The sequence below is a fragment of the Ursus maritimus genome, unplaced genomic scaffold (genome assembly GCF_017311325.1).
Source record: "Ursus maritimus isolate PB19 unplaced genomic scaffold, ASM1731132v1 scaffold_2, whole genome shotgun sequence".
In the NCBI taxonomy this organism is placed as follows: domain Eukaryota; kingdom Metazoa; phylum Chordata; class Mammalia; order Carnivora; family Ursidae; genus Ursus; species Ursus maritimus.
The window spans coordinates 79721580-79793668 of NW_024424452.1; the positions used below are offsets into that span (position 1 = coordinate 79721580).

A 72089-nucleotide genomic window follows, 5' to 3' on the forward strand; every position below is an offset into this window, starting at 1 on the left:
CCCAAACAGGTTGAAATAAAACGTATCCTGCAGTATAAATAGTAGGGATGATGTAGTTTTGGAATGTTGGTGAGGTCAAGAGCCGATGGCCGAGAAAGAATTCTTAAGCCATCTTTGGTACAATGAGGTGATTTTATTAAACCACAGGGATAGGACCCGTGGGCAGAAAGCTGCTGCACTGGGGAGTGTGAGGAACGGCTGACTATACTATGGGGTTGGGGGAGGTAAGGAAAACGGAGGTTTTTCAAAAGGACTTTGACATGCTAAAGAACATCCTCAGGGTACTGGAGGCCTTGCTATTATCAGGCTAAGGTGGTTTTCCCTCTAGCAAAGCATTAAGAGAGCTGGAAGTTTCCTGGAGAAATGTCACACATATGGGGGAGGAGGGTTCTGGGTGTCAGCGTGTGTTTTGTCTTCAGCTAGCCTTCTACTCCTTCATTAGGGATAGTGAAACAGCTATAGAAAATGGAAACATGGGCGGATGTTAAGAGGGACACACTAATGCTTCAGCAAAGCTCAACTTTAAACTGAATGAATTTTTCTCCTCCTCATTCTTGAAGCCCCACGCCTTCACTCGTTTTTCTGCAGAATCCTTTGTTCCAGGAACTCGGTATTGATGTTGATACTTAGTAAGGAGACTCAGATGGTTGGTGGCAGCACTAGTCAGGAGACCATCTCGAAGACATAATGAACCTGGCTGGCAGCAGTTACCAGATCCTATCAGAACTACCCAGGGGCGCCTGGGTGGCTCGTTGGTTAAGCGTCTGCCTTCATCTCAGTTCATGATCCCAGCACTCCTTGCTCGGCCAGGAGCCTGTTTCTCCCTCTTCCTCTGCTCCTTTCTCCAGCTCGTAAGCCTGTGAGCTCTCTCTCTCTCTCTCTCTGACAAATGAATAAATAAAATCTTAAAAAAAAAAAAAAAAAAAAGGAAACTACCCCGATCCTGTATTTTCCTAGAAAACCCCTCAACCTTTTAGCCTGGGCAGTCCTAGAGGCACTAGACTGCTCCAGTCTCCTTTGCCTGGCAAAGAAACAAACTATCTTCCTTTTTTATATCTCTGCCAAACTCTATCTTCACATTGCATATTTGAGCTCTGGGTTATAGAGGTTGGTTTCACAACAGTAGGAACTATTCGAGATACCACTCGTGTCCTACCCTTTGGTGGGAGGTGGTCCCCACTATATTTACACACAAAGAAAACCAGTCTCAGTATAAGCCTATGAGATGAGGGTGATTGACTTTTTCTTAATTAACTTGAATTAACTGAATAAAGAAAACTTTATTTAAAAAGGAATCAGGAGGTGCCTGTGATGAGGGAACAGAAGGCAAGTTGAGGACAAAGCAGAAGCTGACACCCCATAATCCCCCCCATATATGTGACATTCCTCAGGCACTCCTGGTTGTCCTAAAGCTAAGGAAAGGAAAAGCAAATAGCTAACATATAGAGAGATACAATCCTGCAAGACGTGAGTCTCCCTCAGTTCACAAATGTCTCAGCAATCTACAAGAACAAAGCATATCTATCAATAACCTAGCTTCCAGAAGGGAATGTAGATACAATTAAATGTCCTTGTAACCTGCAACCCACCGACAGATACTTGAAATGGGCAGAGCGCAATGTTCCTCCAGGAAGCTTCCAACTATCATCATGTTAATGCTTTGCTAGAGGTAAAAACAACCTTAACTTGACAATGGGAAGGGCTCCGGTATCCTGTGAGTCTTCTTTAACATATGAAAATCCCTTTGAAACCTCCAACCCCATAGTGTATAATTATTGATTCCTCAGAACCCCGGTGCAGCAGCTCTCTCTGCCCGTGGGTCCTGTCCCTGTGCTTTAATAAACCACCATTTTGCACCAAAGACGTCTCAAGAATTCTTTCTTAGCCGTCGGCTCCAGACCTCACCCCACCGAACCTCACCTATATTCCCAAATCCCATCACCTGGGTGGCTCAGTCCATTAAGCATCTGCCTTTGGCTCAGGTCATGATCCCGGGGTCCGGGGACCAAGCCCCTTGCTCATTGGAGAGCGTGCTTCTCCCTCTGCAGCTCCCCCTGCTTGTGCACACTCTCTCACTCTCTCTCTTTCTCTATGTCAAATGAATAAATAAAATCTTTTTTAAAAAAATAAAGTAAAATGGATTCAGGAGGCCGGAAGGGGAGCTCCCATACCCTACCACTCATCAATTTCACACCCAACAGGAAGAGATGTACATTGCCTCCTTGCCCTGCAACATACTCAGTCAATAAGAAAATACCACAACTCAGCCAATGAGAAACTGTCAGGACCCTGAACACTTGCTTTCCTCCAATGAACTTTCATTCACAGAAGCCCCTCCCAACTTCCTCCTTTTCTTCATGAAGTAAAATTCCTTTCCTTTGGGCTGTGGATTTGCCTGCGGATTTGCCCTTGCTTGCTATAGTGCGCATGTTCCTAATTGCAATTCCTCTGCTATTTCAGATTAAACCCATTTTGCTAGTAAAATAACTGTTTTACTTTTAAGGTCAACACCTATATGTAACCAACTCATGACCAATTGTTGTGATAACTGTTCTTAATAATATCAGTTAGATGGGCAAGGGTAGATTCCGTTGGGAACACAAAGCATGGACCTCTTACTGATTTGTTTGGTAATGAACTTGAATCACACTGTGACCAAGTGGCAATATGGTATAATGCTGCTATTGTTGGGAAGATGTAACTACCTCATGTTAATAAATCTTATATTAATACTGATTGAAGATCAAATGTATTGGGAAATTGAGTCAAAGCCTCCTCAGGACGTACTATCTATTGAAAATGGTCAGCCTGAGAAGGAACTAGACTAGGAACCCATCAGTGGGTATCCATGCTAAATAGTTCTGCACAGGTCTGGGGAGAAATCAACTAGTACAAGAATATGAAAATGTTTGGGGCGCCTGGGTGTTTCAGTCGTTAAGTGTCTGCCTTCGGCTCAGGGCGTGATCCCAGAGTCCTGGGGTCAAGCCCCACATCAGGCTCCTCCGCTGGGAGCCTGCTTCTTCCTCTCCCACTCCCCCTGCCTGTGTTCCCTCTCTCACTGGCTGTCTCTCTCTCTCTCTGTGTCAAATAAATAAATAAAATCTTAAAAGAAAGAAAGAAAGAAAGAAAGAAAGAAAGAAAGAAAGAAAGAAAGAAAGAAAGAAAGAACGAACCCAGGGGGTGGTCTGTGACACTGTGAGATATAAAAAGAAGTATATATTTTTGTCTTCATCTGTGGTTCCTGGCTCATAGCTCACAAGACCCTTGTTATTTCCCAAGAGATAATAGCAATAAGGGAATCTTTTGTTATGATATTTGGTTTTTGTCTTTGGTTCCTGAAACAGTTTTAGAGTAGCATGAAATGGGTGTTTTGTGTTATTCATAACAAACCCTTTCAACCAGACCTGAGTTTATGTTAATGAGGTGATGTTCCCAAAGCCCCTAGGTAACCGAAGTGGGGAGGGCTGTTGCCAGGGGAATTAAGCAGTGTGATCAGAGGGTTGAAACTCTAAGTCTTACCCTTCAACCTCTGAGGAAGGGGGGGAGCAGGAGGTCACATCACTTAACGACCAATGATTTAATCAGCTGTGCCTCTGTAAGAAAGTCTCCATGAAAACTTTATAGACCGGGGTTCAGACAGCAGGCTGGTGAAAAAGAATGCATCCCTATGTCAGGAAGATGGCGTACCACAAACTCCATGGGTACAGAAGCTCCTGAGCTCAGGACCCTTCGAGATCTCACCTTGTGTATCTTCATCTAGCTGTTCATTCATATCCTTTAATATCCTTGGTAATAAACTGGCAACCTAGTAAGTAAACTGGTTTCCTGAATTCTGTGGGCTGCTCTAGCAAATTAATCAAACCTGAGGTGGGAGTTGTAAGAACCTCTGATTTGTAGCTTGTTGGTCAGAAGTACAGGTAATAACCTGGACTTGGTGATTGGTGTCTGGAGTGGCATGTGGGTGGTCAGTCTTGGGAGACTGTGGGACTGATGCTACACCAGGTAGATAGTGTCAGAGCTGACTTGAACTGTAGGATGCCCAGCTGCTGTTGCAGAATTGCTTGGTGTGGGGAAAACTCCCATGTATTTGATGACTGGAAGGGAGGTAGTACTGACAGTACAGGAGTATGCTGTGCGTAGTAAGAAAACAAGTGTTTTCTTTACAAAAACAAACAAATAATAGTAACAGCCCTAAAAAGGGGACAGGAGGTCCAGTATGAGAGTTGTTAAAATATATTATCAAAAATGTCCATTTTCAGGGCACCTGGCTAGCTCAGTTGGTAGAGTATGTGACTCTTGATTCTGGGGTCATGGGTTCAATCCCCACATTAGGGTTAGAGTGTACTTTAAAAAATAAATTAGAAACAATTTAAAAAATGTCCATCGTCCCACAAAAATTTTGAGGCATGCAAAGAAACAGGAAATTGTGAGGCAAGCGTATAATAGAAACTGCCTATGAGGGCTACTAGATTTCAGATGTAATAGAAAAACACTTCAGTGGCATTGTAAATCTGTTCTGAAAGAAAGCATGATGAAAGATGTAAGGAGGACGCAAGACAATGTTGCATTAAATAGAGATTATCAGTAAAAAGAATGGATAAGAAAAACCAAATGCAAACTCTGTTTGAAATTGAAGTTGAAAAGTTGAAAGAATAATAATTAAAAGAAAAATTAATAATTCAAACAAAAATTCACTACAGGGACTCAACAGATACTTGAATGGCAGAATAAAGAATTAGCAAAGTTACAGATCCTTGGTTCATCACCCTGCTGGGAGCTCCCCAGGTATAATCTGAAACTGGCCCTCATGCTTGGAGGGTAGGGAGAGAGGGAAGAAAGAGTGGTACTTGGCAGTTTTAAGAAGCATAGGGGACTTTCCTACGAGGCTTACACTGGGCAGCAGCAAGATGAATGGATCTCGCTACTTGCCCTCCAAATCTTAAGTTTATAAAGAGGCCCTAACAGGGCTCAGTCACATATGCTATGCAGGTGTTTTCAACATATCACCATCTGAAGGCTCTGTCCTTGGAGCAGCCTCTGGGAGCAGGAAACACAAGTGGAACCCACTTTCCAGGGATAGGGGAAGGAGTGAGGAGCCTCCATCGGAGTGCCCAGGTCCAGCTCGTGGGTCAATTGGTGGTCACATCTTTTTGATGACCTTCCCCAACAAAGAGAGATTGATAAACATCTGTGAGTACTCTTTAGCTCTATCCAAAACATTTGATATATTTTTACTACTAGTTTCAAGTACTTACTAATTTTTCATATGGTTTCTTTTCTGGCTATTTAGAAATTTGTTGGGGCACCTGGGTGGCTCAGATGGTTAAGCATCTGCCTTCGGCTCAAGTCATGATCCCAGGGTCCTGGAATGGAGTCCTGCGTCAGGCTCCCCACCCCTCCGGGAGCCTGCTTTTCCCTCTCCCTCTGTCTGCTTCACCCTTTCCCTCTGCCTGCTGCTCACTCCCACTGCTTGTGGTCTGTCTCTGTCAAATAAATAAATAAAATCGTTAAAAAAAAAAAGAAATTTGTTGTTTAACCTGTAAATACTTGAGGCTTTTAAAAATATCTAATTGTTATTGATTTCTTTTTTTTTTTTTTTAAAGATTTTTATTTATTTATTTGACAGAGATAGAGACAGCCAGCGAGAGAGGGAACACAAGCAGGGGGAGTGGGAGAGGAAGAAGCAGGCTCATAGCAGAGGAGCCTGATGTGGGGCTCGATCCCACAATGCCGGGATCATGCCCTGAGCTGAAGGCAGACGCTTAACCTCTGTGCCACCCAGGCGCCCCTAATTGTTATTGATTTCTGATTTAATGTGGTTGTATTTACAGAGCATATTCTGTAAAATTGCAAACTTAAAATATATTGAGATGTTTTGTGTCCCAGCGTAAGGTCTACCTCTGTTAATGCTTTACATGCACGTGGGAAGAATGTGAATTCTGCTATTACTGGATAAATTGTTCTCTAAAGTTGAGTGAAGTCAGAGTGTTCAATAATTATTTTTAGATCCCCCGCATCCTTCTAGATTTTTATCTGGTTATTAAAGAGGAAATTGATGTTTCTACTTCTGATTGTAGATTTGTCTATTTGTCTCTTTAGTTCAGTCAGATTTGCTTCATCTATTTTTAAGCTTAGTTATTAGCCACCTACATTTTAGGCTTGCTATGTCTTCTTCATTTATCATTATAAATGTCTCCCTTTATTTCTGATAATTCTTTTTGTCTTGAGTCTGTTAAGTCCAAAATTAACATGACTCTTTCTGCTTTATTTTGCATATCATTTATATGATACATTTGTTTTCATCATTTTCTTTATAATCTAGTTGTATTTTTGTTTTACGTTTAATAAAATCATGAATATGGTTGGATTTAGGTCTATTCTTTTTGTTACTTGCTTTCAATTTGCCAATGTTATTATTTTGTTTTTCTCTTTCTCCTTTCCTGACTTCTTTCAGGTTAATAGAATATTAATTTAGTATTCTAGTGTAATCACCCTGTTGGCTTTTCAGCTATATTTCTTTTTTTTTTTTTAAGACTTTATTTATTTATTTGACAGAGATAGAGACAGCCAGCGAGAGAGGGAACACAAGCAGGGGGAGTGGGAGAGGAAGAAGCAGGCTCATACCGGAGGAGCCTGATGTGGGGCTTGATCCCAGAATGCCAGGATCACGCCCCGAGCCGAAGGCAGACGCTTCACCGCTGTGCCACCCAGGCGCCCCTCAGCTATATTTCTTTACATTATTTTTTAGGGTTGCCATCAGGATTACAAGATGCAGGACAATCATAGTCATCTTACAGTGAATATTATGTGATACTTTATATAAAATGTATGAGCCTTGTAACAAAGTAGTTTCTGTTTGGTACAACTCCTGTCTTTTTTTTTTTTTTTTAAAGATTTTATTTATTTATTCGACAGAGATAGAGACAGCCAGCGAGAGAGGGAACACAAGCAGGGGGAGTGGGAAAGGAAGAAGCAGGCTCACAGCAGAAGAGCCTGATGTGGGGCTCAATCCCATAACGCCGGGATCACGCCCTGAACCGAAGGCAGAAGCTTAACCGCTGTGCCACCCAGGCGCCCCTAACTCCTGTCTTTTGTGCTTACATATTTATTTTTTTTTAACTTTTTTTTTTTTAAAGATTTTATTTATTTATTCGACAGAGATAGAGACAGCCAGCGAGAGAGGGAACACAAGCAGGGGGAGTGGGAGAGGAAGAAGCAGGCTCCTAGCGGAGGAGCCTGATGTGGGGCTCGATCCCATAAGGCCGGGATCACGCCCTGAGCTGAAGGCAGATGCTTAACTGCTGTGCCACCCAGGTGCCCCTGTGCTTACATATTTATAAACATACAAGTATCTATTATATGAACATTATTTTAAAAGTAGGCTCCACGCCGAGGGTGGAGCTCAGTGTGGAGTTTGAACTCACAACTCTGGGATCAAGACCTGAGTTGAGATCAAGAGTTGGACACTTAGATTTCAAGCTATATTATAAAGCTGTGATCACCAAGACAGCATAGTACTGGCACAAAAACAGACACATAGATCAATGGAACAGAATAGAGAGCCCAGAAATGGCCCCTCAACTCTATGGTCAACTAATCTTTGACAAAGCAGGGAAAAAAATATCCAATGGAAAAAAAGATAGTCTCTTCCGTAAATGGTGCTGGGAAAATTGGACCCCTGTATACAGAATAATGAAACTCGACCATTCTCTTACACCATACACAAAGATAAACTCCAAATGGATGAAAGACGTCAATGTGAGACAAGAATCCATCAAAATCCTAGAGGATAACATTGGCCACAGCAACTTCTTTCAAGACATGTTTTCGAAGGCAAGGGAAACAAAAGCAAAAATGAACTTTTGGGACTTCATCAAGATAAAAAGCTTCTGCACAAAAAAGGAAACAGTCAACAAAATGAAGAGGCAACCCATGGAATGGGAGAAAATATTTCCAAATGACACTACAGATAAAGGGCTGGTATCCAAGATCTATAAAGAACTTCTCAAACTCAACACCCAAAGAACAAATAATCCAGTCAAGGAATGGGCAGAAGACATGAACAGACATTTCTTCAAAGAAGACATATGAATGGCTAACAGACACATGAAAAAATGTTCAACATCATTAGCCATCAGGGAAATTCAAATCAAAACCTTACACCAGTTAGAATGGCAAAAATTGATAAGGCAAGAAACTTCAAATGTTGGAGAGGTTGTGGAGAAAGGGGAACCCTCTTACACTGTTGGTGGGAATGTAAGCTGGTACAGCCACTCTGGAAAACAGTATGGAGGTTCCTCAAGACTTTAAAAACAGAGCTACCCTATGATCCAGCAATTGCACTACTGGGTATTTACCCCAAAGATACAGACGTAGTGAAAAGAAGGGCCACATGCACCCCAATGTTCATAGCAGCAATGTTCATAATAGCCAAACTGTGGAAGGAGCTGAGATGCCCTTCAATAGATGACTGGATAAAGAAGTTGTGGTCTATATATACAATGGAATGTTACTCAACCATCAGAAAGAATGATTACCCAACATTTGCATCAACATGGATGAGACTGGAGGAGATTATGCCAAGTGAAATAAGTCAAGCAGAGAAAGACAGTTATCATATGGTTTCATTTATATGTGGAACATAAGGAATAGCACGGAGGACTTTGGGAGAAGGAAGGGAAAGATGAAGGGGGGAATCAGAGGGGGAGACAAACCATGAGAGACTATGGACTCTGGGAAACAAACTGAGGGTTTCAGAGGTGAGGGGGATGGGGGGATGGGTTAGCCTGGTGATGTTTATTAAGGAGGGCACATATTGCATGGAACACTGGATGTTATACACAAACAATGAATCATGGAACACTACATCAAAAACTAATGATGTACTGTATCATGACAAACATAAAAAAAAAAAAGTTGGACACTTAACTTTCTGAGCCACCCAGGTGCCCCCATCTACTACAATAGATTGTGGATGCTATGCTGTTGGAAGCCTGGATTATCATTCTTTCCTCTATAAGGAGTACTGAATTTTATTTTGCAATCATTCGAACTACTGGTAGATCTTTTTGGTCTTGTCAGGCTTCAATTTTGAGTTTAGTCCTAGGATGTGTCCTTTACTCTGGATCATGGTTCTTACTTTAAAATATGAACTTTCTGAAGTTCCAGGGATGCTTCTGAGGAGGCCGGGCTAGGTCTTCAATGTAGGATCGTGATTTGGCTCTCAGCTCTGTGGCAGGTAACCCCTGCTAGGCCTTGAGCAGTCTTGTCCTGTGCTCATATAGCCCCCAGCCATGGCCCTGGATCCATAGTGAGTCCCACACAGACATCTGGGCTCCCTCATCTCAGATACCCTGCAGTACAAATTCTAGCCACTTTGGAAATCTCTAACTTTTGTCTGTTTCCTCAGCTGATCAAGACTACTGTTCACCAGGCCTCCATTTCCCTCTTCCACTGCACAAAAGTGTCTCCTGACAAACATCTGAGGTGATTGTGGGACCTCCTTTAAATGTTTCTATTTTTGCAATGTTCAGTCATGCACTGACTGTTGTTCATGCCTGGACACAGTTTTTTGTCCATATTTGGGTTTTATTTGGTAGTCTGGTATTAATTTCTCTGCCATGGCTAGGAGAAGTTTCTGTATGATATCTTAGAAATGTAATAGATTAAACACAATGTGGTATCCTGGATGGGATCCTGGAACAGAAAAAGGATATTAGTTCATTTTAAAATTTTTAAATTTTTTAGTTTTTCAAAGATTTTATTTTTAAGTAATCTCTACAACCAGCATGGGTCATGAACTTACAACCCTGAGATCAAGAGTCACATGCTCCACTGACTGAGTCAGCCAGGTGCCACAAAGGTATTACTTTAAAAACTGGCAAAATCAAAATAAAGTTTGGAATTAATTTAATAATAACACATCAATGTTAATCTTTTAGTTTTGGTAAATGTACAGTGATTATAGATATATTAAATTTGGGGGGAACTGGGTGAAGGGAACACACGAATTCTCTGTTTTTTTTTTTAATGATTTTGTTTATTTATTTGAGAGAAAGAGAGAGAGAGCGAGAGAGGGAGCATGTGGGGGGCAGAGGGAGAGGGAGAAGCAGATTCTCCCCTGAGCAGGGAGCCCAATGCAGGGTTTGATGATCCCAGGACCCCGGGATCAGGACCTGATCCAAAGACAGACACTTAACTGACTGTGCCACCCAGGTGTCCCTCTATTATTTTTTTAAACTTTCTTGTATATCTAAAGTTATCTAAAAATAAATGACTTATTAAAATACAGCATTGGATACTATGGCCATTAATAACGGTAGCTAACATGGCACTGCTATATGCTAGGTATTATTTTAAGTTCTTCACATATATTAATTTACTCCCTCACCAGAGAAACAACCCTGTATGGTAACCCTGTATGTATGTATGCACATCTGCATTTTATCAAAGAAGAAATTTCAGCACAGAGAGATTAAGCTAGTCAATGGCAGAACTAGAATTTTAATCTTTCAATCTGGTTCCAGCAACCAGGCTTCTAACCACCATATAATATTCCCTCAGGTTAGCAGCAGGACATGCCGCTTTCTAATACCAACTCCCGGACCAGAACAATTATTCTCCAGTAGATGACAGCATAAATTGAAGCCTGCAGTGTGAAAACAGAATTACAAAGTACCAAAGGAAGGCTTTTGGACCACACATTTCTAAAACCAGCCATCACGTAAGTCACCCAGAAACTTTGTTCCCTATTACCAAGGAATAAGGGCAGGAAAGGAAGAGGGGAAAAAAATACTAAATACTTATTCCCAAGAAGCAGAGTTAATTGAAAAATCATTAAATCCCCCCCGCCCCCGAGCCATTGTTACCCTTAAAAATGTGTCTGTATTTCTGCTAAGGGAGGACTTTTAACCTTGTTGTGTTACAAAAATTAAAGTTTTATTTTTGCAATGCATCATGATGTATGAATTTCAAATTTGCTGCAAATGCACATCTTGTTAAAAACTAGTGTCTTCCCACTCTCTTAGGTAAAGCTCAAGTTCTTTCAACAGCTCTCTAGCCTTCTGCTATCTCTTTGCTCTCCTTGCTTCAGTCATTTCTTTAATTTTTTTTTAATGTAAAGTTTTGATTGAATTTGTAGCAGTTTCTTAAGAGGAACGTCCCCTCTCCAATAGTCCGCTAATGGTGGGTGGGGGTGGCAGTGTGTGGATCTCCACCCAGAGGGGGAGAAGTTATGTATGTGTGTTTTTATTTTACCACTGCAAAACGCTTCATTGTTTCCATTTGGCCCACCGCTCGGGAGAGGGTGCAGGGTGGTCGAAGAGCTGCCCAGTGGGGGGCAGGGAGAGGCTCAGGCGGAAGCCCTGGCTGGGGGTGGGGGGGTGGGGGGAGAAGCCAGCGGGGCCCCCTCCGAGGCTGCCTGGCTCTGGGGCTCCTAGCCCAGCTGGAAGGTGGGCCTCTGAAGGAGAACTCGGCAGCACAGGCCGCAAGTGTGAGTGTCACGTGCTCGCGCCGGAAGTGGTCTTCCGGAAGTCGGCGGCACTGGGCCCGTAGGCCCACGGGGTCTGGTTCGGCTCTGCTCCGTGTCTGGGGGGGGTTCCGGGGCTGCGGGGTGTGACCCACGCCCTCAGGAGCTGTCTCGTCGCTGCCGCCGCCGCGTGGAAGCCCCGAGAAAGGTGGGTACGATGCCCGCGGGTGCTGGGGAGCAGGAGGTGGAGTCCTTCGGGTGAACCCCGGAGCTCATGGTCCAGGGCGACGAGGAGGAAGCCCAAGATGCTCTGCGGGCTGCTCGCGGGGCCAGAGGGTCGCGGAGAAGATGGTTCTGGAGATGCGCCTGGAGGAGAGGTTAGAGGCTGCTGGGAGGCGGGAAGAAGGGGCGTCTCTGGGTCAGCGCCGTCCTAACTCTGCCGAAGCCAGAGACAGGTCCGTGGGTCCGCTGGGTGCTTTCAATAAACTTTATTATTTATAACAATTTTAGATTTACAGAAAACTTATGAAGAAAGTAGAGAATTCCCATAGACTCTACACCCAGCTTTCCCTAGTAACATCTTACATTGCATGGTACTTTTGTTATAATTAATGAACCAACACTGATACTTTTTAAAATAAATTTTATTTTATATCCCCGCAGATCTTCTAACTTTTCTCTCTATGCAGTCCCTTCTCTGGTACTCTGTCTAGCTTACTTTAGCCACTTCATTTTTCACAACACTCCTTTCCATCTCCTCAACTGAGTCCACCAGGCTCTGCCGAGGACACCTGATAACTTGCAGGGAAACAAGCTGGGACAGTTGTGGAGAATACCTTTTCCGTTGACCGTCTTTCAGGGTTGCTGTCCTTTGCAACCTGACGTCTAGTGTCTTGATAACCATTGTTCCATTTATTTGTAGTCTTTGGTTATTCAGGCAGGAGAGTAAATTGGTCTGTGTTATACACTGAGTAGAAGTGGGATTTCCTTTTTTTTTTTTTTTTTAAATCATTTTAAACACTGTGGCATAGTAGTTTTATAGTCTGTGTCAACTCATTATGTTAACTGAAATTTTGTGTGTCTCTCTTCTGGTAGGTTTTCCTGCTTGTGTTTGCCCTTGGTCCTTTGTTTGTTCATGTGCATGGTTATTTTGGTCACCATAATGTGATGTCTCTTCTCATCAGATGGGGGCCCGCAAATGTAGGGCAACTCAGTCGGGTAGAAGCCAGTGGCTCAGATGGTGAAAGGATTCACCTGAGGCAGAACAAAGGTGATAGAAATTTATTGGATACACTGGAAGGGAGCAGGGGGGCAGGACAGCAAAAGAGAGACTGCAAGGAGGCAGTGGGTAAGGCTGTTTGTGAAGGGCCAAGGTGGAGAGGTATGGGGAGTATGGAATTTTCCCTTTTCTGCTAACTGTGCCTGGTTATAGCCTACTGGTCAGTTAGGGCCTGTGGATACTTCACCTCAAAGTATCACCTAATAGGCCTGTCTGTATTCAGCCGAGTGGTCACTCTGGGCCCTTTTGCCTTGATCAGGTTTCCATTGCTCATTCTATTTGTTGCCTAAAAGCGGCCTCTACACATACTTTAACAGTTATTTGTAGCAATACCTTTAGTTGGGATGGAGTCACATTCCTCCAGAGAGGATTTCCATTTGCCTCTACCATATGGAGTATTTGGGGGATCATTTGCTGTATTCTCAGTTGAGGACAACCTTTAATTTTAAGGCTTGGGATTCCCTCTGTGTTAGGCAAGTAGGATGTAAGGTGAAATTCTGTGTATGGACTACGCCACATCCTCCACCCTGGGGGTGGGTCCTTTTGGGGTATCAGCTTATTTGATACATTGTTATTAATTAAAGTCCATGCTTATTCAGATTTTCTTAGTTTTTACCTAATATACTTCTGTTCCAGGACCCTATCCACCGCACATTACATTTAAGCATCGTGTCTCCTTAGTCTCTTCTTGGATGTGATGGTTTCTCAGACTTTCCATTTTTTGATAACTGTGACAGTTTTGAGGAGTACTGGCCAGATATTATGTAGAATATTCCTCAATTGGGATTTGTCTGATGTTTTTCTCATGATTAGATTGAGCTTGTAGGTTTTGGGGAGCAAAACCACAGAGAGAAATTACCTTTTTCATTATTTTATGTTAAAAATACTTTCTAGGGGTGCCTGGGTGGCTCAGTTTGTTGAACCTCCAACTTGTGATTTTGGCTCAGGTCATGATCTCATGGGTTGTGGAATGGAGTTTTGCTTCAGGCTTCACACTCAAGCGGGGAGTCACTTGAGTTTCTCTCCCTCTTCCCCTCCCCCACCTCTCTTTCTGTCTCCCCCCCCCATAAATAAATAAATCTTTTTAAAAAATACTTTCTAGCAACCTTGATCACCTGGCTGAGGTTGTGTTTGTCAGGTTTCTCCATTGTAAGTTTCTTCTTCTCATCACCCCTCTTTCCATACTATAGTCTTTGGAAAGAAGTCACTGTACAGAGCTCACGCTTAAAGAGTAGGGATTTATGCTTCACTTCCATGAAGGCAGAGTATCTACATAAATTATTTGGAATTCTTCTACCCAGGAAGTTTGTTTCCTCTCCACCATCTACTTATTTACTCAGTCATTTTTTTTTATATCCATTTGGGTCATGGATATTTATTTTATATTTTGGGTTATAAACCAATACTACTTTATATTGTTGCTTAAATTATACCAGCTTTGGTCGCTGGGAGCTCTTTTAATTGGCTCCTGTGTCCCTTTGACATACCTTCATCATTGTGATTTTTTGTTTGTTTTTAGTACTTCTTATTTTCTGGCACTGAAAGATAGGCCAGGTTCATCTTGGATATTTCCTGCCCCAGTTCTAGATTCAGCTGTTTCTCCAAGGTACCCTGGTTCCTTTTATTAGAGAGTAGTATTAAGATCCAAGATCTGAATGCTAGATGTACTTTTTTTTTTTTTTTTAAAGATTTTATTTATTTATTTGACAGAGATAGAGACAGCCAGCGAGAGAGGGAACACAAGCAGGGGGAGTGGGAGAGGAAGAAGCAGGCTCCCAGCATTGGAGCCTGATGTGGGGCTCGATCCCAGAACGCCAGGATCACGCCCTGAGCTGAAGGCAGACGCTTAACCGCTGCGCCACCCAGGCGCCCCTAGATGTACTTTTTGATACTGGGATGTCATTACTCAGCTGACAGATTAAGTGTATGTATGTATACCAATCAGTGTATATACATATAGCTATAAATATTTCTATATGTAACCATCTTTATTCATTAAGCTGAATGTAAGTTCATACTCTCTCCAGCTCTAATCCATTACCACATGGATCTTTCTAGCCTCCTCCCTTGCTTATTTGTAAACTCCCATTTCAACAGTGAGAAAACTGGCTCTCCCCACATACACACCATCCATTTGCTTCAATTCCAGTGCATTGATTCTAGTATATAAGTATAGCAGTATCAAAAATTAATCCCCCCATACTTGCCTGGCAGGGGAGATACCATGATCACAAAATGGTTTTCCCAGGTTTTCGTCCATTGCACTCAGGATGGGCCGACCCCAGTGATTTCCCCAAATGTGGCAAACTCAACTGCATGATTTGTGGTGGTGGGGGACTGTTCGTGTTCTCCCCTGGAAAAAAAAATTAACCCCCAATGGAAATTAATATTATCAATTAGAGTATGGTGCTGTGTATAGTTTCTTTCGACTTTAATCTTACAGACTACTCATTTCCAAAGTTACTTAGATCAACGCCATTTTCCCGCATTAGTGAAGTTGTTTTTTTTTTTTTTTAAGATTTTATTTATTTATTTGACAGAGAGACAGCCAGTGAGAGAGGGAACACAAGCAGGGGGAGTGGGAGAGGAAGAAGCAGGCTCCCAGCGGAGGAGCCTGATGTGGGGCTTGATCCCAGAAGGCCGGGATCACGCCCTGAGCCGCAGGCAGACGCTTAACCGCTGTGCCACCCAGGCGCCCCTGTTTTGTTAACTTATAATACAATTAGATTATTTTGTCACAATCTGGGGCGCCTGGGTGGCTCAGTTGGTTGAGTGTCTGACTCTTGATTTCAGCTCAGGTCATGATCTCAGAGTCACGATCTCAGGGTCGTGAGATCAAGCCCTGTGTCCAGCTCCACGCTGGGCAAGGAGCCTGCTTAGGATTCTCTCTCCCTCTCCCACCGTCCCCCCACCTGCATGTCTACGCATGCGCTCTATCGGTCTCTCTCTCAAAAAAAAAATCTGAATTTTATTCTAGGATCTGTCCCCCTTCTAAGTGATTTTTCTTTAAATTTTCATACATTAAGATTCACCCTCTATGCTATGAAGTTCTATGAGTTTTGTCATATTCAGAGTATTAGATATCCACAATTCCGGTATCATAGAGAATAGCTTCATTGCCATGAAAGTAATCCCTTACCCTTCATCCATTTATCCCTTCTCCTCATCTCTGAATCTCTGGCAACTACTGATCTTTTTACTGTCTCCATAGTTTTTTCCAGAATGTCACATAACAGCATGTAGCCTTTTCGGAATGGCTTCTTTCACTTAGCAATATACATTTAACATTCCTCTGTGTCTTTTCATGATTTGATGGCTCATTTATTTTTATCTCTTAATATTCCATTGTATGGATATAGCATAGTTTATTCACCTATTGAAGGAGATCTTGTTGGCTTCCAGTTTTGGCAATTATGAAAAAGGTGTTTATAAATAGTATTGTGTAGGGTTTAGTGTTGACAGAGTTTTTCAGATCAGTGAGGTAAATACCTAGGACCACAGTTGCTAGATCATATAATAACAGTATGTTTAACTTTGTAAGAAATTGCCAAATTGTCTTCCAAAATGGCTTCACCATTTTGCATTCCCATCAGCAAAGAATAAGTGTTCCTGTTGCTCCACATTCTTGGCAGCATTTGATGTTGTCAGTGTTTTAGCCAAAGTCTTAAAATTTTAGCCATTCTGATAGGTGTGTGGTGGAATCTCATTGTTGTTTTAATTTGTACTTCCCCAGTGGCAAATCACATTAAGTATCCTTTCATGTCCTCATTTACCATATGTTTATCCTCTTTGGTGTGGTGTCCAGATCTCTTGCCCATTTTAAAAATTGAGTTTTTCTCTTGTTGTTGCATTTTAAGAGTTATATATTTTAGATATAAGTCCTTTCTTAGATACATGTTTTGCAGATATTTTTTTCTCAGTCGGAGGCTAATCTTTTGAGTCTCTTAACCGTGTCTTTCAGAAACCAGCAATTTTATTTTGTTTTTGTAGTATTTTGTAGACAACAGAGGTCTCATACTTGTTAAAGCTGTTTAACTATTGGTCTTTCTCATGTATATTTTTACTTTATTTTTAAAATTTATTTATTTGGGGGAGCAGGTCAGAGGGAGAGAGAATCTTAAGCAGACTCCGTGCTGAGGGCAGAGCCCCATGTGGGGCTTGACCCAGGGATCCTGAGATCATGACCTGAGCTGAAACCAAGAGTTGGACACTTAAGCAACGACACCACCCAGGTGCCCTGCTCATGTATTTTTTAAAATAGTTTTTTCTATGTTCTGTTTCATATTTTTTCTTTTCATTCTCTGAACATTATTTCTTTATTGGTACTTAATATAAACCACAACTGCCTAAAGAAAGCTTTGCATTATTTTCTGTGTAACTTGTAGTTCAGTGCTTCATGCAAGGTTATTTTTGTCATTATTTTTACAAAAAGTAATACAAGCTAACTGGGGAAAAAAATAATACAGAAATATAACAAAACCTGAAGTTTCACAGGAACTTATATAATTTCACTCATATGGATATTACGCATTTTGTGTTCCTTCTCTCCCCTGCGTAGGTTGTGGTAATGTATATTAATATCTTTAAGAATGGATATTATATTTATATCAAATGTCTTTTTTTTTTTTAAGATTTTATTTATTTATTCGACAGAGATAGAGACAGCCAGCGAGAGAGGGAACACAAGCAGGGGGAGTGGGAGAGGAAGAAGCAGGCTCATAGTGGAAGAGCCTGATGTGGGGCTCGATCCCAGAACTCTGGGATCACGCCCTGAGCCGAAGGCAGACGCTTAACCGCTGTGCCACCCAGGCGCCCCATATCAAATGTCTTTTTGGCATTTATCAAAATAACCATGTAATCAAAATAACCAAATAACTGTTTATTAATGTAGTAAGCCCCATCAGTTGGTTTCCTAATGTGGAACCATCCTTATGTTCTTGGAATAAATCTTACTTGGTCATGAGATGTTATCTTTTTAATACATTGGTAAATTCAATTTACCTGTCTTTTTTTTTTTTTTTTTGGATTTTCATATTCATACCCATAAGTAAGGTTGGCCCTCTTTTCTATTTTGTGATATCCTTGGCATGTTTTTGTATTATAGTTGTAATAACCTCTTAGGATGAAACATAAGTTGTTCATCTTCTTTATTCTCTGGAGAAATTTAAATGACATGGGAATAATTATGCCTTTTTGTTGGAGTGAAATTGCCCATCAAACTATCTAGGCCTGGGTGTTTTTGGTCACGGAAGAGTAAGTCTTATGGTTAATTTTTTCTGTTTATTTTATGATTATCTGTCTATTTATGTATGACCATATATTTAATGAGCTCTTCCTCTCTTAATTTTGACTAGTTTGTCTTTCTTTGAAGGGAACTACCTGTTACACTTTCTTTTTTTTTTTCCTTTAAAGATTTTATTCATTTATTTGAAAGAGAGAGAGAGCACAAGCCTGGGGGGAGAGACAGAGGATGAGGGAGAAGCAGGCTCCCCGCTGAGTAAGGGGTCTGAACAGGACTTGATCCCAGGACCTCGGATCATGACCTGAGCCAAAGGCAGATGCTTAATCAGCTGAGCCACCCAGGCATCCCTCATTTTTATTTTCAGACTTAATATTAGAAAATTACAGTGGTGATCTCTTAAATTTTAAAAATCACTGTACCTGTGGTTAATTTACTTTCTCATGTTTAATGCTTTTGTCTTTATATGCTTATTTTCTTGTGTTTATTATCAGATTTTCTGAAGATTTGATGTTTTGTTGGTCATTTTATATCACCATCATATGAATTCATTTGTTCATGTGTAGATTTTGGGTGACATAACTTATGGTTTTCTTAAGGACACTTTAAAAAAATTTCTTAATAGAATCCTATTTATCATTTTTAATGGATGATGCTTTTGTGTTGTAAAAATCCATCGCCAAATACAAGGTCACTGAGGTTTCTTTTATGTTATCTTGTAGGAATTTTTTGGTTTTGTATTTCACATTTAGGTTTATGATTTGTTTTGAATTGATTTTGGTGAAAAGTGTTAAGTTCTGAATCCAGCCCACCCCCCTTTGTCTCCTCCTCTTCCTCTCTTCCTCTCCTCCTCCTCCTCCTCCTCCTTTTTGCATATGGACATTCAATTGTTGCAGCATCATTTGTTGAAAAGACTTCTTTTATTTTTCATTAAGTTGTCTTTACTCCTGACAAAGATTCTCTCCTTGACCAAACCTTGGTCAGGCTCCTCTTGGCCCTCTATTCTACTAGGCCTGTCCTTGGCCTGCTTAGGTCAGTTTTAGCAAGAATCATGTCAGTTGGGAGTGAATCCCCATTCTTAGTAAGTAATCACCCTTGATATCTCATCAGATACCTCATCTCCCACCTGCAATATCTTATCACCATGGCCTGCCTTTCCCAGGAATCCCCTATTCAGTAGGTCTAGCAAGAATCCTCCTTTCCCTTGATGTTTCCTTTAAGTAATTTTCCATCCTCTGACTCCCACCTGCTCTTTGGCTGTGAATCTCCACTTGTCCTTATTGTAATCAGAATTCAGACTGATCTCTCTCCCCCCTGCAAATCCCATTGCAATAGTCCCTCTCAAATAATGTCTTGCTGTCTTTAACAAGTGTCGTGAATAATTTTTTCTTTAACATTCTTTTGTCAAAATCAGTTGACAATATTGTGTGGGTGTGTTTCTGGTTTCTGGGCTCTTTGTTCTATTCTATCGCTCTAGGTGTCTTTTTTTTTTTTTTTTTTGCTGATACCATATCATCTTGATTACTATAGTTTTACTTTAAGCCCTGAAATCGGGCACTGTGAGTCCTCCAGCTTTGTTTTTCGGTATTATGTTGACTATTCTAGATTTTTTGTTTTTCCCTGTAAACTTTATTTTTTAAATTTAAATTCAATCAGCCAACATATAGTACATCATTAGTTTTTGATGTAGTGCTCAATGATTCTGTGTAAACTTTAGAATCATTTTGTCACTATCTACAAAATAGCTTGAAGAGATTTTGATTGGAATTGCATTGAATCTATAGATCATGTTCTAAGAATTAATATCTTAACAATATTGAATCTTTTTTATTTTTTTATTTTATTATTATTTTTTAAAGATTTTATTTATTTATTTGACACAGAGAGAGACAGCCAGTGAGAGAGGGAACACAGCAGGGGGAGCAGGAGAGGAAGAAGCAGGCTACCAGCAGAGCAGGGAGCCTGATGCGGGGCCCGATCCCTGAACGCTGGGATCACGCCCTGAGCCGAAGGCAGACGCTTAATGACTGCGCCACCCAGGTGCCCCTGAATCTTTTTTATTTTTTATTTTTAAAGATTCTGTTTATTTGTCAGAGAGAGAGAGAGAGAGAGAGCACAAGCAGGGGGAGCCGCGGGGGAGAGGGAGAAGCAGGTGCCCCACTGAGCAAGGAGCCTGATGTGAATCACGACCTGAGCTGAAGGCAGACACTTAACCAATTGAGCCACCCAGGCACTCCAACAATATTGAGTCTTTTAATAAATGAGCATGGAATATCTGTTTATTTAGACCTTTGATATTTTTCATCAGAATTTTGTAGTTTCCCCATATAGAAATTGCAAATACTTTACATTTACATACAAGTTGTTGGGTTTTTTTTGGTTGTTGTTGTTGTTGTTTTGCAGTATGGGGTGCTATTATAGTGATTTAAAAATGTTTAAAAAAAATTTAAAATTCCAGTTGTTCATTGCTGGTATATAGAAAAGCAGTAGACTTCTATATATTAATCTTGTATCCTGTAACCTTGCTATAATAGCTTATTATGGGAATACCTCCTTTTATTGCACTTCACTTTATTGGACTTCACAGATACTATGGTGGTTGTTTTTTGTTTTTTTTTTTTTACAAAGGAAAGGTTGTGGCAACCCTGCATCAAACAAGTCTGTTGGTGCCATTTTCCAACAACATTTGCTCAGTGTGACTCTGTAACACATTTTGGTAATTCTGACAATATTTTCAGCTTTTTATTATTATGTTTGTTATGGTGATCTGTGATCAGTGTTTATGACTTGCTGAACGCTCTGATGATGGTTAGCTTTTTTTATTTTTACTTTTTTATTTTTATGTTTTTAAAGATTTTATTTATTTATCTGACAGAGAGAGAGAGCGCGCACAAGCAGGGGGAGCAGCAGAGGGAGAAGCAGGCTCCCTGCTGAGCAGAGAGCCCAATGCAGGGCTCAATCCCAGAACCCTGGGATCATGACCTGGACAGAAGGCAGACGGTTAATGGGCTGAGCCACCCAGGTGCCCTGATAGTTAGCTTTTTTAGCAATAGAGTATTTTTTTCTCTTAAGATCTTATATATTTAAATAAAGGGTAGAGGGAAAGGGAGAAGGACAAGCCGACTCCGCAAGTGAGTGCAGAGCCTGATGTGGGGCTTGATCTTACCACCCTGAGATCATGACCCGAACCAAAATCAAGAGTTGACACTTAACTGACTGAGCCACCCAGGAACCCCAGCAGTAGAGTATATTTTAATTAAGGTATGTACATTGTTCTTTTAGACATAATGGTGTTGCATACTTAATAGACTATAGTATGGTACAAACATCACTTCATATGCACTAAGAAACCAAAAAAAAAAATCATTTGACTTGTTTTATTGTGATATTTGCCTTATTGTGATGGTTTGGTACTGAACCTGCACCATCTCTGAGTATGCCTGCAGTTCCAGAGATTTGTTAGTTTTTTTTGGATTTTCTATATGGGCAATCATGTCATTTGCAAACAAAAACCATTTTATTTCTTCCTTTCCAATCTGCATGCATTTTATTTCCATTTCTTGTTTTATTGCAGTAGCCAGGACTTCAAATATAATATTGCTATGGACTGAATCTTTGTGTCTTCCCCAAATTCATATTTGAAACACTAACTCCCAATGAGATGGTATTTGGAGGTGAGGTTTTTGGGAAGTAATAGGCACTTTAGGTTATGAAGGTGAGGCCCTTATGATAGGATTAATGTCCTTATAAAAGAAGTAGAGGCACAGAATCCCTTTTTCTGCTTGTATGCACCAAGGAAAGACTGTGTAAGGCTATAACCAGGAAGAGGGTCCTTACTAAGAATCTTATCATGCTGATAGCCTGTTCTCAGACTTCCTAGCCTACAGAACTGTGAAAAATCAACATTTCTTATTTAAACCACCCAGTCTGTGGTAATTTGTTACAGTGAACTGAACTAATTAAAACAAATGTTAAATCGGAATGGTGAGAAAGGACAGTCTTGCCTATCACCTGTTCCTAGGATAATAGCATCCAGAAACTGGATGTAGTGTAAGCCCTGACATAGTTCTTCTAGTGTCTTGTTTTGAATCTCCTCTGTTATGTTCTGGCTTCCCTCGGACCTCCCCATTGGAGAGAGTCTGCACCTTGCAGCTCTTTTAGCTGTGATGCCCTGTCATTACACTGGAGCCCTTATGGGTGTGGGTAAGGTGCTGGAAAGGGGAACATCCTGTAATCTTAGGAGTAAACTTCAGCCTTTCACTGGGCTTTTAGCGTGCCTCTAGGCTATGACCTTCACAAGTTCTTCTTAGCCCTTTTCCTGTCTTGAAAGAGATAGGAAGGGTGGATGCAGCTGGAGCCACACAATTGCCTTTATCATAGATGGGATACATATTCCATGGTCTTTTCTCTGGTGAATAGTCTGCTGTGTTAGGGAGAAAGCTCTGGCCTATAGCCTTATCTTCCCTTCTTCCCCCCATACCCTTCCACAACCGCAAGATCTTTCTTGGATCTTCACCATGAGAAACTGGTGGGGCTACTGGAGGTAAAAAATGTCTGAAAATGTGGTAGTCCCCTCAACACTGCAGCTCCCAGGATTTTCTCACTCTGACTCTGCTCCATTTGTCCTGCAACCTTAGTTCTCTAAGGAGTCCAAGAAAAGTCATCGATTTTCAGTTTGCCCAACTTTTTCTTATACTAAGTATGGAGTGACAACTTCTTTTTTTTTTTTTTTTTAAAGATTTTATTTATTTATTCGACAGAGATAGAGACAGCCAGCGAGAGAGGGAACACAAGCAGGGGGAGTGGGAGAGGAAGAAGCAGGCTCCCAGCAGAGGAGCCTGATGTGGGGCTCGATCCCATAACGCCGGGATCACGCCCTGAGCCGAAGGCAGACGCTTAATGACTGAGCCACCCAGGCGCCCCTCGACAGAATATTTTAAATCAGAAGAGAATAGACTACTTTAAATTGGCTACTTTATCCTCTTCTTGTACTGCTCACTGGGATGGGTACCTAGGAGCAACATGGGCTTAGTTATGGAAAATAAAATAAACCTGTTGTTTTTTCACATCTCATTGGTAATTATTAAATTTTTAAGTTCACTACATTTGAAGTATTTTGAGATGTATTCTTATCTGTTGTAAATCTTGTTGCCCAAAAGGTGTTCCATTCAGGCTCAAGTCAGATTCTATGTAGAACAAAGGAGTGAAGGAGCTTGAAGTTTTTCATAGCTGACTTTTTTGGTCTTTGGTGAAACACTAGTATAATGGCCAGAATTTATTAACTGTGTGAAGAGATTTCTAAAGAAACACATCCCTTTATATATCAAAAGCTAAGTTTAGAGCCCTGAATAGTGTAAGTGTGAGATGGAGAAAATGCCTTGGCCGCATAATCAATTAAGAGTCCTACTCTTGGCTTTGGTCAGGTCGTGATCTCAGGGTCCTGAGATCAAGCCTTGTCAGGCTCTGTGCTCAGCGTGGAGTCAGCTTAAGACTCTCACTCTTTCTCCCTCTGCCTCTCCCCACTGTGCTCGCTCTCTCTCTCAAATAAATAAATAAATCTTAAAAAAAAATGACATTTTGCAATTTCTGTATAAAATGTCTACATGTATATTCACTGGACTTCCGTATATTGATGTTTTTTCTAGTTCTAGAAAATCTCAGGTATTATCTTTTCAAGTATTTGTATAAAACAAATCAGATAGAAAATCTTTTAAAGCAGCTAGAGAAAAGAGATTACCTAAAGCAGTTAGGTTTATAGATCTCAACAGGAACAGTAGAAAGGAGAAAACAGATGATTGATATCTACAAGGTGATGAAAAATATGACAGCCAACCTAGAAGGCTCTACAAAATGAAAGAATCCTTTGGATATAAGAAAAAGTACATAGAAATGTTTAGATAAACAGAAACTGACTTAATCACATAAAAGGGAATTCTAATGGATATTCCTGAGATTGAAGGAAAAAGACCCTGGATGTATGTTAGAGGTATAGAAAAAAATGAACAACGAAAGAGGTCAATTTAAATGAACACTGTATAAAACAATAATAAAACTTTTGTGGTGTTTAGGATTTAGCTAGATAGAGAAATAAAATACATGACAGCATTAAACATGTACGTTGGAATGACGGTAAATGTAGTAAAGGATTCTCAGGCCTTTGTATTGTCCTGGAAGTTAAAGTTATTGATTTTCAGACTTTGGTGAGTGAAGGATGCATGTTGTAATGTGTAGTTTTAACTATTAAAAAATACAGAAACACAGAGAGCCTGCTTCTCCCTCTGCTCCTCACCCTGCTTGTGTTCTCTCTTTCTCGCTGTCCTCTCTCTCCCTCTCTCAAATAAATAAAAATCTTAAAAAAAAATATAGAAACAATATATAATTTACAATTTAATAGAATGATAAAAAGTGGTAAATATGTTCAAAAGACGGCTACACCGTTCTCCTGAACCTCGTGGTATCCTTATATTTTTATCATGAACACGTACCAATATTCCTTGATCACTTACGGAAAAAGAAGGAGGTGTTACCTTAGAGTGAAGAAAAAATGTCTTCAAACAGCATTGAGGAGAACCCTAACTCTGCACACAGTTTGGGGATTACTGGGATATGAGAAACACCATTTGAGAAGGATTCAAGAGAAGGGTGAAGGATTCAAGAGAAGAAATGTCCATGAGGAATATTAACTGTTGGTAACATAAAAAAATTTCCGTGGCATGGAGGTTTCTGAGGGCACAGATGAAAGGTTTGGGAGAAAGGATGGCAGTGAGAATTGGATCAGCAGGAGGAAGCTCTGAGCAGTAGAGGAGGGCATAGATCGCCAGAGGCGCTTCCTAGGCAGAGAACAAGCATAACAGGGTCGGTGGCATACTGAATTTAGCTCCCTGAAAGATTGTCTAGTGAACTGGTCTCGTAAATCCCTTGGTAAATGTTAAGGCCCATCAGAAGCCTCAGCCAAGTATTGGGTGATTGGGCTTCTGAGAGAGTTCTGAAAAATGGCCTTTAAACAATCTTGTTGGTCCCCATGACTCACACTGTAGAAATGGCACCAACCATTCGGGCTTCAGGTGATTTCGATTATGTATCTGACTTGAAAGTTTGCAAAATTGTACTTATTTTCTTACATACACATTCTCTCTCAGATAAATCAATCCATCCATCAATCAATCTTTTAAAAAAAGAGATACAAAAAAACATGTGGGGTGCCTGGGTCGCTCAGTTGGTTGAGTGTCCAACTCTGAATTTTTACTGAGATCATGATCTCAGGGTTGCGGGATGGAGCCCTGGCTTGGGCTTGGTGCCAGGGGTTGAGTCTGCTTGGGATTCTCTCTATTTCTCTTTCCCTTCTCTGCCCTCTCCCACTCTTGTGTGCATGCGCTCGCTCTCTCTCTAAAAGAAAAAAAAAAGAAAAGGAGAAGAAAGGAAAAGAAAACATGTTTTCCTGGGCACCTGGTTGGCTCAGTTGGTAGAGCATGCATCTTGTGGTCTCGGAGTTGTTAGTTTGAGCCCATATTGAGTGTAGAGATTACTTAAAAATAAAATCCTTAAATAAATTTAAAAAAAGCTTTCCTAGGAACCCCAGAGCAGATTTCCACTTATATCTCATTGGACAGACAGTGTCAAATGGACATTCCTGAGTAGAAGGTCAAATGGGAGACGATGGGTGAGCCAACAAATGGTGTCCATCCTTACTGCTATACAATTTTTCTACACATTATTTGTCCTTTTTTTGATGGTCGCACTAGGGTTTCTTAAGCTGTGCCTCAGTATGTATGGGTGCTGGGGCTTGCCCATGGTGCTTTTGATGTATAAAGCACAGAGGTTCTGCCAATTCTTCTAGAGCAATGACATCAGGAAATTGACAGCTAAGTGGATGTTGTATACAAGCTCATCATCTGTCATCTTCATGTGGCTGAGGGACCACTGCCAGAACTAGCACCTTCTTCATCTGGAACTTGATCATGGTATTCACTTCATTGACTTTGACTATCATGTTCTCATTGTGGGTTAGCAATGAAGGGAACTTGCTAGCCTTATTCAGGCCTGGGCCCGGATTCATGGGATCTCTTTGATCAAAAATTCTAAAGCCAAAAATGCATCATACTTTTTGACCAGCTTCTTATTCTTGTTGAGTTCCTTCAGCACCTGAGTGTCCATGTGGGGGATATTCTTGTGGAAACAGCCTGGCATCCTCAAAGTGCTTTTGGTCTCCCTGGACACACATGGAGAACTTGGGGAGGGGAATGAACTTAAGCCTGATGGTGCCCAAGAAATGTTTGTCCTTGTGAGGGTCGTACTTCTTCAAGCTGATCTGCAGCTCCACTGTCTCCAAAACTTCTAGTGCTTTTGCTGGTTCCCAAGTAGGATTTCCTATACAGTCTCATAGCCCTCTTACTCTTTTTCATGTGACACAGTCATCTCCTCCCCAGGGTTTTCTTTTGTGGGGGGGGGCAGAGGGAGAGGGTGAGAGAGAATCTTAAGCAGGCTCCATGCCCAGCATGGAAGGAACCCGACGTGGGGCTTGATCCCACAACCCTGGAGCTGAAATCAAGAATTGGACACTTAGCTGACTGAGCCACCCAGGTGCCCCATCTCTTCCCCAAGTTTTAACAACCCTGAAGTCACATACAATTACTCCTTCCAGCTTGAAAACCTTCATCTCTGAGTGATAATTCTGTCTGGTCCAGATGTGGTTTAATTCAGTAGGTCTGGAGTCCAGCCCAAGTTTTTATTTCTTTATTTTATTTTTAATTTTTTTAGAGATTTAATTATTTGCCAGAGAGAGAGAGAGAACAGTCAAGCAGAGGCATTAGCAGACAGAAGAAGAAGCAGGCAAAGGGAGAAGTAGGCTCCTTGCCGAGCAAGGAGCCCAATGAAGGACTTGATCCCAAACCCTGGGATCATGACCCCTGCAAAAGGCAGACACTTAACCAACTGAGCCACCCAGGTGTACCCCAGGCTTCTATTTCTAACGAGTTCTAGGTAATGCTGCTGGCCCAGGAATCATACAAATCACATATCTATAGTATGATACCATAATCAAGAAATGAATATTAATATAATCTATTGACCTTACTCAGATTTCACCAGTTTTACACTCTTTCATATTTGTGTTTATGTGTGTGTGTATATATAATTTGTTCTGTGCAATTTTATCACACATATAGATTTGTGTGATTACTACCTACAGTGAAGATACAAAATAATTTCATCTAAGAAATGGCTTTTGTTATTCTTTCATAGCCACCAGTATCTCCCTCCTTCATCCTATGTCCCAACATTTGGCAGCTGCCAATCTGTTCACCATCTCTACAGTTTCGTCATTTCAAAAATGCTTTCATAAATGAAATCGTAACCTTAAACTCCCCATTTTCCCCTTCTCCCAGGCCCCGGCAACCACCATTCCACTTCCTGTTTCTGTGAATTTGATTACTCTACGTACCTTATGTAAGAGAAATCATGCAGATGTCTTTCGTGACTGTCTTTTGCATTTAGCACAATGTCCTCCAGGTTCGTTTATATTGAAGTATATGTCACGCTCATCTTCTTTTTAAAAGCTGAATATTCCATTGTATGCATGTACTGCAGTCTGTTTGTCCATCTGTCAGTGGACACTTGGGTTGTGTCCACATTTTGACTATTGTGAATTATGCTTTGCACGTGTGTGTGTGAATATCTCTTTTCAAGACCCTGTTTTCAGTGCTTTGGAGCAAATATGCAGAAGTGAAATAGCTGAATCGTATCGTAATTCTACTTTTAATTTTTTGATGAAGCACTGTACTGTTTTCCATAATGGCTGTGCCATTTTACATGCTAACTGTGCACAGGGTTTGTAATTTCTCCATGTCTTTGCCAGCATTTTCTATCTTCTATTTTTTAATTCTTTTGACAGTAGCCATCATAATGAGTGTGAGATGGTATCTCCTTGTGGTTTTTGTTTGCATTTATCCAATGATTAGTAATGTTGGACATCTTTTCATGTGCTTGTTAGCCATTTGTATATCTTCTTTGGAGATGTTTATTCAAGTCTTTTGCCCATTTTTAAATCAGGTTTTTGTTGTTGTGATTGAGTCGTAAGACTGCTTTATATATTCTGGATCTTAATCCTGCATCAGATATATGATTTGCAAATATTGCTCCCATTTCATAGGTTGCCTTTTTACTGTATTGTGTTTTTGGTGTACAGAAGTTTTAATTTTGAAGTAGTCCAATTTATTTTTCCTTTTGTTGACTGTGCTTTTGTTGTCATAGTCAAGAAATGATTGCTGAATCCAGTATAATGAATTTTTCCCCCCTGTGATTTCTGAGAGTTTTATTTATAGTTTTAGCTTTTATATGTAGTTTCTTTGATCCATCATGTGATGTCTTTGATATGTTGAATCCTGTGAATATATCACCTCCAAAAATTTCAAATAGAGAAACTGATAAAGGAACAACTTTGAGGCTTTTATTGGGTTGGATTTAGAGTTAAACTATAATACAATTCTTTGGAAAAAAATTGGCAACTCTGTAGTATTCAGACTTCGGATATAGGAAATTATTATGTAAGTTATTTATTCATAGGTTTTTTTTTAATGTAGCTGATTAAATATTTGAAATTCTTTTACGCAGGATTTGCATGTTTCATTATTGTTCCTAGATACAATATATTTAATTGCTATTCTAAATACTACATGTCCCTATTATGTTTTCTCACTGTTTTTTATTGGCTTTAAGGAAAACTATGTTAAAAAATTTGTATTTTGTAGGGGCGCCTGGGTGGCACAGTAGTTAAGCATCAGCCTTCGGCTCAGGGTGTGATTCCAGCGTTCTGGGATCGAGCCCCACGTCAGGCTTCTCCGCTAGGAGCCTGCTTCTTCCTCTCCTACTGCCCCTGCTTGTGTTTCCTCTCTCGCTGGCTGTCTCTCTCTGTCAAATAAATAAATAAAATCTTTAAAAAAAATTTGTATTTTGTATTTACTTCGATGAACTCTTTATAATATTTCTAATATTATATTTCTATATATTTCTAATATTATATTAGTTATAATATTTCTAATATATTTTCCAGTTGTTTCCATAGAATTGTCTGCATGGAGAAAATACATGCACTGATCTCTATTTCCAGCTGATATGTTTATCTACTGGTATAACCCTACAGCATCAATTTAAGATTATGGGAGAGATCAGTAAGGTAGTTATCTGTAAAATGAATATAAGCATAGATGGTTTTCCTTTATATCTAGAAAACATATTAGAAAATTCCCTTCAGGTTACAGGAAAAATGTATAAAAAACAAAAATAAAATATTCTCCTTCCATTTAATTTTATTTTTTTAAATCTTTATTACAGAGTTTAGGTACTGAGAGTACAGACTTTATAGAAGCTTGGCAATTAATAACCATGTAACGCTGGGCAATTAACAACCACTGTGAGCCTCGGTTTCTGCATCTGAAGAGTGTTACTATAATTCCTCCCTTATGAGGTTGTTGTGATGATTAAATTAAATAATCTATGTGAAATGCTTAGTTTAGTACATGATACATAATAAACATTAAATATCATTATTTTATGAGCAAGACATCTAGAACAATGTTCTGGATATTGGCATTCCTTTATCCTCTATTTTTTTTTTAATATTTTTTATTTATTTATTCGACAGAGATAGAGACAGGCAGCGAGAGAGGGAACACAAGCAGGGGGAGTGGGAGAGGAAGAAGCAGGCTCATAGCGGAGGAGCCTGATGTGGGGCTCGATCCCATAATGCCGGGATCACGCCCTGAGCCGAAGGCAGACGCCCAACCACTGTGCCACCCAGGCGCCCCTCCTTTATCCTCTATGATAGTAAAGAGGATGTTGTTAGTGTTTCAGAATTAAGTATCATGCTTACCAGAGATGGATTTATCTTGAATGATGCTTCAGATCAGGGATTCACACTTACACATGTGCCTTCCAAGGTTCTGGACAATGTGTTCACATGATTACATACTTTTACAAAATTTGCAAAAGTAAAATATTTATTTAAAAATTTTTGTAAAATTTAAATTTTAGTTAACATACAGTGCAATATTGGTTTCTGGAGTAGAATTCAGTGATTCATTACTTACATACAACACCCAATGCTCATCACAACAAGCAAAAGTAAAATATTTAAACACAGTTTGCTAAGATTGCCACCATTTCTTTTCATGTTGGCTTCCCCTCCAGCATAATTGTGCTACTGCCAGTTGGCATTGGAGTTACTGTGGTATATCAGTTATTTATTGCTGTGTAAAGATACCGCCCTTCAAAATTAAAACAACAATCATTTATTAGTTCAAAATTCTGTGGGTGGGCAATTTTGCCTGGTCTCTATTGGATGGCTCTGCTGGTCTCTCTTGGGCTCACTCATGTGGCCACTGGAGTGGCTAGGGCAATGCAGAGTTTCTGATGGCTTTACTCATATGTCTGGGAAGGTGGGGAAACTGGACTTCATGTCTCCAAGATCTATCAGGTTATCATAATAACTATATTGTCTTTGCTATACCAAACTGTGTTTATTTACTATGATTTTTGACTCCTCCAATTTTGCTCATCTTTTCAGAATTGTTTTGGCAATTCTAGTTCCTTTGCTTTTCCATACAACCTTTTAGAAGAAACATGTTAATATCTTTGAAAAAGCTTGCTGGGGTATCTACTGGGATTGCACTGTACCTACAGATCAAATTGGAGAGAACTGGTATCTTAACAATATTGAGTCTTCTAGGGGCACCTGGGTGGCACAGTCAGTTGAATATCTGACTCTTGATTTTGGCTTGGGTCATGATCTCGGGGTTGTGAGATCAGGCCCTACATTGGGCCCTATGCTGGGAGTAGAGTCTGCCTGGGATTTTCTCTCCTTCTCTCTTTGCCCCTCCGGCTTATGCACTCTCCCTCTCCCAAATAAATAAATAAATCTTTAAAAAAAAAATTGAGCCTTCTAGTCCTTTAATGTGGTGTATCTGTTCATTCATTTAGAGCTTCTTTGATTTCTTTTCTTGATGATTTGTAGTTTTCAATATGCAGAACTGATTCCTATTTTGTTAGATTTATTCCTAAGTATTTCATTTCTTGTGTGACATCATCATTGGTATTTTTATTAATTTGAAATTCCAATTGCTCATTGGTGATATATAGGAATATAATTGACTTTTGTATATTCACCTTGAATTCTGTAATCTTGCTATATTTGTTTCTTAGTTCTAAGAGATATTTCATAGGTTATTTGAGATTTCCTACATAATCATGGCAAATAGAGACAATTTTATTACTTTTTTTTTCTTTTTTTGAAGATTTTATGTATGTATGTATTTATTTAAGAAATTGAGAATGAGAATGAGTGAGTTTTGGGCAGGGAACAGAGGGAGAGGAACAAGCAGACTCCATGCTGAGTGCAGAGCCCAGCACGGGGCTGATCCCAGAACCCTGAGATCATGACCTGAGCTGAAATCATGAGTTGGACGCTCAACTGACTGAGCCACCCAGGTGCCCCTTATTACTTTTTTTCAATCTTTATGCCTTTTTAATTATTTTTCTTGCCTTATTGCACGGGGCAGGATCCCAGTATGGTGCTATATAGGAGTGGTGAAGGGATGACATCTTGCCTTTTCCTGATCTTCAGAGAAAACATTCAGTCTCTCACCACTCAATGTGATATCAAATAAGAGTGGTGAGTAAGTGGTAGGTATTTTGTAGATGCCTTTTATAATGTTAAGGAAGTCTCTATTTTCAGTTGCTAAGATTTTTTTTTTAAATCGTGAAGGGATGTTGAATTTTGTTTGATGCTTTTTCTGTATCTAATGAAATGATAAGCCGATTAAAAAATCTGTTAATATAATTATTATATAATCAAATAATACAATTATTTGATTGATATTTAAATATTGGAATAGCTTTGAATTATTAAGATAAACCCCATTTGGTCAAGAAGTGTTATCCTGGATTAAATTTTTTTTTTTTTTTTTAAGATTTTATTTATTTATTTGACAGAGAGAGACAGCCAGCGCGAGAGAGAACACAAGCAGGGGGAGTGGGAGAGGAAGAAGCAGGCTCTTAGTGGAGGAGCCTGATGTGGGGCTCGAACCCAGAACGCTGGGATCACACCCTGAGCCGAAGGCAGATGCTTAACCACTGCGCTACCCAGCCGCCCCGTATCCTGGATTAAATTAGTTGATTCAGGTTTCTGTAGTCCGTGTTCTTTTCCTTACCATCTAAGATGTAAGTTTTAATTTGACATTCTGTTTCAGATTTCCTTGATTTGTTCTTATTTCAGTCATCTTCCTTTTACCTCTCCCTTTATTTCAATTTATTTTCTGTTTATGGCTTCATCTCCTGCTTAATATGGACTGTATCTTCTAGCTTCTTTTGGAAGACACCAAGTTAATTACTTTCAAAAGATTAAACTTTTTATTTCATAATGGGCAGGTTGGTATGTACAATAACTATCTTATGTGGCGCTGCTGGACTGGCATTAGATCTAGGTTTAACAATTGGGTTCTATGATTTACTAGAGCATAAGATGCAATTTTTTTTTTTCCTGGTATAATGTGGGATGAAAAATTGTATCTCCAGTAGGGTTTTTATTTAGACATACATAGGCAACTAAAAATGATTGGTTACAATATACCTCCTGATACGCTGTTTTCTGCTGCATTGAGCACTAGAGATGGTAGTCCTTGAATAGATACAGAAAGAAAGGAAATAATAAATAGAAGAATAAAAAACATGGCTATTTTTTTTTTAAAGATTTTATTTATTTATTCAACAGAGATAGAGACAGCCAGCGAGAGAGGGAACACAAGCAGGGGGAGTGGGAGAGGAAGAAGCAGGCTCATAGCAGAGGAGCCTGATGTGGGGCTCAATCCCATAACGCTGGGATCACGCCATGAGCCGAAGGCAGACACTTAACCACTGTGCCACCCAGGCGCCCCAAACGTGGCTATTTTTTATTCTGGCTTTGGCTGATACAGTTGAAAGATAGTCATTTGTTTTGCTCGTTATTTTATTCCCTGTATCTCAGAGTTGGAGACACATAATGAGAGGGAGGCAAAGCCTTTTCCTCCCTTTTTTGGCATTTTCTATGATATTTTATTTAGATTGTGGAAAATGTGATTTATAGTTCAGGAATGTTTCTTAATCCATTTTGACTGACAATGCTAGTGGAAATTCCCCTTGGAAGTGTCATGTGGTCTTCTTATTTTTAGCTTACAATGTTATAGCCAATTTTTGTCATTTTGTATATTGTGATGGATTTTTAATGGTGAGTTGAATGTGAGTTGAGTTGTATCAGGCAATGCCACTGTTTTGCTATACCAAGAAACAGCCTGAGGTTTGTGGAATAACTCTTGTAAAGTCATATGGCCTGTAAATATGAAAGTTTATATTTAAAGTTAGTTTTGTTTTCTCTACAGTCCAAAGTTCTGGGATCATAATGAAGTTTAAGAGAGTTCAGGGGTGCCTGGGTGGCTTAGCTGGTTGGGCGTCTGACTCTTGATTTTGTCTCAGGTCATGATCTCAGGGTCGTGAGATGAAGCTGCACATGGGACTCTGTGCTGGGCATGGAGCCTGCTTAAGATTCTCTCTCTCCCTCTCTCTGTGCTCCCACCACCCCTGCCCTGCTTGCATACTGCTCTCAATCTCTCTTAAAAAAAAAAAAAAGTTCAATACAAGTGAGGGAATAAAATTGTTGTATAGAGGAAACCCAGATTTTATGAGTTTGGAGCCATTTTGTAAGTAAAATCCAAAGTGTGGCTGTGCCATCTTGTAAGTGAAGTGAAGTGTTAGTAGATACATTGGAATCAAGGAATTTTGCAGCCAGGGAGCTAGGTGTTAAGTCAGTAAGAATGGGAATGGGGTTGGGTAGGGAGTCAGATGATCAAAGTCATCAAGAATGGTGGTATGACCTGTAAGTAATGGTAACAGGAGTAGTAAAAAGCTCTCCTGAGTTGTTGATAGAACAGTTTCGAGCAAGGAACATTCAGAGCCATATTTCCTCTGGCCCAATTAATGAAAAGGACTTTGAAAAAGAATGGCTTCCACTGGTGGAAAAGATTGAGCCTGTTATGTTATCACAGCAAAGCACTGTTTCAGTTGAGGCAACATTTGTGGAAAGTTCTGAGATTTTATAGAAGTTTCTCATAATTTGAGGAATCCCCTTGAGGCTTCTTTGGTTCCTGTGGGAGTGTACCCCTGGCTTCAGGTCAAAACCATCTTAAAGTCAGTGGAATCCTCACTCAATTCCTGTCTTCTTGTGATTCTCCTACATGGATTAAACTTCTCTCCATTTCCTCTGTGTGAAAAAAATCAGATCCCATGAATTCCTTTATTTTTGTTTAGCCTATCTTGGTTGTACCCAGCTAGCTTACTTTTTCTGTGTCCCTTGAACCTCTCTCATTTTTTGAGAGGTAGCAAAGTCCCCTTGCTTTTGATTCCTTTTGGATGAATGTAGCATAAAGGAAATTCGTCTGCAAAGCGATTTACAGATGGATATTATAGACTTTGAGTATTGTAAAATAATGAATTCAAAGTGGAGAGATGTTGGTGGGAGGGGGGTGGAAACAATGTGAAGAAGGTGTGTTTTCTCGACTTGCAGAATGAATGACATGCTCCCAATTTATTAAAATTTGGTAAATGTTTTTTTGTTGTTGTTTTCCCCATATATTTAAGACTTAACCATACCTCTTGTCCTCTCTCCAGGAAGGAAAAGGGGAGAATAAAACTCCCATCTGTTCTGCTTTCTTTTTTTTTTTTTTTTAAAGATTTTATTTATTTATTCGACAGAGATAGAGACAGCCAGCGAGAGAGGGAACACAAGCAGGGGGAGTGGGAGAGGAAGAAGCAGGCTCATAGCAGAAGAGCCCGATGTGGGGCTCGATCCCAGATCGCTGGGATCACGCCCTGAGCCGAAGGCAGACGCTCAACCGCTATGCCACCCAGGCGCCCCTGTTCTGCTTTCTAATAAGTTTTGAGAATTCATATAGTGATGTACTTTGAAAATATTTCCCCAACTTTATTTATGAGTATATCCTTTAAAACCAGGGTTAAAGTCTTTTTTTTTTTTTTTTCCTCATTCCATCAGTAATTCCTGGGAGTCTGTCACGGACTGATACCACGTAGGTCTGACTGCTTTATCCTTCCCAAAGTCCCACTTACTAGTCACTGGCACCTTGTGATCTTTTAGTATTTTATAAATGAAATGATTGATGAGTTTGATCTTTTCAGGTATCAAAGTTAAGGTGACCAGGCTATTATTTATACAGTTATTCGTTTATTTTCTTTAGAAGTAGACCTTACACCTGTCCTTTCTCTGTTTATAGGCTTCACAGTTGTCCATCATGTGTTCAAAAAGATTGTTTCTGTGATAAGTTGAGGACATGTCTTAAATATTCCTGGATCCATGCTACCAGGGCAAACTGATCTGAAAACAGCTACTGTGTTTAATCTCTGACTCATTTATCTTCTATTCTGGATGAACTTTGTACCCTATTGCAAAGGTGGTTGACTCTCTGTTTATTTAATCACAGTTGAACTTTATATAGGCTACATACTCAGATTCAGCTTTAGAAAAAAAAACAACAGTTACTCATTTAGGAGCTCTGTAATTCACAGGTCACAGTCTCCCTGTTTTGAGATTAGATAATAGAAGGAATTAGAGGTATTTGGGAAAATTTGGGGAAGGTACTGAATAGTGTAGTAAAAATTATTATTTTTCTATGAACCTCTAATCTTCTGTTGCCATAGGTAATTACAGACTGGTCAAGGAGGCATCGTTTAGCTTTCCTTTTCATATCAAAGAATCCACAGCTGTGTCACCCTGTTCTCCCAGTAAATCTAATTCAGAAGTTTTCGTAACCATGGATTTCTTCCTATTTACGACGAACTAAACTTACTTAATGAGCAGAGTAGAGTGAGGCAGAAAGCCCTTTAATTCTTTTTGCTTGTTCTTTGGATTAGTTATTTCCAGCCCCTGGGATAGAACCTTAGTTAGGTCCCAAGGTTTTTCTGTCTCACTAAGTAATTAAAAGTATATATCACAGGCAAGTATCGAAAGTCCAAAATCTCATTCATTTTAAAATCTCTTCTCCTTCAGTTTATGTTGGCCTCAGGCCGAGAGGATTGAAAGGGTGATTTAGGGAGGGATTTTGACCTGACTTTTGTCTTTTCTTGCTTCACTGCATTCTACACTTAATAGTTGCTGTTTTGGGGCCCTTTAGTGTCAGAATAGAGGGAGAAGTAAGGGGCAGAAGAGTTCTTCCGGTCTGGTAAAGTTGCAAGGTGGCAGTGATGCTATCTGAGCTTAGTGGAATCCAAGGCTTATCCTTTCTTCCCTGTGGTGCTTCTTTCAGTTTGGGGATTGTGTTCCTACTGACCTTAACCTGCAGTCCTTGGCATGAGGGATGCTGTTTCCTTGTGGCCAGTTTCATCCCTCCGCTCCCCTTCTGCATCCCTGGGTTGCCTTCAGCCTCTTATTGAGACTGCCAGAAATTTTGGTGGGGGTCATAGTCAGCTAATCAACTTGACTATCAGGCAGCCCCATTCTATAGGGTCTGTAGCTGATCATTGGAAAACAGACCCTTTAGCCCTGCTCTCAACAGGTATGTAGTTTACTACTGATACAAACTGTTCTTCTACAGGCAGCTCTTAGCTATACTTATCTTTGCTTCTTTGTTCATCCATGGATCAGGTAACTTCCCCTATGTGTCTCAAATTCCAGAAAATGCATATTAGCTTTTCAGATGGTCCTTTTGAACCTTCAATTGGCTTGAGGTGATCAGGGAAATTTTCTTCCCTCCCATGGGAAGAAGGAAATGTATAACACTCTAATAACAGTCTCCTCCCACAAAAAAAAAAAAATCCTTATTAGCAACCTCTTCACTCTCCCAATGGATTTTTAGTCATCTCTTAGACAATGAAGAAGTGAGTGATTGGAGAACTGGTTTCACAGTGTCTTTGATAAAATCTACTGCAATGTAAGCAGCAATAAAGCAGGCATTTTTGTCTGTTTTGTATATTGCTGTATCATTAGGTTTTACAAGGTACGTGACACGTGGTAAGCACTCAGCAGTTGTATGCTGAACATATGAAGGAATGAATGAAAAAGTAGTCAAGCACCTTGTTTATGATGTACATATGACATCTGTTGTATAAAAAAGAGAAACCAAAAAACAAGAAATGTCAGATTTAATATCCTATTAAAACAATTTTAAAATTGTGTTTGCAAAGAAAATAAATGCAAAGTTTTTGGATTATCACCCAATTGTGATGTCCAAAAATATATGTATTTTTCAGAGAGCAAAGGCTAAAAATTCAAAGCTAGAAGTTTAATTGTAGGCAGTCCAGAATGAATAGGAAATTTTGTGTATTTTAGTAATTTATTCCATCCATTTGCAGATTATAAATTCCTGAAACTTTAAGAGTCTGTGAAGAGTGTATTCAAGTGGAACTTAAACTAGACTGTGGCTCATAGATGAAGAGATACTCTAGGGTTAGCATCTGGTAACGTTCTTCTCTCAGATTTCTCTGATATGTGTCTGTGCCTTTCAGTCAGAAGTTTTAAAACGTGTTCTGACTACGGGTCATGTGGGAAGTAAGGACTGTGAATCAGTGTGGACTTTTGGGAGTCCAAACATCAGCAAAGATGATCTACCCGTGATGTCATTGGAAAAATTTCCCTAAAATTAACTGGACAAATGGTACTATTAGAGGTTACAAAGGAGGGATTTCACAAGTAAATTTTTTTTTTTTTAAAGATTTTATTTATTTATTTGACAGAGATAGAGACAGCCAGCGAGAGAGGGAACACAAGCAGGGGGAGTGGGAGAGGAAGAAGCAGGCTCATACCGGAGGAGCCTGATGTGGGGCTCGATCCCATAACGCCGGGATCACGCCCTGAGCCGAAGGCAGACGCTTAACCGCTGTGCCACCCAGGCGCCCCTCACAAGTAAATTTTTTATTTATACAAGATCACAAGTGTAGACACAGAATGGCAAATGATTTTTTTTAAAGATTAAAAATTTTTTTAAAAGTAATCTCCCCACCCCTTGTGGGGCTCAGACTCACAACCCTGAAATCAAGAATCATGCTCAGAGTGCCTGGGGTGGCTTAGTTGGTTAAGCATCTGAATCTTGATTTCAGCTGAGGTCGTGATCCCAGGGTCCTGGAATGGAGAGTCCCACGTCAGGCGCCACGCTCAGTGGGGAGTCTGCCTGAGGGTTCTCTCCCTCTCCCTCTGCCCCCTTCCACAGCTTGCATTCTCACTTTCTCTCAAATACATACATAATACATACATACATACATACATAAATCTTAAAAAAAGTCGCATGTTCTGCCAACTGAGCCAGCCAGGCACCCCTGGCAAATGATTTTCTTGTCATATGCCAACTTTCATTAGTTGATAGTGGTCCCTGGAAAGCTAGACTGAGAAGGGTTCTGCAACTAACTCCAGTCCCAGGCCCTCTGCTATATCAGAGACAGCACATGGCATTGGGGGGATAACACACTCACATTCCTCTTTTGGTCAACCGTGATTAGAACGTCTTAAGTGTCCATGATGGTTCAGATGCTAATTATGAGGGAATTATGGTTAGGTGATGATAGAGTAAAGATAATTCTGCTCCATTCTTGTCTGTGAAATTATCAAATGTAATACATAGGTTAAATAAAGAATAGCAAACAACTTTGATGGAAGTAGCAATCACACCCTAAGATTAAAGAATAACTGACAAAGGGAAAATTAAAGCCAAAGGGAAAATGTGACAGGTATGTATATCTCTATATTTTGAGCAGTGTTCAGGGTTTCCCAACATAGATGGCTCAGACTTGGAACAGTACAAACAGCAATCTTTTAACTGGAATAGCAAAGTCTTACATGTAGACAGGCTTAGAAGAACCCTGAACTTTGTTCCACACTCATAGAGTGGCAGGGGAGGCAGAATTAAGGAACTTGAAAGCAAAGCCATCATCTCACGCAGAAGAGTGTTGCTGTGACATGGTGAAGGAGCGAAAGCAAGTGACAGTCAACTTTGAGCTGAATCAGTAGATGATGTTATACAGAAATGATCCTATTTATGTGGAATGAGGCACAATGAGAGCATGGAGATGTGCTCTGGAGTACCCAGCAGCGTGGACAAATATCTGGGAAAAGTATGTAGTTATTGAACTTATCTGTTGTACCAACTTACTTCCCTGGTGTTTTCTTCAGCACATAACAGGCATAGAAAGAATGGCTTAAAAGTGAGCCAGCACTGGGCTTAAACTGAAGTACAATAGGGAAAGGAGGAAAGGAACCAAATGTACTCAAGGTAGATGGTGAATACATGTCAGAAGATATGTTAAGCAATAGTTGAATATTTCAAATAAACACCTGTCAGAGATTTCAAAGAGATTTTTTAAAATTTTATTTTTAAGTAATCTCTGCACCCAATGTGGGGCTTGAATTTATGACCCAGAGATTAAGAGATTGGCTCCACCGACTAAGCCAGCCAGGTGCTCCTTAAGAGATTTTTATTTTTTGTATTCATTATTTTTTAAAGATTTTATTTGTTTATTTGACACAGAGAGAGAGAGAGACAGCCAGTGAGAGAGGGAACACAAGCAGGGGGAGTGGGAGAGGAAGAAGCAGGCTCCCAGCAGAGGAGCCTGATGTGGGGCTCGATCCCAGGACTCTGGGATCACGCCCTGATCTGAAGGCAGACGCTTGACGACTGAGCCACCCAGGCACCCCACGACTGAGCCACCCAGGTGCCCCTCCTTAAGAGATTTTTAGAGAGGTGTTTACAAAGAGCAAAGGAAGAAACACTGACTTTAAAGAAATAATTACTAAGACAGCATAAAGAGATGAAAAGTGGTCTGGAAGCCTGCAGGAAAGAAATGGAAAGGAAAAAAATACATATATATTCCAGGAATTAAAGTAGTATTAAAAAGCAGAAAAAAAAAACAATTAGGTATATGGAAGACAGGATTGAGAAAATTCTGCAAAATTAGATATAAATAAATTAATTATAAAGAATAAAGAGTTAAGAATGCTCAAGAAAACTATGACTGGAGACAGAAACTAGATAGTAATTGCAACTGGGAAAGTATAAGATAATTATTAATCATAACAAGAGGTTGGAATAATGGGGAATTGATTAGTGTATAGTCAGCTAGGACTGCCACATAATGAGTACCACAGACTGGGTGGTTTCACGACAGAAATTTATTTTCTCACAATTTCTGGAGAAATCAGCGGGTTGATTTATTCCAAGGCCATTCTCCTTGGGTTATAGATAGCTGTCTTCTCCCCTTGTCTTCACATGGTCTTCCTTCTGTGTCTGTGTCCAAATTTCCTTTTCTTCTAAGGGCACTAGTCATATTTGATTAGGGCCCACTCTAATGACCTCATTTTAATTAATTACCTTTCTAAAGACCGTGTTTTCAAATATATTCACATTCTAAGATATTGGGAGTTAAGACTTAACAGTATAAATTTTAGTAGAACACAACAGTAAGGGGTAAAAAGAGTGCTAAATACATAAGTAGTGGATATAGGTTAACAGCTACCACCCCTAGGAATAAGGTATATTGTTCGACAAGGAAGATAGGTTATGCAGATTCTGGAAAACCTCCTTCCCTTTCACCCAGGTCTGAGATCCAGATCTTGTGAAGAGGATGTGCTATGGTTTCCTGGAAGGGGAAGTTCACTGAAGCTGTGGAGTTGTACACCAGGAGCTGCTGGGTTGGCAGAGAAGATTCTGGGGAAGTTTCCCATGGGGAGGTGCCATGGGCTTCTGGTCTCTGAGAGCTCTGGGTACCTGCTGCTCAGAAACCATATGTGCTGCTGGATCAGGACAGTGCAGAAGCTACCTGTGCTGCAGGGGCCTGCCTAGAAGAGCACACTGGAACCTGGAAGAGAAACCTTTCTTCCTCAGTGTCTTCTACTAGTATTGTGCCAGCCAACGAAGGAGAAATGTTTATCAGGTCCATGTTCATTATCACAGAACAGGTGGTGAAGGGTAAATCTGGAGAGGAGAGGCAAAGGAGGTCCGACTTATTTACCATTGGCGTCCCTGAAGAAGAAATGACAACAAACGGAACAGAAAATGTAGTAAGAGGGATGAACCCTACAAGGACAGGCATTCAACAAGTTATAGGAGTATATTATTTATGTATATATTCTGTTCAATTGAATTTTTCATGTACAAAATACAATGTAATTGAACATGTTATTTAAGAAAAGTCTTAGTTGTACTTTACATGCAAGGAAGGGGAAAAGTCATTTGAGGAAGTCAGTAGGTAGATCCTTAGATTTTATAGGACTTATCTTGGGCAAATTGATGATGCTGAGTTCTGCCAAGTAGTGTGTGTCTTTGCGGTATGTAGGGACCTGAAGATGTCAACACCAAGGTAAATTCCGTCATTGAACATCTTTTTTTTGCCTTATTTTAAAATTGTTTGAATCTCTCTCAGTAAAGTAATATATATGAATGTGATTATTGGAGTGGTGTGGGTAAAGTTCCCATTACATTTGGGTGTTTAAACCACATTCTGTACTATATTACCTGCCTACAAAAATATTGGGTAGATACTCAATAAATTTTTGTTGACTAAGATAATTATCAGATCCTGAGAGATTAAAGGGGATACATGGAAAATTCCAGAGTTTTGCTTGGTTTACCCCGCTCAGGTATAATGTTAGGGTTTTGTAACCTCAGTAGATGTGTTGAGGGGTTAGAGTTAATGTTAGCTTATAAATTATACGATTGGGTATGTGGCTTCACTGTACACAAGAATGGAAAAATCACCACAATTAGAGGAAAGTAAAAGAACTATTATAGTCTTCCTTGATCAAATCTGAACAAATAAATTTGAAAATCTGTTCAAAATAGTTGGTTTTCTAGGAATACATAAATCACCAAAATTGATGAGAGAGAAGATATAAAATGTAAACAGACTGCTTTTCTTGGAAGAAATAGAGGAAGTTGTCAAAGAGTTACACACTAAGTACCAAGGCCAGAGATCTTCACATGTGGTATCTTTCAAACCTCCAGAGAATAAATAATTCCAATGTTATTTCACTTGTTCCAATGCATAGAGAAAGAAAACATTCAAATATTCTCTATGGTGCCAGAAAGCAGTCATTCCAAACTTGATAAAGGTGGTATAGTAAGAAAAGAAAATCACTGACAAATCTAACTTTTGGATATCAAAACTTTAAAAGAAGTTCTAATAGCATCCACTAGTGATTAAAAGAATAATACATGTTAAGCAAAGTTCCTGCCAGGAATGACCATTTGGTTGAATATTAAGAAACCTGCTGATTTAGTTCATGTATTAATAGGTTAAAAGGTTAAAAATAAAGTGCTATTTTTTTTTTTTTTTTAATGTAGGCTTTACACCCATCATGGAGCCCGATGAAGGGCTTGAACTCACAACCGTGAGATCAAGACCTGAGCTGAGATGGAGTTGGATGCTCAGCCAGCCACTCGGGTGCCCCCACAGAGTGCTATCTTTTAGATTCTGAGAGGCATTTGGTAAAATTCAACATGCGTTCCTAAGTAAACAAGAACAAATAGACAATAATAGCAAATTGTTTTAATTCTCTTTTAAACAAGGTAAATTGATAATTCACCTAAGGTCACACAACCAGTAAAGATGGAGCCTGGGTTTGAGACTTTTGTGCAGAGGTCACTTAACCTAACCCCGCAAACACTAGTGCTTCCCAGACTTCTTCATGTTTTGGTACACTTAGGAATTGAAAATATTTTTGTGGCACCCTGGGAAATCAAAACAAGGCTGCATGCAGAACCACCAATTTAGGACTTGGGCTGCCTCCGTCCTGACTAAGCTACCTCATGGACCAAGGGGGTTCAATATTTTGGCCCCTGTAACTTGTAGAGTTCTACCTGTCCTATACCAAATCTAGAAGAGAGCACAGTCTGCATATGGACTTAAAATAGTATGGGAATTTTATGTGGTAAAGGTGACATTTCAAATCAGTGAGAAAAAAGAGATAATTTATTAATTTGGTAGTAGAACTTTCCATTTGGGGTAAACCATTGATGAATCTGTCAGCTTCTAAGTTGTCAGAAATAAGTGGGACAAAAATAAAGTAAGGAAAATGTGTGTGTGTGTGTGTATTACACACACACACACACACACACACATATTTAATTTATTTGAGAGAGAGTGTGAGCACGAGCAGTGGAGAGCGGCAGAGGGAGAGGGAGAAGCACACTCCCCGCTGAGTGGGGAGCCCAATGCAGGACTCAGTCCCAGGATTCTGGTATCATGTTCTGAGCCAAAGGTAGGCACTTAAATGACTGAGCCACCCAGGTGCCCAGGAAAATGTATATGTTTAAAAAATTAATAATTTTGGTGTAAGGAAGGATTTTCTACTGAAGATATAAAAACACAAAGGTAAAAAAAATACTCATAAATGTCTACATACCAAAGAAAAAGAAGCTTTCTGAGGTGCCTGGGTGACTCAGTCAGTTGGTTAAGCATCTGACTTTTTTTTTTTTTAAAGAGAGAGACAGTGAGTGAGTGGGTGGGGTGGGGAGCTCAGAGAGAGGGAGGGAATCCTAAGCAGGCTCCGTGCCCAGTGACTGGCCTGACACAGGGCTCTATTTTAGGACCCTGAGATCATGACTTGAGCCGAAAGCAAGAGTTGGATGCTTAACCAACTGAGTCACCCAGGTGCCACATAAGTGACCGGCTCTTGATCTCAGCTCAGGTCTTTGTGAGTTCAAGCCCCAGGTTAGGCTCCATGCTGCACACGGAGCCTACTTAAAAAAAAAAAAAAAAAAAAGTTTTCTGTATAGCAGTAACTGCTCTAATCAGTCAAAAGACAGTTGGCAAATTGCAAAAATATATGTGACATTTCAGACAAAATACTTTGTTAATACGGAAGTATTTTTATAAATTAATAGGAAAAATGCAGGTTACATAAAGAAAAATAATTAGCAAATAATATAAATAGGCACTTTACAGAAAAATATATGCAAATAGATTACAAACACATCAAAGTGCTCAACCTCATTTATAAACAAAGCGATGTGTATTGAATTAAAAGAATACAAAAGAGGGGTTATTTTTTACTTATCAGATTATTGAAAAGGGTTAAAAACTGGGTAATATAACATTAATGAAGCTATGGGCAAGGAAGTATTTTCTCTCTTTTTTAAAAGTTTTTAAGTTCCAGTTAATGCAGTGTAATATTAGTTTCAGGTGTACAATATAGTGATTTAACCCTTCCGTACAATACCCACTGCTCATCACGACAAATGTACTCCTTAATTCCCATCACCTATTTCACCCATCCCCTCCCCCCCTCTGGTAACCATCGGTTCTCTGTAGTTAAGAGTCTGTTTTCTTGGTTTGCCCCTCTCTCTTTCTCACTCTTTTTTTCCCCCTTTGTTTTGTTTCTTAAATTCCACATATGAGTGAAAGCATATGGTATTAGTCTTTCTCTGACTTATTTTGCTTAGCATGATACTCTCTGGCTCCATCCATGTCGTTGCAAATGGTAAGATTTCATTTGTTTTTATGGCTGAGTAATATTCCATTGTATATCTATATCACATTTTCTTTATCCATTCATCAGTTGAGAGACACTTGGGCTGTTTCCATAGTTTGGCTATTGTAGATAATGCTGCTATAAACATTGGGGTGCATGTTTGAATTAGTATTTTTGTATTCTTTGGGTAAATATCTAGTAGTGCAATTGCTGGATTGTGGGGTAATTCTATTTTTAACTTTCTCTCTTTTTTTTTTTTAAGATTTTATTTATTTGACAGAGAGAGAGACAGCCAGCGAGAGAGGGAACACAAGCAGGGGGAGTGGGAGAGGAAGAAGCAGGCTCCCAGCGGAGGAACCTGATGTGGGGCTCGATCCCAGGACTCTACGATCATGCCCTGAACCGCAGGCAGACGCTTAACGACTGAGCCACCCAGGCACCCCTATTTTTAACTTTTTGAGGAACCTCTGTACTGTTTTCCAGAGTGGCTACACCAGTTTGCATTCCCACCAACAGTGCAAGAATGTTCTCTTTTTTCACGTCCTCACTGACACCAGTTTTTTGTGTTTATTTTAGCCATTCTGACAGGTGTGAGGTGATACCGCATTATAATTTTGGTTTGCGTGGGAAGGAAGTACTTTGATCCACTGTTATTGTGAGGACAAATTGGTGCAAATAACCCTGTGAAGGACGATTTAGCAATATCTATTAAAATGAACCGTATAGAAAATTTCTCATGCAGATGTTCCACTTTTAGGAATTTATCTAAATGGATATATATCCGCAAGTCAGAAAAGATGTATATGGGGGCGCCTGGGTGGCTCAGTCGTTAAGCGTCTGCCTTTGGCTCAGGGCGTGATCCCAACGTTCTGGGATCGAGCCCCACATCAGGCTCCTCCACTGGGAGCCTGCTTCTCCCTCTCCCACTCTCCCTGCTTGTGTTCTCTCTCTCGCTGGCTGTCTCTCTCTCTCTGTCAAATAAATAAATAAAATCTTTAAAAAAAAAAAAAAAAGAAAAGATGTGTATGTAAGTTGTTGTAGTGTAATTTATAATGATAAAAAATTTGGGAACAACCTAAATATACAATAGGGAAATATCATGCAGTTTTTTAAAAAATGAGATAGATATATTGTTAAAAAATACAGAATAAACCACATTCCTCCATTTGTGTCAAACAACAGAATTAGGTTACTGTTAAAGCACATATGCATATATAAATGGATGGAGATTCTGGAAAGTTTGAGACTCCTACTGGAGGTAATTTTAAGAAAGAACTGCCCAAGTTTGTAGGAAGGAACTCCCTGTTCTTTTTTTTTTTTTCCCCTTTCAGATTTTATTTATTTGTCAGAGAGAGAGCACAAGCAGGGGGAGCTCCAGGCAGAGCAGGTAGAAGAGAAGCAGGCTGCCCGCTGAGCAAGGAGCCCGATGCTGAACTTGTTCCCAGGACCCCGGGATCATGACCTGAGCCAAAGGCAGCGACTTAACCAACTGAGCCACCCAGGCATCCCAGGAACTCCCTGTTCTGTTTAAAGTTTTTCCTCCTGCCTGTGTGTTGTTTTATTACAAAAAAGAGAGAACAGTAAATTGCTCCTAACAATACTGATCATCTTAGGAAGTCTGGTGTCCTGTGTGGAGAAGCCATCCTGCTGACCTTTTCCAGAATGGCCACTCTCCAAATAAAGCACACCATAAAATATCTCAGTGACTCATTTATACCTTCGTGGTTTAACCAAGTTTTTCTGGTTCACATTCTACTTGACCAAATATGCATTTGGGTTTGCCAGAAATGGACTTTGGAGTCTAAGACCAGACTTTTTACTCTAATCCTGTTTCCTCTCAGACTTGTAGAATAAGCTCACTTTTGGTGTGGTTCGCAGAGGAGAAAATCATCCAGGTAAGATGATTAGAAGGTGGGGTGAGAGTGCTAATGGTAGAAAGAGAGAGGTGAAGAAAGTCTGTATGTTAAGGGTCTTTTTCTGACCCTTTGCTGTCAGCCTATGGGAGGTCATTTCAGGACCCAAGTGGGGATTAACCATTGGGCTGCAAACATTGTTTCATTGTTAGGGAGACTTGAAATTTGAAATAGAGATGATGGAGGGGGGAAATGCGTGTGCTTTAGGGATATGTGTATATGGTGACATAGCCATCTCTTTTAGTGTGAGTAATATGAACTCAAAAGGGAGGGAAAAATTGGCATATGACTGAATTCAGCATCTAAATAATGGAATTTATCTTAAACAAGTTTTTTTTTTTTGTAGGTAAGGCCTTTTGCCATGGAAACCTTTTTTTTTTTTTTAACATAGGCATATGAAAGAAGAATGCAGTCATTCAGTCAAAATAGTTTGTAGTTTTAGATTTTGAATTTTTTTGCTTCTTTCTGCTCCCTAATCTTCCTCCAAGTGCAAGCAGTACAGGCATACCTTTTATTTTTTTATTTTTATTTATTATTATTATTTTTTTTAAAGATTATTTATGTATTTATTTATTTGACAGAGATAGAGACAGCCAGTGAGAGAGGGAACACAAGCAGGGGGAGTGGGAGAGGAAGAAGCAGGCTCATAGAGGAGGAGCCTGACGTGGGGCTCGAACCCGGAATGCCGGGATCACGCCCTGAGCCGAAGGCAGACGCTTTAACCGCTGTGCCACCCAGGCGCCCCATACCTTTTATTTTTCTAAACTGAAGTATAATTGACACACATTTTAGGAACGCAACATGATGATTCCACAAATCTGTACGTTACGCTATGCTCACTAGTGTAGCTACCATCTGACACCATACCGTGCTATTACAGTACATTCCTTATATATATTCCTTACGCTATGCCTTTTATCCCCATGACTTATTCATTCCATTACTGGAAGTCTGTACCTCCCATTCCCCTTTATCCATTTTGTCCATCCTCCTTGCCCTCCTCCCCTCTAGTAGCCATCAGTTTGTTCTCTGTATTTATGGGTCTATTTCTGGTTTTCATTTGTTTTTTACATTCCATATGTAAGTGAAATCATATGGTATTTGTCTCTGTCTGACTTATTTCACTTAGCATCCTACACTTTAGGTCCATCCATGTTGTTGCAAATGGCAAAACCTCATTTTTTTTTTTTTTTTTTTTTTTTTTTTTTTGTGGCTGAGTAATACCCATTGAATACATATGCCACCTCTTCTTTATCCATTCATCTATTGATGGGTCCTTGGGTTGCTTCTATATCTTGGCTATTGTAAATAATGCTGCAATAAACATAGGGGTGTGCATATCTTTTCCAATTAGTGTTTTTGTTTTCTGTGGCTAAATACCTAGTAGTGGAATTACTAGATCGTATGGTATGTTTTTAATTTTTTGAGGAACATCCATACTGCTTTCTGCAGTGGCCACCCCAATTTACATTCCCACCAACAGTGCACTAGAGTTCCTTTTTTTCCCACATCCTCACCCACGCTTGTTATTTCTTGTCTTTTTGGTTCTAGCCATTCTGACATGTATAAGGTGATACCTCATTGTGGTTTTAACTTTCATTTCCCTGATGCTGAGTGATGTTGAGCGTCTTTCCATGTATCTGTTGGCATCTGCATGTCTTTGGAAAAATGTCTGTGAGATCTTCTGCCCATTTTTTAATTGGATTATTATTATTTTTTTGGTGTTGAATTGAATAAGGTCTTTATATATTTTGGATATTAACTGCTTATTAGATACGTCATTTGCAACTACCTTCTCCCATTCAGTAGATTGTCTTTTTGTTTGTTGATGTCTTCATTTGCTGTGCAAAAGCTTTTTATCTTGGTAATTGGAAAAGTTTATCAGACATACCTTAATGAATGTCTTCCTAGTTAAATTTTCTTTCGGTAAAATGCCCCCCCCCCTTTTTGACATCAAAAGATTATTATCCTGTTTCCTAACCATCTGTTTATTTTTCATTTATCCCTCCCTAGAGTAACCCTCTATACAGAGGAAATTATTTGGAGTGGGGTCACAGCCTGGGATTTGGAGTCTAAAATCTGAGGTACCCCTTCCCTTCACTTTATGGCTTAGGTGGGGCATGAACCATTTAGAACCAGTATCTTTTGGGTACTGCAGAAAGTGGCCTAAAGTTAGCTAAACCTAGGAGGGTAGGCTTGGTCAGCAGACCACAAGCCAAATAATCCTCATCAAGGCGCTTTTAGCTCAATAAGGGGCTGGCAGTTGGCACGGAGCATTGTTGGCACTGGAGGGAGTTATTCGGAAGGAGGAGTTACTTGCAGGTTGCAGAGGAGTGAGGGGCATTAGCCTGTTCATCATCTACAGAGTCAGTGGAGGCTGCTGTATTTATTTTGCCCTAAGAGAAAAGTAGAGTAGGCATCATGGCCAAAGAGGCCCTTGGTGATTAGGTACCCTGATGACAGTTTTGGAGGGGTTCCCTTGTTTAATGGGCACAGCAATGGACATGATCAGGTAGTTGTTCACAACTATGAGGATTCAGAAGAAAACACTTCAGGGCTAGTTGATGAACTACATTTTGGTGTGCAGGTCACATATGTAAATGATAGAAGAAAGCAAGGAACATCTCAACCACTGACAGGAAGGAGTGCCCTCGGAACTGTGTTAAGGCACTAAATCACCAGGCATAATATAGTATCAGCAAGAAGGAAAGTTCCTTTCTGGGTGCACAAGAAGTTGGTGCAGAGAGGCTCTTGGAATTCACCTTAGTGCTGGTAGGAGTGCCTGGCTGTGTCAGGCATCTGCTGACTTGGCTCAAGGTTCAAGGACTTACCAGCCCAGCAGCAGTGCCCACCATCTGCCCAGGACGTCTCTGTCTCTATCTCTATCTCTGCCTCCGTCTCTACCTTTGTGTCTTCCCCATCAGGCAGTTACCCCATCCCCCCAACCCCTCCCCTCCAGCAACCCTCAGTTTGTTCCCTATAGTTAAGACTCTCTTATGGTTTGCCTCCTTCTCTGTTTTTGTCTTATTTTATTTTTCCTTTCCTTCCCCTATGTTTATCTGTTTTGTTTCTTAAATTCCAAATATGAGTGAAATCATATGGTATTTGTCTTTCTCTGACTTATTTTGCTTAGCATAATATCCTGTAGTTCTATCCGTGTCTTTGCAAATGGCAAGATTTAATTCTTTTTGATGGCTGAGTAACATTTCATCATATATATGGACCACAACTTCTTTATCCATTCATCTGTTGAAGGGCATCTTGGCTCCTCCCACAGTTTGGCTATTGTGGACATTGCTGCTATGAACATTGGGGTGTGTGTGGCCCTTCTTTTCACTACATCTGTATCTTTGGGGGTAAATACCCAGTAGTGCAATTGCTGGGTCATAGGGTAGCTCTATTTTTAACTTTTTGAAGAACCTCTGCGCTGTTTTCCAAAGTGGCTGTACCAACTTGCATTCCCACCAACAGTGTGAGAGGGTTCCCCTTTCTCCACATCCTTGACAACATCTGTCATTTCCTGAGTTGTTAATTTTAGCCATTCTGACCAGTTTGAGGGGGTATCTCATTGTGGTTTTGATTTGTATTTCCCTGATGGTAAGTGACGTGGAGCATTTTTTCATGTGTCTGTTGGCCATTTGTTTGTCTTCTTTGGAGAAATATCTGTTCATATCTTTTGCCCATTTCTTGACTGGATTTTTTGTTTTTTTGGGTGTTGAGTTTGATAAGTTCTTTGTAGATCTTGGATACTAGCCCTATATCTGATAAGACATTTGCAAATATTTTCTCTTATTCCATAGGTTGCCTTTGAGTTTTGTTGATTCTTTTCTTTGCAAAAGCTTTTTATCTTGATGAAGTCCCGATAGTTCACTTTTGCTTTTGTTTCTCTTGCCTTTGGAGAAGTGTCTAGCAAGAAGTTTCTGTGGCCGAGGTCGAAAAGGTTGCTGCCTGTGATCTCTTCTAGGATTTTGGTGGATTCCTGTCTTATATTTAGGTCTTTCATCCATTTTGAGTTTATTTTTGTGTATGATGTAAGAAAGTGGTTCAGTTTCATTCTTTCTGCATATGGCTATCCAATTTCCCCAGCACCATTTGTTGAAGAGTCTGTCTTTTTTTCCACTGGATGTTCTTTACTGCTTTGTTGAAGATTAGTTGACCGTAGAGTTGAGGGTCCATTTCTGGGTTCTCTATTCTGTTCCATTGATCTATGTGACTCTTTTTATGCCAGTACCATACTGTCTTGATGATTACAGCTTTGTAATACAGCTTGAAGTCTGGAATTGTGATACCTCCAGATCTGGTTTTCTTTTTCAACCTTCCTTTGGCTATTCAGGGTCTTTTCTGGTTCTGTACAAATTTTAGGATTATTTGTTCCAGCTCTGTGAAAAATGTTGATGATATTTTGATAGGGATTGCATTGAATGTGTAGATTGCTTTGCGTAGCATAGACATCTTAACAGTATTTGTTCTTCCAAACCACAGGATATAAAATCAATGCACAGAAGTCAGTTGCATTTCTATACACTAAGAATGAGGCAGAAGAAAGAGAACTCAAGGAATCGATCCCATTTACAATCGCACCAAAACCCGTAAGATACTTAGGAATAAACCTAACCAGAGAAGTAAAGGATCTGTACTCTGAAAACTATAGAACACTTACGAAAGAAATTGAAGAAGACACGAAGAAATGTAATGCATTAATCTTACTTGTTTGCCCAGCATCTAACTTTTTTGGGGAAACCATTCTTTCCTATTCCGTAGGGTCCTGTGAGAACTTTCAGCTACTATGTTTTATACCCCAACTTCCTTAGAGGGTTTGGTATGTTAGCCAAACTCATAAACCAGATTGAGACTTTTGTGCTAGGAGAAGTTCAGGAAGACTGTCTCTTTGCTCTGCTCTAATGGTCCTAGGATATTGTGAGTTCGGCATTGCCAGGGTCCATTTTTCCCCAGTCATAGGGAGGAAGATTGTGGTTAGAAGGGAAGACCCATTTGTAGAGGGAAGCAGAATCAAAAGACAGATAAGAAAGACAGATAAGAAAGAAAAGATTACATCTTTTGGACTTTAGGTCAAATCATGCCTAAAACTACTTTTATTTCTAGACTTTTCTGGCACACAAGCCAATATATTTTTTTAAAAAAATTTTGTTTTGGGATGCCTGGCTGGCTCAGTCAGTAGAGCTTATGACTATTGACCTCAGGATTGTGATTTCAAGCCCCGTGTTGGACATGAGGACTACTTTTTTTTGTTTTAATTTAGGTCAATTTGAGTTGGGTGTCTAACTTTTGTAATGAGAAGAAACTTGGCTAATATAATCTTTCTCAAGAATCTGTACTCTTGGGCTTTCAACCTTAATCTGTGTAATCATGAGCTGTGGTTTGACATTAAGGGACTTCTTTTTCTCTTTGCTTATTCAGTAGGAGGTGAGGAAAAGTGGTGTAGGTGTACAGATGATCAAGAGATATTTCTTGAAGTAAAATGCATTGAAAGAGTGATGCAGTCTTACATTAGAGGTACAGTGGGGAAACGTGATCTTGATATCGTAAATGATCACTCTGAATGTATTTTACCTTTAAAACATTATGGTACATAGCAACTAGGATTTACTAGAAGCATTTAGTCTTGGCTTTAGGAATGTTATCTGTGGGGCGCCTGGGTGGCACAGCGGTTAAGCGTTTGCCTTCGGCTCAGGGCGTGATCCCGGCGTTATGGGATCGAGCCCCACATCAGGCTCCTCTGCTATGAGCCTGCTTCTTCCTCTCCCACTCCCCCTGCTTGTGTTCCCTCTCTCGCTGGCTGTCTCTATCTCTGTCAAATAAATAAATAAATAAAATCTTTAAAAAAAAAAAGGAATGTTATCGGTTTCTTAGATGGCATTTGTGGGCTGACCTGGCATCTCTGGTTATGGATCACATTCTCATGTAAAAGAGCATCTCAAGTTCCAAAATAATGTCTTAGCCATGACTTTTTTTTTTTTTTAAGGTTATTGGAAATCCTAGGAATTGTTTTACTTTTCTATCTTAGTGATTGTTTCCTACAATATAATGAAATGTGGCATAATAAGAGATGTCAAAGATAGGCTTTGTTCTAAGAATAAATGAGCTGTACACTTGTCTGTCATGGTGAGTAAAGGAGTCAATAGCATCATACCTAAATCTCCAAACACTGAATGACTTAAAAAAAAAAAAAATCTACAGAGGCATTGTATTTAATTAAACTTCAAAAACTTCTGCCTGAAATCCCTTTATAACTTAAAGGTTACAGAAATTCAGTGAATTTAGAAGGAGACTGGTTTTCAAATATCAGGGAGATTGTTTGGGGCTCCTGGGTGGCTTAGTCGTTAAGCGTCTGCCTTTGGCTCAGGGCCTGATCCCAGGGTCATGGGATTGAATCCGGCATCGGGCTCCATGCTCCACTTGGGGCCTGCTTCTTCCTCTCCCACTCCCCTTGCTTGTGTTCCCTCTCTCGCTGGCTGTCTCTCTCTGTCAAATAAATAAATAAAATTAAAAAAAAAAAAAAAAAGAAAAAATATCATGGAGATTGTTGTACAGTTATTCAAATCCTCTGAGTAGATTTTTAAAAATTTTATAGTATGTTGTAAATACATTTGGTATTTTATTTTTAGGAAAGAAAATTTATGTGAATCTACTTTGGACCCTTGTGTTTGAAATAACAAAAAGAAATTCGTGTGTAATAGCTCAGTGTTAAGATGGCTCCATCACATGGATCTGGAAACAAATTGCAGCATTACTCATCCTTGCAAGATTCTCTTTAGAGATTTAGTGGGATTTACTGGGTTGGAAACTATTTACATCTTAATATTACTTTTATTAAAAATCTCTTGGAGGTCCCATGACATTTGCTGATTGAATTTGAAAAGTCAAGTAAAATGGGATGTTCCTTGTCAGGGACTATATATGTAGGTTTTAAAGTTAGACTGACCTGTACCTGGTTTCTTTCCCTTAGCATAATGTTTTCAGGGTTCATGCATGTTGTAGCATGCTCTAGGAATCCATTCTGTTTTACTGCTGAATAATATTCCATTATATGGATTTACCATGTTTAATTTCTCCAGTCATCTGTTGATAGACTTTTGGGTTGTTTCCACTTCTTAGTTATCATGCATAGTGCTGCTGTGAACATTAGTGTCCAAGTTTTTTTTGTGTGTGTAGACATCTGTTTTCATTTCTTTTGTGTATATACCTAGAAGTAGAGTTGCTGGTATGGTTCAGTTTCATATGGTAATATTTTGAGAAACTGCTGAACTGGTTTCCAAAGCAGCTGAACCATTTAACATTCCCACCAGCAATATATGAAGGCTCCAGTTTCTCCATATCCTCACCAATACTGTATTGTCCATTTTGATGATAGCCACCCTAGTGGGAGTGAAGTGGTATCTCAATGTGGTTTCGATTTGCATTTCTATAATAACTAATGATGTTGAACATATTTTTATGGATTTATTGGCCATTTATATGTCTTGTTGGGGAAATGTCTATTCAGATCCTTTGCCTATTTTTTAATTGCAGTGTCTTTTTTTTTTTTATTAAGTTGTAAGAGTAGTGGGGGCTTAGTAGGTTAAATCTGACTGATTTCGGCTCAGGTCTTGATTTCAGGGTTGTGAGATCAAGCCTCGAGTCAGGCCTCGGGCAAACTCTAAGAGTAGTAACTATTTAAGTAATTACTTAAATAGCAACTTTTTCTAAAACATTATATACTTTAAACCAAGTAGGGTATTTATAAATTGTTATTTTGATGTTTTCAGGTCTGTCATAAGAGGTATAGGCATTACATATTGATTAATATGAAGGTATAACAATTAATTAGTATTTTTTATAAATGTGTTTGTTCCTAAATCGCTTATTAAATCTTAACTGTTAATATTCTCAGTTTAACCAACCTTGGATAACATAGAATCAAACTGGTTAGATTTTTTTCTGGACTTGTATAAGGTCACTTGGCTATCACAGTATCACTGTCAGTGCCCCCAAATATTAAATGCTTTTATTTTCTGTTTTAACATTAATTAATGAAACAACCTTATGAAGGCCCATAGTCTTTGACTCCCGAGAAAAAGAATATGACCTTCACCTTCCTTGAGAGTCAGAAATCACTAGAGTAGGGGTGCCTGGGTGGCTCCATTGGTTAAGTGTCCAACTCTAGATTTGGGCTTAGGTCATGATCTCCTGGTTGTGAGATCGAGCTCCATGTTGGGCTCTGTGCTGGGTGTGGAGCCTGCTTAAGATTCTCTCTCTCCATCTCCTTCTGCTCTCCCCCTACCCTTAAAAAAAAAGAAAAAAAAAATCACTAGAGTAAAATACTCATTTACTCCAAATACCCGAAGTTGTTCATTAACTATTTCTCATAGCAGTGCTACAGGTTTAAGTCTCTGTTCTCTAGAGGTGATCCAGGTCAGGGATGATTTTTTAGCCCCTGAAATAGGGTGATGACAGTGGAGATGAAGGGACATGGGCAGATTTGAGAAACATAGGAAGTAGTTGTGGCAAGATTTGGTGATTGATCAGAAAAGGGAAGGGGAGGGTGAGAGTAGAGTAAAGGTTGTTGTTTTATGAAATGTGTGACTGGCTGGATCATGGTGTCTTCATTAGCATAAGGAACTGGAGAATATAGGCTAAGTGTGAAGCAAGTGCCAGTTCCTGCTTGGACATGGTCCATTTGAAGTGTGTCTGGGAAATTTATATGGTGATATTGAGTAGATAGTTGTGTACCTGGATCTGGACCTTGAGAGACAACTGTCTGCCATAGTGCCCTAGTCTGGGAGAGGATGAGAGCACCAAGAAAGAGTGAAGAGTGAGGAGAAGAGTGCCTAGTTCAGAACGCTGAGAGACATCAATGTCTTTGGATGACGAAGAAAGGGAGGAGTCTGTAAAGGTGACTGATAAGGAGCAGCCAAAAATTTAGAAAGAAAACAAAATTTCTTGAAAAACAGGAGTTGTCATCTGCACCAAATGATTCAGTGGTCCAATAACGTAAGAACTGGAATATATCTGTTGGATTTTTGGGGAGGGGTTGGTGCTTTTAATGAGAGTAGTTTTAGGGGTATGCTCACAAAGCTAGTTAGTTGAAGACCTGAGATTTGAAGCCAGGTCTGTCTAACTTTAAAAGCCACATATATAGTGCCTGAGAGGGAACATCCCATTTTACTTGACTTTCAGATTCAGTCAGCAAATATCATCAGACCTCCAAGAAATTTCTTTTATTGATTGATTGATTGATTTTATTTTTATTTATTTGAAGAGATAGAGACAGCCAGTGAGAGAGGGAACACAAGCAGGGGGAGTGGGAGAGGAAGAAGCAGGCTCCCAGCGGAGGAGCCTGATGTGGGGCTGAATCCCATAATGCCGGGATCACGCCCTGAGCCAAAGGCAGACGCTTAAGGACTGTGCCACCCAGGTGCCCCTATTTATTTATTTATTTATTTGTTTGTTTGTTTGTTTGACAGAGAGACAGCCAGTGAGAGAGGGAACACAGCAGGGGGAGGGTGAGAGGAAGAAGCAGGCTCCCAGTGGAGGAGCCTGATGTGGGGCTCGATCCTAGAATGCTGGGATCACGCCCTGAGCCGAAGGCAGACGCTTAACGACTGCACCACCCAGGCGCCCCTCCAAGAAATTTCTAACAAAAGTTGTATGTCTCGAAAGAGAATCTTTATTGATGTGTAAGAATGAGTAATGCTATGATTTATTTCAGGATCTAAGTCATGGAGCCATCTTACTATTGAGTCTATTACATATGAATTTCTTTCTCTTATTTCAATCACAAGGACCCAAAACATAATAGTCTGTTACAGCGGGGAGAGGGATGCAGAGTGATGGAGGAGTGTACTGCCAGAGAAGATGCTATTTGGGCAGAGACGTGAATGCACTGAGGAACAAAGCTATGAGCATAGTCAGTGTAAGGCATTTCCAGCAGAAGGAATGCAAGTGCAAAGCCTCTAAAGTGGAGAAGGATTTATCAAGGGGAAGGCAAAGCAAAAAGACTTAGAGACTTAAGGCTTAATTTTGCTGTGGAATCCTTCAAAAGTCTCAACGGATGCAATTTCTAGCCTTTTTTCGGTATTAAAAAAATCTATTTTGAAAAAGAAGTCTTACACAGAAAGGGTTCGAGTACAGTACAGCAGTTTTTTCCTTTGAAATATTTGGGAGTAAGTAAGTTGCTGATGTGGTCCCCAATTTTTTAATGTGTATTTTCCTCAAATAAAAATTGGTCTCAGGGACAACAGTTTGAGAAAACTATGTGAGATTTTCTCAAGAGTTTTATCACTGAGTTCATTAAATGTATCTAAGAACAGTATTTATTGAACTTACAGTAGACTATATGAATAAAAAGTAAATTAATTAATATGTTAATACTTACCAAAAGTTGGTATGTTATACTGTTTTTAGGTACTTAATAATATTAGTTGAATGAATTATTTCCTCAGGTTTTATAACATTTTTAGCTCAGGCAGTTTAATCTGAATGCAATATCCCAGATTTTCTGATTGTAATATCACATAATTCAGCATTATTATTACTTTTTAATTACTTTTATAAAGAAATAAATGTCAGAATGATGGTGTATTGTCTTAGTGGATTCTAATAATAAAATATTTATTGTTTTATATTTTTATTAGTTTGTATAATCACTGCCATGAGTAAGGTAGTAAATGCTAGAACACTGTTGTGCTGAAGCTTCAAGTATGTAGATTTGTTAGAATAAAAAGGCTTAAATGTAATTTTCACTAGCAACGCATATGCCATTAACAAAGGTGTTATTTGGGGGCGCCTGGGTGGCACAGCGGTTGAGCGTCTGCCTTCAGCTCAGGGCGTGATCCCAGTGTTATGGGATCGAGCCCCACATCGGGCTCCTCTGCTGGGAGCCTGCTTCTTCCTCTCCCACTCCCCCTGCTTGTGTTCCCTCTCTCGCTGGCTGTCTCTGTCTCTGTCAAATAAATAAATAAAATCTTTAAAAAAAAAAAAAACAAAAAAAACAAAAAAAAACAAAGGTGTTATTTGAAGATATGGTTACATGTTCTGCTTCTCTTCAAGTGTCTTAATATTACTTCTAGATGATTATATATGTTCATCACTTTTACTTTCCATTTGCAGGTTTAATTTAATTTTTAATTTTGTATTTTCCTTTACAAAAATAAATCAGTATTAGTGAAATATTTGTAGATCTTATATACAAAATAGGATATTTATTTATTTATTTATTTTTAAAGATTTTATTTATTTGTCGGAGAGAGAGTGGGCACAAGCAGGGGGAGTGGCAGGCAGAGGGAGAAGCAGGCTCCTGACTGAGCAGAGAGCCCAATGTGGAACTCAGTCCCAGGACCCCGGAATCACAACCTGAGCTGAAGGCAGACGCTTAACCAACTGATCCACACAGGTGTCCCTACAAAACAGGATTTTTAGTTAAGGCTCTGTGATTGTCCAATTGATTTACTAAGAATTGAAGAGATTAGAAATGCTACATTTTATGTGATCATCTCATTGACTGTAATATCAAACCTGTATCTCATAAGGCAGGCAGTCCTTTTCATTTATAATCTTGGATGCTAACATGGACACTTGGGTATTGTTATTTTCATTGTGAACTGTAATGGTGGCTATGACATTTCCTGTTCCTGAAATAGTTGAGCTTAATTATTTAATAATAGCCATAAGTTGGAGTTTCTGTTAGGCTCAAAGCGTTGGTTTTTAAGTCATGATCCCCTAAAACTAGTCATGATCCCCTAAAACAGTTTAGTGATGATGCAGGCATGTCTAGGTACCTCATCTGGGCATACCTGATTCAAGTGGAGTGCTTGTCTTACAAAAAACTGTGAATCATTACCACATATGTTAATGCCATGAGAGGAAAGAAGAATGAACAAATAGGAAATGATGATGCTAGTAAAAAAGAAACAACAACAAAGAAAACAATTAAGAGAGTAATGGAGCTGTACTCTCTTCTCACTGATTACAGTTCCTCACATTGTCGGAAGGAGTTTTTGTGCTGGTCATGGATATAGTGCATTAATCTTTTTTTTAAAAGATGGATTCATTCATTCATTCATTCATTCATCCATTTATCCATTCATTCATTCATAGAGCAAGCAGGGGGGGGCAGAGGCAGAGGGAGAGAGAGAATCTCCAGCAGACTCCTGGCAGAGAGGGGAGCCTGACTCGGGGCTCGATCCCATGACCCCTGAGATCATGACCTGACCCAAAATCCAGAGTGGGACACTCAACCGACTGGACCACCCAGGCGTTCCTACAGTCCATTAATCTTAAGAAATGAGTAACTTTGAAGGAGTGATGATGTTTCTTTAAAACACCCCAAGTGTTCTTCATGATGGTTGTGATGTTAGTTCAGTGGTGCCTCGTTGACATAATTGACATTTGTTCATTTCCTTTCTTGCATCTCTGTTGGCAGCTGACATGCCAAGAAGGGTATAGCCAACTCCCCCTTGAATATAACTGAGGAAAATGCACACTATAATATTTGCTGTGTTTCTTAGGAATTTGATTTGTTCACAACAAATGCACAATTTTTTTTCTGGATGGCTTCCTGTTTTGGCAGTTGTTGAATATCTTCCTTTAGCGATGATGCAGATATTGTACCCATTGCAACACCTGCCTATGCTGATCAGAGTAGTCTGTCGCCTCTTTGAAGTTGTTTGCAGCAACACAGTGCCCTGGATTGGCATCATTTTCCTCCTCCTTGTGCAGTGCTTCTCGAATATTCTGTAACTTCAAGATATCTTTCACTAGAGTTTATAGACGTGGTTCGTACCCCTTACGCAGGTGGTATGGTGGTTAATAGTGTGGATTCTGAAATTTTGAGTCTTAGCTCCACTGCTTAGCCACTTTATGTATGATTTGGGGCAAGTAGCCTTCCCTGTATGTCTATTTCTTCATGTGCATGATGTTAAATTAAAAACAGTAATAGTAGCCTACCACCCACTACCTGCCATGAGGTTTCTTTTTTCTTTTCTTAAAGATTTTTTTTATTTGAGAGAGAGAGATAGTGGGAGACAGCATGAGCAGTGGGGAGAGTGAGAAGCAGGGAGCCTGATGTGGGGCTCGAACGCAGGACCCCAGGATCATGACCTGAGCTGAAGGCAGATGCTCAATTGATTGAGCCACCCAGGCGTCCCTGCCGTGAGGTTTCTATAACTAATGTGTTAAAGGACTTTAAGCAATTCCTGGCACATAATAGGTCTTTCCAGCTCTGTGCACCTGCAGTTGGGATTGAGACTGCATGGTTAACCTTTCCTTACCGCTTCCTCTTGTTTTTGACTTATGCTCCAATTTGTTTTGTTTTGTTTTTTTTTAAAGATTTTATTTATTTATTTGACAGAGAGAGACAGCCAGTGAGAGAGGGAACACAAGCAGGGGGAGCGGGAGAGGGAGAAGCAGGCTCATAGCGGAAGAGCCTGATGTGGGGCTCGATCCCGTAACGCCGGGATCACGCCCTGAGCCGAAGGCAGACGCTTAACCGCTATGCCACCCAGGCGCCCCTATGCTCCAATTTGTATAGGGTGTTTTAAATCATATTTAAAGATAGTCTTGTGAGCAAGCCGTACTCACATCTGACTCGTTCACCAGTATCAGTGGGCTGGATTGGTGTCCGTGAATATGCATCTCTACCTATGGGGTGACTCTTGCACTGTTTTGTAAGGTTGGCAAGCTGACCTGGAAGCAATGGTTGGTGCACTTCCTAACAGTTGTCTGTGTAATCTTCCCACGTGTCAGGTTTCTAATTTTAAAGGCTTAAAGAAGGATGAATATTTTAAAATTCAGAGAGTTTGCAAGCAGCAAATATTTATTTTTTTAAAATTTTTATTTATTTATTTTTGTGAGAGAGAGAGAGGGAGGGAGAGTGAGCTAACAGAATCCGAGGGGGAGAGGCAGACTCCCTGCTGAGCACAGAGCCCATCACGGGACTTTATCCCAGGACCCTGGGATCATGACCTGAGCCGAAGGCAGATGCTTAACTGAGCCACCCAGGCACCCAAATGTGAATTAATTTATTACCATCGTGAAACATCTGAACTTTGGGGCACCTGGGTGGCTCAGTTGCTTAAACACCCAACTCTTGGGTTTAGCTCAGATCATGATTTCCAGGTCATGGGATTGAGCCCCACATAGGGCTCTGCACTCAGTGCGGAGCCTGCTTCAGATTCTATCTCCCTCTCCCTTTGCCCCTCCCCACTCGTGTGCTCTCTCTCTCAAATAAATATATAAATAAAATCTTAAAAAAAACACACAAAAAACCCCCAAACAAACAAACAAACAAAAAACCCCATCCAAACTTTGTGCTAGGTAACTGGACAGTATTCATGAAATGGACTAGGTCTGTTTCTGTGAAAACAATAGTTCCCAGTCTGTTTGGAGACACAGCAACTTTTGCTATGTTTTGCATCAAGGAATGCTATTGCTCAGTATTTATTTCTGAAATTTAAAGGTAAGTCCAAATTAATTTAATTCTAAGAATTTTATTCACAACCTAGGTATGAAAAAATCCACCTTGGAAATCACTGATCAATTTGTAGCCCACCATTGACCCTGATCAGAAAACCAAAATAAATGCACCAGCTAAACTATCATCCACAGATTTCATTCACTTCTAGATCCAGCAGGGGATATTAAAGAGCAAGTTGAAATAAAAAGGACATACTTCTGTGTTACAAGACCAAGAATGAGCATAGAGGTAATACAGAGAAAAAAAGCATGAGATTAAACACATAATTTTTATGGTCAGAGGACTCACTGTCATGAGAATTCTTGTTTAGAGTCTAGTGGAAAGAGCTTATTACTGAATAGGCTGATAGAGACTGAGTGCCTGCAGGGAAAGGGACAAGAAAGGGGAATTTGGTGGTTGAAAACATGAGTATGTGACTGGCTTGGTACTAACACCCGTCAGTTCAAGGGATGAACAAAAGCACTTCTCCTCCTGCCTTTATAAATCTCAGCTAACCTGCTCAAGCCAGATTCCCCCACTAGGGCAGCAGAGAGGTCAGTCTGACATAAACCCAGGGACAGGAGGCCCTTTCAGATTTATGTAGGTTTGAGGAGGTTCTGTTTTATCTTTTTTCCTTCTCTTTTTCCCAACTCCTATCAGAATGCCATATGGAGTCCTGGCTGTGTCCCAGGAGCCAGACAAGGGACAACCGAGCTTAATATGACAAAATTAAATCCAAGTTTATTAACTAATGATGGCAGTTTGCATCAGAGTTTCGCTGTTCTGGCTGTTTTTATGTGGATGAAGCACCTGTAATTGATATATTTCTCTTGCCATTCCACAGCACTAACCAAATGATAGGTCTACTTTTCTGGTTAAATTTCTAGCTAAGGTGAAATCACATGTAGAACTTGAATGGTACCTCAGTCCCATTCATTAACAAATGCTGAATGATACAGTGTTCTGTGTGTGTGTGTGTGTGTGTGTGCGCGCGTGTGCGCTCGCACAGGCATGCTTGTGTTATCTGTGTATGTGACAAGAAAATATCAAAGGCTGATCCCATAACTCTCTTCCACTCTGTGGAGGGGCTGAAGTGTGCACACTGGCAACTCTAACATGGGCCTAGATGCTATAAAATTTCAGTTGGACTATGAAGATGTATAGAAGGAGAGCACAGGCCTTCTAGATGGAGGAAACTATATGCCGAGGCACAGATATACAATGAAGCTTGGTTGTTCATGGGAAATATTTCACTAATTAATTAATTCATTCCTCTAATACATTTTTTAAAAGATTTTATTTATTAGAGAGAGAGAGAGCATGAGCAGGGGCGAAGGGCAGAGGGAGAGGGAGAAGCAGACTCCTTGTTGAGTAGAGAGCCCAACGCAGGGCTCAGTCCCAGGATCCTGAGATCATATCCTGAGCCGAAGGCAGATGCTTACCTGACTGAGTCACCCAGGCGCCCCTCATTCCTTTAATATTTATAGAGTACTTCCGTTGTGACAAATACTGTCCTAGACCCTGGGGATATAGAACTAAACAAGGAAAAATCTTTGCTCTCATGAAGCTTTCATTCTACGAGGCAAGGGGATAGACTGTAAAACAATCAGTTAGATAATTTCAGATAGTGATAGGTATTATGAGGAAAACAAAGCAGGGTAATATAAAACATGAGTGGGGTGGAAAACATTAGATAGTGTGGTCAAGGAGGAGCTTGCTTTGACTTGATAATAGAGTCTATGATAGGACTATAGAATAGAAAACTGGAAAAGTCCTATATTGGGGATGCCATGGAACACCTTGAATGTCAGGTCTGTTAAGCTCTTTTTGGACATTTCTAGAAAACACTAAGTACTTTAATTCTCAAAGAAGTGAGAACTGGTGCTCGCTTTCCTGACCAAGGGTCTTTTTCAGAACATGTATAGAAGCACACTTGTCCTCATGCTTGACAGCAAGTGGAAATGGTTGTTCTGTATTTGGACACTGTTGCCTCTTGAGTCATTATTTAACTTTATTTAATTTCTAAATGCCCAGGAGGGTAATTTTGACATGCTCATCCAGGAAGTCTTTAAGAATTTTTCTTAGTTGCTTATAAAGTAATTTGAAATCACATTTAACTTCAGTTTATTATTTTTCCTGTTTTACTAATGTTGTCTCTCATTGAAGTCTGTCCATACAGGAATCTACACGATTCAACCACTTTTTAGTTGTTTCTGTCAAAATAACCAAATACAGTTTTGAAAAAATAAATCTGTCATTTCTTTACCTCTGTACCTAAAAAAAAAAAAAAAAAAAAAAAAGTCAAAATGGGGACGCTTGGGTGGCTCAGTTGGTTAAGTGTCTGCCTTCAGCTCAGGTCATGATCTCAGGGTCCTGGGATCGAGTCCTGCATCAGGCTCCCTGCTCAGTGGGGAGCCTGCTTCTCCCTCTGCCTGCAGCAACCCCTGCTTGTGCTCTTTCTCTCTCTCTCTCTCCCCCTCTCTTTGACAAATAAATAAAATCTTAAAAAAAAAAAAAGACTAAAAGAAAGTCAAAATGGATTTATCTCAAGTATTCTCAGCTATATGATTTTTCTTTCAATACAAATTCAGAATATTTTGGCTCACGGAGAATTTTTAAGAACAGTTTTTTAAGCATGTGAGCTGTAGTAGAAATTCTTTTTTTTTTTTTTTTTTTTAAGATTTATTTATTTATTTTAGAGAGCAAAAATCAGAGCAGGGGAAGGGGCAGACAGACAGAGAAAATCTCAAGCAGACTCCCTGCTGAGTGTGGAGCCTGACAGTGGTCTCAGTCCCACGACCCTGATATTATGACCTGAGCCGAAATCAAGAGTCAGATGCTTAACTGAATGAGCCACCCAGGAACCCAGAAACTCTTGTTATCTTAGTCAGTGATTTTTTCCCTTGATATAAAAACTATTCTTTGAGCAATACTAGCTTTTTTGTAGCTCTAAACATCTATACTTCTCCTGGATGATCTTACAGTTTGGAAAGTCTCATAAGATAGCTATCTGGAGTGTGTCTTATGAGAAGAAAAGAGTTTGCATAAACTAAGATGAATGACAGCAAAGAAATGGGCAATACTGAACTCATTTGCTGACAGTGTGGTAGGAGAAACAGGTCTAAGAATGGAGGAGTGGGGCTGGATTGTGGATGATATTACAGATTAGAAAAAAGAGAAAAATATGAAAACAAAGGAAGTGGGGTAGAAGTGGGCTTTTTTTTTTTTTTAAGCGTTTGATAAGGACACACTGTCCCATGAAATCAGGCCATAGCAGCACACTTGTCAATTTTGACAGTTTTGTAGAAACATCACCTATAAAACTGGACATTAAGTATAAGAAGGAAAAAAAGTTGTCATTGCTTTCTTTCTTTTTTTTTTTTGTTTTTGTTTTATTTTTTTTTTTTTTAAGATTTTATTTATTCATTCGACAGAGACAGAGACAGCCAGCGAGAGAGGGAACACAAGCAGGGGGAGTGGGAGAGGAAGAAGCAGGCTCATAGCGGAGGAGCCTGATGTGGGGCTCGATCCCAGAACGCCGGGATCACGCCCTGAGCCGAAGGCAGACGCTCAACCGCTGTGCCACCCAGGCGCCCCTGTTTTTGTTTTAGAGTTTTATTTATTTATTAGAGTGCAAGAGGGAGAGGGAGAGAGAATCTGAAGCAGACTCTGCACTGAGCATGGAGCCTGACTCAGGGCTCAGTCTCACGATTGTGAGATCATGACCTGAGTGGAAACCAAGAGTTGGGCGCTTAACTGACTGAGCTACCCAGGTGCTCCACTTTTTATGAAATTATAGAGGATACTCTTTAAAAAGCAATAGACAAGGTTGAATATAAGGTTGCAAGTATAGGTTGAGTGTGGCCCTCAAATTATTATGGTGAGTTATTACCTGTCTTAATTTCATTGTTTATGAAATATTTTTTCAAATTTGTTGGGACTGGTGAGTGGATGATGGGAGATGTCGCACAGCAGAAGTTACAGCAACCAGAGCTTAGGGACTAATTGCTGGGTAAGCAGTAAAAAGTCAGATAGAGAATCATATATGCAAGTGCTGGGGCTGCCATAATATAAAATATTGTAGATTGAGTGGCTTAAACAACAGAAATTTATTTTCGCAGAGTTCTGGAGGCTAGAGGTCTGAGATCAAGTTTCTAGCTTGTTTGGTTTCTGGTGAGAACTCTCTTTTTGGCTGCCTTCTTGCTGTGTCCTCAAATTGCCTTTCCTTAGTAAGTGTGCAGGGAGGGAGGGCAGGAGGGAAGGGGGAAAGAAAAAGAGAGCATGCGAGCACTCTGGTGACTCTTCTTGTAAGGACACTAATCCCCCTTAGATCAGGGCCCCACCCTAATGACTTAACTTGACTTTACTTCCTCAGAGGCTCCCATCATATATATAACCACACTGGGGGGGGGGTGAAAGCTTCAACATATGAATTTGGGGGGGGGACACAAACATGTAGTCCATAAAATATAGTAGAAGGAATGACACATCTAATTGAAACAAAGAGTAGAACTGTTTAATTACAACAGGATAATAAATTGGGCTCTGAGCTTCCTGGCAAAGAGGGCAAAAGGGAAACATACTAGGCAGTGTGAATTTAAGTCAGCACCTTGAGTCTTATTCTCTTAATTTGTGTTTCTTTTTTTTTTTTTTTTAATGTTTGGCACCTTTATTTGTATTGATCAAAAACTTGAAACAACCAAAATGTCCCTCAGTAAGTGTGTGATTAAACAAAAAGTATAATAGCCAAACCATGGAATACTACTCAGATGAACCACTGACACAGCAACAACTTGAGTGGATCACAAGAACGTTATTCTAAATGAGAAAAACTCAATCTCAAAAGACACCATGTTGCTTGATTTCATTTACATAACATTTTACAAATGACAAAATTATACAGATGGAAAACAGATTAGTTGTTGTCAGGGGTTAAAGATGATGGGGAGAATGGGCACAGGGGAGAGAATTGTGGTGATGGAATAATGCTATATCTTAACTGGGTTGGTGGTTACATGAAGCTGACAAGTGACAAAATGACATAGAATCAAGAATATATATTGTTCCGGGGCACCTGGGTGGCACAGCGGTTGAGCGTCTGCCTTCGGCTCAGGGCGTGATCCCGGCGTTACGGGATCGAGCCCCACGTCAGGCTCTCCACTATGAGCCTGCTTCTTCCTCTCCCACTCCCCCTGCTTGTGTTCCCTCTCTCGCTGGCTGTCTCTATCTCTGTCAAATAAATAAATAAAATCTTTAAAAAAAAAAAAAGAATATATATTGTTCCAATGTCAATTTCCTAGATTTGATCCTGTATGACGGGCATATACAACATAAGCCTTCAGAGAAATTAGATAAAAACCACAAAGGACCTTTCTGCACCATATTTACAATATCTGCAAATCTGTATTTAAAAATACAACGTTTTAAAAGTCTATTGTATTTTTATACACTGGCAATACAAAAATTGAAAATGTTATTAAAAGCAAAGCACTAAAACTATGATGCATGGAATAGCACCAAAAACAAAAGAAGAAGTAAAAGATAAAAGCAGTTGTTTATTTAATTCAACAAATTTAGAAAATTGGATGAAATTCATCACCCACTTATGATAAAACTCCCTAGGAGAATGAAAATAGCAGGAAAGAACCTTAATCTTAGAGGGGATATGTGTTTTTGTTTGTTAAAGCAGTGTCAGACATTGACCAATAAGGGCAGGGGGTGGGGAGAGATGTGGTCTGGGGACTAGAAGGTCTGTTGTACTTTGTATCATGCTCTAGATTTTTTTTTTTCTACATAGAGGACTGATTTTAAATACTGCTTTTATCTCTTGGAGCCTGGGTGGAAGATGTTACAAAGTGTAAGTTCTGGACTGGAGCTGGGTTTAATGACACTAGAATTAAAGATTGGATTCTTTGAACTGTCAGCACATGTGTAGGAATAAAAGAAAACAAGTGGAAAAGTCACAAATCCTGCAAGCAGATTGTTTTAAATATGAGAAGGATTTATAAACCCTATTACTGGTTCAAATTAATAACATACTTTTTCCCCAAAATTGCTAAACAATTTTATGTTAATTCCTTTTGTATTCAAGTGAACTTCAAATGATTTTATCCTAAAAATTACCAGTATCTATGTGGCAGCTTATTGGTCACAAACTAGGGTTGGCATTTTTATTTTAGATGTGCTGTGCTGGTCAGTATAAAGTACAAAGTGCAAAGGGTCACAAAGTCATTTGAATGATGACTGCTTAAATCATTAATACTTAGTTCTTAAATGGTTTGTGACATTCTTCAATTCTTTGTTTCTTTTTAATCATGCCAAACTGTCTTTTTTAAAAAATTGAAATATAGTTGACACACAATGTTACATTTGTTTCGGGTGTGTAACATAGTGATTCAGCGAGGCTGTATGTTATGCTGTGCTCCCCGCAAGTATAGCCACCAGCTCTCACACATACAACACTATTACAATACCATTGACTATATTCCCTCTGCTGTGCCTTTCATCCCCGTGACTTATTCCATAACCAGAAGCCTGTATCTTTCACTCTCTTTCACCCATTTTGCACCCCCCAACACCTCCTCTTTGGCAACCATCAGTTTGTTCTCTGTATTTATGGGTCTATTTATGCCATATTATCTTTAATTAAATACAAAGACCTTTCAGTTCACATGAACTAGAGATTTCACCTACTATTCTGTTTGGCTGCCAGTCTCTTGTCTCTCCTTCATCAATGTGAGGTGGATCCCTTTTCCTCAGGGAAGAGCGCCTTGGTTCGTTTCCTTTGCCAATAATAAAAGTGTTGGAGAGCTGAGAGGCAAAGCTGTCACCTAGGGCATCTTTCACATGAACCACATCAAAAGAACAAGCATGGGGGTGCCTGGGTGGCTCAGTCGGTTAAGCAACCAACTCTTGATTTCGGCTCAGGTCACGGTCTCAGGTTCCTGAGATTGAGCCCGCATCAGGCTCTGTGTTGTGCGGGTAGTCCGCTTGAGATTCTCTCCCTCTCCCCTCCCTCTGCTCACACACACTCTCGCTCTCTAAAATAGATAAACAAATAAATAAATTATATATATATGTGTGTGTGTGTGTGTGTGTGTGTATGTGTATATATATATATATATATATATATATATATTTTTTTTTTTTTTTTTTTTAAAGAACGAGGATATCTCTCTTTGTTGATTATCGCAGCAGTTCTTTCCATGTTGGCACTTCTGGTCACTATATATAGGTCACCAGTGTCAAACTTGATGAAATAAGTAATCCTGGCAGTCTCCAAATCAACCTGAGTGGTTTCCTTTACCTTGATGAGGGATCAGGGCGATGGCTGGTGTGAGCATCATGGGTCACCAGATGAAGGATTCCTTTTGTGCCCTAGAAGATCTTTCTCACTTTGCACAACTTGTACTTGGCTTCCTAGGGTATAATATAATGAACAGCAAAGGACCTTTGGTGTCATAGATGAGACAGAAATTCTCTTCGGTGTTGTCAATGCCGGTAACATCTATTAAACCAGTAGGGTAGGTTATATCAGTTTGGATCTTGTCATCAATCTTACTGGACTGCTGAATGAGATCTTCATTTCATCTCCTGTCAGAGCATACTTAATTGTGTTCCTTGGAAAGTGAGGGGAGGACATTCTCCCAGCTTGTGGGGACTGGTAGATGGACAAGGAGCAAACATAGTGGTCAGATTATTAGCCTTTGCTGCTTTAGAGCTGCTACACACTTCAGATTCTTCTTGTGACCATGAGCCGGGGCTGTGCTAGCCATGAAAAGAGCAGTCTTCAATTCTTAGCTTGTGTACATTTTCTTTTAGTTCAGCTTGGTTCTTAAATCTACTTTGTTTTCTCAAAATGGTAGAAAGGGAAAAAATAATCCCTGATCTCACGATCCTTTCAAAATGGAAAAGTCAAGAATTCTCAGTGTCTAAAAGTATAACCAGAGAAACAACTGTAAAAGCAAACTTTTATTCCTTCATTCATCCTTTTGTTCATTCATAATATGATCAGTTTTTATTGAATACCTTCTGCATGCCAGGATATTTGTTAGGCTCTGGATAAAATGTGGTCTCTTGGAGCCTCCATGTTCTACTTCCATGTGGTACTGTGACAGCTGTCATCCTAGAGGTATGCGCAAGTGCCACTGGAACACTTGTGGAGGTCACCTTTTCTAGATGAGAAACTTCCGGTTGGTTTCTAGAGAAAATGGTCCATGGTGTGAGAGGTGAATAGAAGCAAGCCATGGAGAGGCAGGGAGTACAGAGATGACATTCTGTGCATGGGAGCCACTGGTTCAAAAGCAGAGAGGCACAACTGGGTGATACCTGAGTGACACGTCGTCCAGAGGAGAGTCGTAACCCAAAAAGGTTAGGACAGAATGTTGCATGCCATGCTAATTTGGCACTTTCTCCTAAAAGCTCTCCTAAATTGTTTGAAGGGTTTTAACGATTGGATTGGGGTGATCAGATCTGTTTTTTTGAATGATAGTGCCAGTAAGACTGTGGCAAATGGATTGAGGGTGGGGTGCGAGAACTGTGGTCTGGGATCAAGTTAGAAACTATTGTCATAATCCAGGCAAGAAGCGAAGAGGTCCTGTGCTAGACTGTTAAATGTTTCCCAAAGGCATAAAAACAAATCTCTTACACAATCCTGGGCCAGATGCTTTAAACCGTTATTTAGAGGAAAGCAGATAATATCTGCTTGCAGGCGGGTCTAGTTACTTTTTTTCTTTCTTATTAAAAAAAAAATAACCCATCAATGCAGTTTCGAAGCCATATGATATTTTCGAACTCCTGAAGAAAAAGCAAGATAAGCAGACATTAAATCACCCATGCTTACCAATAGTCTACTCCCTTTTCAGGCAATCTTATGCAGATTAATCAGAACCAAACCCATAAATTTTAATTGTAACATATGTTCTATCATCTGCCAATGTATTTTCAAGTCTGAGCAGGTATGACCATATGCCATGATGAACAAATGAACTGGAAGGATCAAAGTTATTGGATCTGGTCCCATGATTTATAATTTCCAAATCAACATGAAGAGAAAACAGCAGGCATCAAACATCCATCTATGCTTGTACCAGGTCATACACTGTAATTCTATCCAAGTACAAGTTTCCATGGTAAACAGGGCAAGACTTGCCAACACTTCACAGGTTTCCAAAAAGCAGCTATGTCCCTCTTGGGAGAACTTTGTAACTGGAAAAGAAAATCTTCATGGATGAAATCTCCAGCAAAATAAAGTCACAGACTATATTTCTGTAGCAGGCTTTTTGCCAAATGTCTCATCAACAAGTATGGCGTTGGCAGTGACCCGTCCTATGGTAGAGGTGGTAAAATGCTCCCGCCAAACCTTGTTTTCATTTGCTCACAGCTTCCTTGTGGGAAAAAAATCTTACTTTGAGTTGGAATTTTCCACGTTTTATCCCAGTCCAAAGGTGACTTAAATTTTTTTTTAGAAAGTTGAATTAAAGTCAAGTGAAATTTGTAAAGTTTAGTCATTTGGGGAGCTATGTGTACACAAAGATCTCACTGGGTAACACCAAAAAATTACATTTTCCTTTTCCTTGTGACTTTTGGAAGACTAACTCCTTTTGGCTGTTTCTTTTGAAAGGATTTAACCCTGTCTAAGTTACAGGGGCAGGAAACCAACCATTTTTGCAATTTACTCAAACAGATTTTTGCCCATGAAGAACTAATAAAATAAGACTTTACATATTGAATCTAAGACTTTACATATTAAATCTAATATGTAAATTAAGCTTTACATATTAAATCTAAAATTTAGAATGTTCCCACATATATTTGATAGAAAAAGTATTTAGAAATAATGAGTTTAAGTCAATTGAATTCAACAAATCTACAAAGCACTGGGCACTAAGTGAGTGCTCAGTGTTAGAGGTATATAAAGATAAATAAAGCAATTCCTGTCCTCAAGGAATGTGTGATTTGGTAGTAGAGATAAGAGTAATAAAAATAGCACTAATTAAAGGCAGAATACAACAAGTGTTAAAGCAGAGGTATAAGCAAAGTGATTAGGGACCACAGAAGTGGGAGAAGTTAATGCTGATTGGACCGTAGGAATAGTTTATTCTGGGTTTTGAAGGATTGAGGGTGGTAAAGATCTGTGAACTGGGAAGGACATTTCAGACTAGAGAGACTTGTCTGAGCACAGCCATTGAGGTCGAAGTGGAACTAGTCAAGGGGGTGGGAGAGTTGGATATGACAGAAGAAGGAATAGAAAATAAATAGGAAAACTTAAAAAGGTAGGCTCTGAGTTTTTCAATGGGTATGCCATTAGTATTTTGGGGTGCACGGTTCTTTGTCACGTCAGGGAGTGTGTATCCCTAGAACTAGCCTCCTCAAAGCCAGTCATGTCAGTTTGATCACTGGAAAGAATCCCCCCAACATTTTCAAACACTGCCCTTGGGGAGCAGTACCACTTCTGTAGAGAATGACTCTAGAGGGATTGTGGATTACCAAATTTGGGGCAATCTTTAGTTCTGTAGCTGATAAGGGTCTCCTGAATGGTTCTGACCAGAGCGAGGGCATGATCAGACTTGGGATTCAGCACAGTGATTTCTGGAGATTGAATCAGAGGAGGGAAAAATTGGGAAGCAGGATAATCAATTCAGTCTCTTGCCATAGTTTAGGCAAGAGTCAATGTGGACTCAAATTAGACAATTTCATCACTTTCATGCCTGAAAACATTAATAGACATTATTTTTTAGCTATTCCTCTTGACTGAAACTCCATAGCACTGCATTGCGAACTCTAAATTAATATCATATGGTAAATTCAGTGTTACAAAAACAAGATTTTTAGAGGGTGATCATAACACCCTTTCTACAACATACTTTCTAATTATAGAATAAACACACGGGGGATGGAAAGCTCTATTTAAAAAACAAGACCAAAAGAATGCTGTTTCTCTGTTTCATTTTAGATAGTGTTTGGATTCCTTTACTTCTTGACTTTTTTTTTTCCCCTTAATTTTTTTTTTTTTTTTAAAGAAGACTCCGTTGACAGTAGATTGAATAGTTTTGAATCCCAGATGTCAGTGCAGTGGAAACTCAAAGTGGATAGGCAGATGGTGTCTGTCAGAAGCACAAGAGTTGCCAAAACAGAAGACGGTGCCCAAGGCAAGGGAGACAAGGAGGTGGTGCCATCGCCCTGATGTGCGCAGGGAATCCTCGAGATGGGTGGTGCAGGGTGGAAAGCACCAGTCTGCACGCACCCGAAG

General features: G+C 39.8%; 1 non-coding gene and 2 pseudogenes across 1 annotated transcript; 1 reads left to right on the forward strand and 2 right to left on the reverse strand.

Annotated features, from left to right (window-relative positions):
* Positions 1 to 14945: 14945 nt before the first annotated feature.
* Positions 14946 to 15102, forward strand: LOC121104143. Its single transcript, XR_005836509.1, has one exon. It is a non-coding gene; the product is annotated as a U1 spliceosomal RNA (small nuclear RNA).
* Positions 15103 to 25689: 10587 nt separating this feature from the next.
* On the reverse strand, positions 25690 to 28602 carry LOC103669304 (annotated as a pseudogene).
* Positions 28603 to 58971: 30369 nt separating this feature from the next.
* Positions 58972 to 68613, reverse strand: LOC103669315 (annotated as a pseudogene).
* Positions 68614 to 72089: the final 3476 nt, after the last annotated feature.